Here is a 72,089-nt window from a genome sequence, read left to right as displayed (position 1 = left end):
CCTGCCAGGAGTCAGACAGGATATCGGACGCGTACAGTAAATGATAGAGCACCAAGGAATACCAATGAACAAACACACCTAATGGATGCAAGCCTATAATTCCCTGGAAATGACAACATATTTTCAGGGAAGAAAGGATATGGCATGCTTTCCTTCATAGGTCAGGACACAGTAGAAGATCTGAGATGATTTGTTGCAATTTTATAAAATATTCAAAAGGCTGCAGTTGGAGTAGTGTGTGCAGTTCTACTTGACACCTAAAGGAAGGGTTTCATTGTGAATCAGGTTTATTATCACTGACATACAACGTGTAAATCGTAAAGGTTCATCCGGATGTTGGCTAGATTGGAGGACTTCAGCTGTGGGGAGATATTGGATAGGATAGGCTTCTATTACCTGGAGTAAGGAAGATGAGGTGTTAACTAATAGAGGTCATAAAATTATGAGCAGGTCAAATGGCCAAAATCATTTTCTTGTGGAGGTGTATCAAAAGTAAGGGTACATAGTTTTATGGTGAGTATAATGATTTTTAAAGGCGGTTTGAAGGCTGAGCATTAAACTGAGTGGTTGATATCTGGAACTTGCTGTGAGGGGAGGATAGAACCATTTACAATATTTAGACAGGCTCTAAAAGTTCAAAGAATGACAAAGTTCAAAGTTAATTTCAAAGTATGCATACAATATACGACCTTGAGATTCATCTTTTTTTGCAGGAACCCACTAAACAAAGAAACACTATAGAATCCACAAAAAACACCCATAAGAAAGGCCATCAAATATCCAATGTGCAAAAGAGGACAAATCATGCAAATGGTAAAAATAGAGTAAACAAATAATACAGAGAACATGAGCTGAAGATTCACCAAAAGTGAGTTCACATTATAGACAAGATGATGTTGAAGAACTGAATGACATTTAATAGAATGTAGATCATAGAAATTTCCAGTACATTACAGGCCTTTCACCCACAATGCTATGCCGACCTACTCTAGAGACTGTCTAGAATTTCCCGAGTGCATAGCCCTCTATTTTTCTAAGCTCCAGGTACCTATCTAAGGGGTTCTTAAAAGACCCTGTTGTATCTGGTTCTACTGCCACCACCACACTCTCTGCGTGAAAAACTTATCCCTGACGTCTCCTTGGTACCCATTTCCAAGCACCTTAACATTATGTCCCCTCGTGTTAGCTATTTCAGCCCTGGGAGAAAGCTTCTGGCAACCCACACGATCAATTCCCCTCAACATCTTATACACCTCTATCAGGTCACCTCTCATCCTCCATCACTCCAAGGAGAAAAGGCCAAATTCACTCAACCGATTCTTATTGGGTACACTCTCCAGTCCAGGCAACATCCTTGTAAATCGCCTCTGCACTCTCCCTACAGTATCCACATCCTTCCTGTTGTGAGGTGACCAGAACTGAACACAGTACTCCAATGCTTTACTTCTCATAAGCTTCTTCAATTAATGCAAAGTGAACTACTGTCCATTCTCATCTGCAGCAACACACAAAATGCTGGAGGAACTCAGCAGGTCTGGCAGCGCCTTTGGAAAGGAAGAAAGAGTCGTCATTTCGACTGAGATCCTTCATCAGGCTGTCCATTCAGTTCTCTTCTGGCCAGTGTTCCAACTGTGTAAAAATCCACCTTGCTACTTCAATAGCTCTCTTACAAAACTGAGAAAAAAATAGAACACAACCTTTCCTGATGCCAGTTTGCCCTGAGTTTGCATTGCTCCTTTTTAAAGTCACTGCTTTCATGAAGCAGTTGTAAAATAGAGACGTGCTTAGCCAAATTTGCGAAGGCTGTTCTTCAGTTCCACTTAATTAAGAAGTTCAAAATTCAAAGTAAGCTGATAATCAAAGTACATGTATGTCACTATATTCTATCTTGAGACTCATTTTCTTGCAGGGCTTCACAGAAGAATGAGAAAGTCCAACGGAAACAATGAAAACTACACACAAAGACTGACAAGCAACTAATGTTAAAAGAAGACAAGCTGTGAAAATAAGAAAATGTTATAAATAAATAGTGAATAAATAATATTACTAAGTTGGAGAGTCCTTGAAAGTGACTCCATAGGTTATGGAATCGATTCAGAGTTGAGGTGAGTGAAGTTGTCCATGTTAGAGCCGGTTGAAGGGTAATAACTGTATGGACAAATAGAAACATAGAAACATAGAAAATCTACAGCACAATACAGGCCCTTCGGCCCACAATGCTGTGCTGAATATGTAATTACTTTAGAAATTACCTAGGGTTACCCATAGCCCTCTATTTTTCTAAGCTCCATGTACCTAGCCAGGAGTCTCTTAAAAGGCCCTATCATACCTGCCTCCACCACCATCGCCGGCAGCCCATTCCACGCGCTTACCAATCTCTGCGTAAAACACTTATCCCTGACATCTCATCTGTACCTACTTTCAAGCACCTTAAAACTGTGCCCTCTTGTGCTAGCCATTTCTGCCCTGGAAAAAAGCCTCTGACTATCCACATGATCAATGCCTCTCATCATCTTATACACCTCTATCAGGTCACCTCTCATCCTCTCCAAGGAAAAAAGGCAGAGTTCACTCAACCTATTCTCATAAGGCATGCTCCCCAATCCAGGCAACATCCTTGTAAATCTCCTCTGCATCCTTTCTATAGTTTCCACATTCTTCCTGTAGTGAGGTGACTGGAACCGAGCATAGTACTCCAAGTGGGGTCTGACCAGGGTCCTATACAGCTGTAACATTACCTCTTGGCTCTTAACCTCAATCCCCAGTTGATGAAGGCCAATACACCATATGCCTTCTTAACCAGAGAGTCAACCTGCGCAGCACCTTTGAGTGTCCTATGAACTCGGACCCCAAGATCCCTCTGATCCTCCACACTGCCAAGAGTCTTACCATTAATACTATATTCTGCCATCATATTTGACATACCAAAATGAACCATCTCACACTTATCTGGGTTGAACTCCATCTGCCACTTCTCAGCCCAGTTTTGCATCCTATCAAGGTCACGCTGTAACCTCTGACAGCCCTTCACACTATCCACAGCACCCCCAGCCTTTGTGTCATCAGCAAATTTACTAGCCCATCCCTTCACTTCCTCATCCAGGTCATTTATAAAAATCACGAAGAGTAAGGGTCCTAGGACAGATCCCTGAGGCACACCACTGGTCACCAACCTCCATGCAGAATATGACCTGTCTACAACCACTCTTTGCCTTCTGTGGGCAAGCCAGTTCTGGATCCACAAAGCAAGGTCCCCTTGGATCCCATGCCTCGTTTCTTTCTCAATAAGTCTTGCATTGGGTACCTAATCAAATACTTTGCTGAAATCCATCTACACTACATCTACTGCTCTACCTTCATCAATGTGTTTTGCCACATCCTCAAAAAATTCAATCAGGCTCGTAAGGCACGACCTGCCTTTCACAAAGTCATGCTGATTATTCCTAATCATATTATGACTCTCCAAATGTTCATAAATCCTGCCTCTCAGGATCTTTTCCATCAACTTACCAACCACTGGAGTAAGACTCACTGATCTATAATTTCCTGGGCTATCTCTACTCCCTTTCTTGAATAAGGGAACAACATCTGCAACCCTCCAATCCTCCGGAACCTCTCCTGTCCCCATTGATGATGCAAAGATCATTGCCAGAGGCTCAGCAATCTCCTCCCTCGCCTCTCACAGTAGCCTGGGGTACATCTTGTCTGGTCCCGGAGACTTATCCAACTTGATGCATTCCAAAAGCTCCAGCACGTCCTCCTTCTTAATGTCCACATGCTTAAGTTTTTCAGTCCATTGTAAGTCATCCCTACAATCACCACGATCCTTTTCCATAAATCTATGATGGTGTTGTAGGTGATGAAAAAAAGCTTTGATTTTCTCATTAATATGACAGAATATTGTAAACACTTGTCCCTCTTGGGCCAGGATTGATTTACAGAACTGAACTTCAATCGAATGGATATATCAGCCTTGGAAGGAAATGCCAAATTTAGGTGTGATGATATTATTGTCTGAACGTGCTGTCTTGAAAGGCAGAAATCACAGCATGACTGATCAAGAATGTCTTATTGCAAATAGACAGGGCCTTTTTACATATGTGGTATTGATTGCCAGATAAATAAATTCATGACCTCAAGTTGAAGGTTTTCTGCCTTCAATTCCACAGCCATCTTAACACGAGCAGTAATTGGTAATTAGTTTATTAATGTACCGATACACACAGAAAAGCTTTTGTTTGGACGCCATCCAGAGAGAAATCGTTCTATACATAAGTAGAATAGGAAAACTACTTTGTGGGTCAAAGTGCCTGTTCCTGTCATGTTTTGTGCTACACTCACACCTGTACACCTGCTCGTTAACGTGAATATCTAATCAGCCAATCATGCAGCAGATACTCAATGCATAAAAGCATGCAGACATGGTCAAGAGGTTCAGTTGTTGTTCAGACCAAACATCAGGATGGGGACGATATGTGATCTAAGTGACTTTGACCATGGAATGATTGCTGGTGCCAGCCAAAGCGGTTTGGGTATCTCAGAAACTTCATCTCCTAGGATTTTTATGTGCAACGATCTTTAGGGTTTACAGAGAATGGTGCAAAAAAAAAACATCCAGTAAATGGCAGTTTGTGGGCAAGAGTGCCTTACTAATGACAGAGGTCAGAGGAGACTGGCCAGATTGGTAGCTAACAGGAAGATGGCAGTAACTCAGGTAACTACACATTACAACAGTGGTGTGCAGAAGAGCATCTCTGAAAGCACAGCATGTCAAACCTTGAAGTGGATGGGCTACAGCAGCAGATGATCACCAGCACACACTCTGTGGTCACTTTACTGGGTACAGGATTTACCGTGGAGTTCTATGGAATAACAGCATGTAGAATGTAGTGCTACATTGACGTAGACTAAGTGATCAAGACATTACCTTTCTGTGAACCTCTAGTTATATATAAGAGTATATTGAATAAAGTTTTTCTTAATAGCTTGGAATATGAGATTCCCTCCTGGTGCCTTATGTTGACAAAACCTGTAAAGATAGCAGCTTTGATTGCTAAAGCTCTGTTGGATTGAGCCAATTCACTCGCTGTGCCTCCCATTCACCAAGAAGACTCACTCCACTCTCTGTCAGCCCACATATGAAGTCTGAATTACAAACTCTCCGATCAGATTTTGTTCATCTGAAGCTAATAGTGAAAGAGAGGAAAGAGAACCAGCTGTGACTTAATTACTTACATAATGTATGATCTTTCAGTGAAAGTTGAACTAAAGTCTCCAGGAGTACAACTTTTTCTGTGCCAAAAAGTTCTATTCAAAAGGTTCAAAGGAACATCTAAACAAGCCTGATGCATTTTGGAAACAAGTCCTGTGGACTGATGAAGTTAAAATAGAACTTTTTGGCCGCAATGAGGAAAGGTATGTTTGGAGAAAAAATGTTGCAGAATTTTATGAAAAGAACCCCTCTCCAACTGTTAAACACCGGGGTGGATCGATCATGCTTTGGGCTTGTGTTGCAGCCAGTGGCACGGGGAACACTTACTGGTAGAGGGGAGAATGAATTCAATTAAATACCAGCAAATTCTGGAAGCAAACATCACACCATCTGTAAAAAAGCCGAAGGTGAAACGAGGATGGCTTCTACAACAGGATAATGATCCTAAACACACCTCAAAATCCTCAATGGACTACCTCAAGAGGCCCACGCTGAAGGTTTTGCCATGGCCCTCACAGTCCCCTGACCTAAACATCATCAAGAATCTGTGGATAGACCTCAAAAGAGCAGTGCATGCAAGACGGCCCAAGAATCTCACAAAACTAGAAGCCTTTTGCAAGGAAGAATGGGCAGAAATCCCCCAAACAAGAATTGAAAGACTCTTAGCTGACTAAAAAAAGTGTTTACAAGCTGTGTTACTTGCCAAAGGGGGTGTTACTAAGTACTGACCATACAGGATGCCCAAACTTTTGCTTCAGGCCCTTTTCCTTTTTTGTTATTTTGAAAATTATTCTGAAGATGGAAATAAAAAAGTTTTCTTGCTTAAAATATTAAAGAAATGTGTCATCTTTAACTTGATGCCTTTTGGAAATGAGTTCATCTTTTACTCGCTTAGCTATTCATAGTAACAGAAATTTTGACCAGAGGTGCCCAAACTTTTGCATGCCACTGTATATATGTGTGTGTGTGCATATTCCGCATCATTGTATTTTTACTGATATTCTATATGGGTCTGTTGACTTGTATGCATCAAGCTGTGGCATCGTGGGGTGGGGGTGGAGATGGGTCTCAGGACTCTTATTATGTGATTGCGACCTTGTGTGTGTGTACTGTGCATGAACATTGCCTTTGCACCTTGACCCTGTAGTAACACTGTCTCATTTGGCTGTATTCACCAGTATTCATATATAGTTAAATGACAATTAAACTTGAACTGAATTGAAAAAGTGTTTTGTTAACTACCAGTCAGTAGTCACTATCCTTCAGCAGTGGCATCTTAAACCATATGCCCAAGTGTAGCCCATCTTCTTCTCCTGGGGATGAGGTCTCCTGAGCTTCTGTTGCCATTTCTGTAGTACTGGGGTTTTACAAAATGGGGTTGCTAGCCCCAGGCTCAACCCTCCTCCTCTCACAGCCAGGCTTGCGACCGTCCACAGCAGAGCTCAGAACCAATGTGAGCGATCTTAATCCGTGCTTCAGTAGAGATCCATTACTCCATTCCTGGCATTTATTCTGCCGTAAGATGAAATCTCATCCACCGCATGATAAATTATTCAAATATTAATTAGACAGAACATTAAATGAGTCAGTCATAGAAACGAAGAGCAATTCTTATTTGCATTTTTATGCTCATATTGGAAATGAGACTATTGACTGTGCAAACAAGTCTGACTGTGCAGAAACAGTGTGACGAGGCACCTAAACACCGATTCCAAGAAATTGGAAATGCAAGTAGACAGATTGAACCATTACCACTTCATGCATGATTATCTATGCAGCAAATAGACAACCATCATACACTTATGCTGATTTATAACCCAACAGATTACTATGAACTCTCAAGAAATTATATGGCATTTTATGGAACATAAACACCTACCTACCACAACCAGCCCCTGTCTGTCTCAGCAGTCCCTACACCCTCTAAGCTCTGCAAAAGTCTACACTAAGGTTTATGATACACGTATTACATTCTCCTCTTTGCCATCTCACTCCATTTCTACTCTATCCTCAAATATTCCCATTCAGAACTACAACAGCAGAAATCCACAGTCACTGCCATGGGTAATTCAATAAGCAGCACCATTTTAAGATGAAGAAAAAATCTGTCGATACTCAAAATAGATGAACTTTGGATGGCAGAATCGAATCAGCCCCAATTTCCTGCCTTCTCCCTGTTTCCCTTCATGCCCTGGTTAATCATGAACCTATTAACTTCTGCCCTAAATAGCCCCAGTGACTAGGCCTTCAAGGTTACCTGTGGCAATGAATTCCACAGATTCACCACTCTCTGGCTAAAGAAATTCCTCCTCTTGCCCACACAACGGGAGTGGGGATGTCGTGCAGATATGATTGAAATGCAGAGGCTTTACACTTCCACTCCCAACTATCCTGCTGGTGGAAGTACAGTGTCTTGAAAATAAAACTGAAGACTTGAAAGCAAGACTGCTGTACCAGTTGGACATCTGGGACTGCTGTGTATTTTGCTTCATGGAAACATGTTTACACCCACGATTTTGGACACAGCGTTGCAGCTCGGTGGCTTCACCATTCCCCACAAAGACAGGGCAGCTCAGTCTCTTAAAGGCAGAGGTGGTGGAGTGTGCTTTATGATGAACTCATTGCTTCTGTCTCAGTCCTGCTCATCTGACTTAGAACATCCAGTGGCCAAATATCACCCATTTTATCTGCTGAAGCAGTTTTCCACCATCATCCTGGTAGGGGTATGCATTCCACCTCAAGCCGACATCAGGCAGGCACTGGAGGATTTAAGCTCCATAATCAGCAAATACAAAACTGCTGACCCTGATGCCTTCCCTATTATTGTGGGGATTTCAAAGAGGCCAGCTTGAAGAAGTCTCTGAATGACTACCAACAAAATATCACCTGTAGAACCAGAGGAGCCAGCGCACTCGACCGCTGTTCTACCACCATCAAGAATGCTTACTATTCCATCCTAACACACACACTTTGGAAAGTCCAGTCATCTGACTGTACTTCTACTCCCAGCATACAGGCAGAGACTAAAGACCATGTGGCGAAGACCAAGTAGGTATGGTCAGATGTGCTTACAGGACTGCCTAGAGTCGATGGACTGGACAATATTCAGGGCTTCATTTTCGAGTCTGAATAAGTAGACCACATCATCATCATCATCAGGTGCCGTGCCCAGTTTGAGCTTTGACTACCATGGCCCACACACTCCTGTTTCGGGTCAAGTGGATCAATTCATTGGTATTCATTTCCAGTTCTCTGGCGCTGTCCCCATCATCATTTCTTCCCTTCAATCTTTCCCATAGTTACCGTGCACTCAAACTCCACTTTCCTAATCACATGTCCAATGAAGTTACGTTGCGTTTTCATGATCTCATACATTATTTCTCTTTTTGTGTTTGCTCTGTTCATGGCAACCTCATTAGATATTCATTTCGTCCATGATATTCTTTGCATCCTCCTCAAAACACATCTCTGCTGCTTCAATTCATTTTCTCATGTTACTAGATATTGTCCAACATTCTGAGCCATATAACATAACTGGATAAACATAACATTTCAGTGCTCTGAGGCGGGTTGTCATGCCTAATTTAGTATTGGTCAGTATACTCTTCATTCTCGTAAAGGTCTCTTTTGCCATCCCTATTCTTCTTTTGATGTCCATGTCGCACCTGCCATCCGATGTCACCCAGCTTCCCAAGTAGCAAATGTTCTGTACTTGTTTTATGTCTTCCCCATTTATTCTCAGCCTGCAGATTAGATTCTCCTTCTTTTTTGGATATCACCATACATTCTGTCTTTTTGCAATTGATAGATAGGCCCATTTTTGCACTTTCTTCAACAATTATATCAATTAAGTTTTGTAGTTCTTCCTCCGTACTTGCAATTAACACAGTGTCATCTGCATATCTGAAATTATTGATGTTTTCACCACCAACTTTGATTCCCAAGATGTCTCTTATTTTTTTGTAATATTGCTTCACTGCACACATTAAATAAGTCAGGGGAGAAAACACACCCTTGTCTAATGCCTCTCTTGATTTTTGTAAACTGACTCACTTCTCCATGGATTCTTACAGCGGCAATTTGTTCCCAGTACAGATTTCTGATTAGGCGGAGGTCTTTCGAATCTAGATCTAGAGTTTTCTGTAATATTTCAAATAAGTTGTTGTGCTTCACTTTATCAAAAGCTGAAATAGGTAAAGAACAATATGGTTTTGTGAAAGACAAAGGTACAAGAAATGCAATATTGATGTTAAGGATACTATCAGAACGAGCTATTCAAGCGCAAAAAGATATGTTTGTTTTATCGACTACACAAAAGTAGACCACAGTTGTCACAATCTTCAAAAAGACCTATGTGGATGAGTGTGTGCCTTTGAGAACATATTGGACATACCCAAACAAAAAGCCATGGATGAACCAGGAGATTCATAATCTCCTGAGGGTTTGATCTGTGGCATTTAACAATGGTGATCCAGAACTATAGAAGAATTCCAGATACAACCTTACAGAAGGCTATTTTATGGGTGAATAAAGCATTGTGACTGAGGTTAGAAATGGATCAGGATCACAACAGATTTGGCGGGACTTGCTGTCTATTACAACCTAACATCGTGAGTCGCTAGATGAGCCCAATGACTTTTATGTACGGTTTGAAAGGGAGAATAAAACTACACCTGTGCGAACCCTTGCAGCATCTGGTGAACCTGTGTTTTCTGTTTTGGCTGCCAACGTCAGAACACCTTTCAAGAGGCTGTACTCTCACAAAGCATCAGGCCCTGATGGTCTACCTGGAAAGGCTCTGAAAACCTGGGCCAACCAACTGGTGGGAGTGTTCAAGGACATCTTCAATCTTTGACTACTGCAGTTGGAGGTTCTCACCTGCTTCAATAGGGTGACAATCCAATAAGAGCAGGGTAAACTGACCCAATGACTATCACCTATTGGCACTCACATCTTCTGTGATGAAGTGCTTTGAGGGGTTGGTCATAGCTAGAATCAAACCCTGTCTAAGCAAGAACCTGGACCCACTGCACTTTGCCTATGGCCACAATAGGTCTGCAGTGGATGCAATCCCACTGGCTCTCCACTCAACTTTGGATCACCTAGAAAACAGTAATACCTATGTCAGGCTGTTGTTTATAGACTACAGATCAGTGCTCAACACAATCATACTCTCAGTTCTAGTCAACAAGCTCCAAAACCTGGGCCTCTGTACATCCATCTATAACTGGATCCTCACTAGGGGACCACAGTTTGGTGGATTGGAAATGACATCTCCTTCTTGCTGACAGTCAACACTGGCACACCTCAAGGATGAGTTCATAGCCCATTGTTCTACTTTCTGTACACCCATGAATGTGTGGCTAGGTACAGCTCAAATGCCATCTATAAATTTGCTGATTCCATGCCAAATTTCAGATGGTGGTAGGGAGGCGTACAGGAGCAAGACAGATCAGCTGGTTGAGTGGTGTCACAGCAACAAACTTGCTCTCAACGCCATTAAGACCAAGCAATTGATTGCGGGGCTCAGGAAGGGTTATTTGAGGGAACGCACACTAGCTCTTATCTAGGGATCAGAAGTGGAAGTGTTGAGTAGTTTCAAGATCCTGGGTGTCGACATTTCTGAGGATCTATCCTGGGCCTAACACATTGTTGCAATTACTAAGAAGGTACAACAGCAGCTATATTTCATTAGGAGTTTGAAGAGGATCAGAATGTCATTAAAAACAATCACCAATTTCTGCAGATATAACGTGGTGAATATTCTAACTAGCTGCATCACCATCTGGTACAACAGGGGTGGGGGCACTGCACAGGATCTGAAAAAGCTGCAGGAAGTTGTAAGCTCTGCCAGCTCCATCATGGGCATCAGCATCCCCAGCATCAAGATCCAATGCATCAAAAAAGGCATCATCCATTATTAAGGACACCTATTACTCAGGACATACCCTCCACCATCGAGGAGGAGGTACAGGAGCCAGAAGACACACACTCAGCAGTTCAGGAAGAGCTTCTTCTCCTCCATCATTAGATTTCTGAATGGACAATGAACCATAAACGGTACGTCACTAGCTTTTCCCTTTCTTTTTGCACCACTTATTTAATTTAACTTCAACATATATATTAAAGTTACACACACATGCACACACACACATACACACACACAAGTATACATATATGTATTCTTACTGTAATTTGCAATTTTTATTATTATATATTGCAATGTTCTGCTACCACAAAACATATACCAGTGATATTAAACCTTATTCCGATTCTGATTCTGTTTTATCCATTTGTCAAATTCTTAGCTTTTTCAATATATTCCAAAGTCCCCCCTGTGTGAAGCACAGCATATTTTCCAGCTGACTGCCTGGGTGTTTTATCTCCTAGATACTTCACTTAATTAATTGCTTGCTGCATGTAGATGTGCTCTACTGTTTTGGATCCCTTGTTACCTGGTACATAATGTCTATCATTATTTTGAAGACAGAGTGTGTCTGTGAAAAACAAACAGACATGACTAACGTTTCTCAGTGACGACTTTCAAAAGAGTAAAAAAAATCAATTAAAAAAAAGAGTATACAAAGTTCGTGAATAAACAAATTTCAAGTTGCAGAGGAGAAGAAGGGAAATGAGTCATAATGTTCAGTAACACAAAATGCTGGAGGAACTCAGCAAGTCTGGCGGCAACAATGCAGAGGAGTAAACAATCAATGTTTCAGGCTGAGACACTTCACAGGTAAGGAAGAGGGGAGGAGTCAGAATAAGAAGGTGGGGTGGTGGAGGGGCAGATGATAGGTGAAACAAGTTGAGGGCGAAGAGGGGGAGTGGGGGAGGGGTAGGAAGCTGGGAGATGATAGGTGGAAGAGGTAGAGGCTGAAGAAGAAGGAATCTAATCGGAGAGGACAGTGGGTCCCTGAAACATCGACTGTTTTGAGGAGTAACTCAAGGATGCATCAACAGCCACTGCTCTACTTCCTCTGAAATCATGACTATGTGGCTCAGCACAGCTCATACACCATCTGTAAATCGGCCAATGACATTGCAGTAATAGGGAGAATCTATTATTAATTACTGTCACTCCTAAGATATTATCTTTCCATTTCATCATTGCCACTATGGAGTTTTGGTATGCACACGCTATCCAATTTGTCTAATCCGTCATGACGGTGTCTATGCCTTAGAAAGTTCTTTATTGGCGTTAATTGGTGAGGGACATCCTGATCTAATTAAAAAAATCTATTTGAAATCCTTAAATTAATATTTAGCAACAAGGCAGGAAGATCGGTGTTATGTTTTCATAAAAGGTGGATCACTTGTGGAATAGAATACTATTAGGATGAGTAGACAATATTACTAAATACCTCTGGTGAAATACCGGCAATATCATAAGAGCTGTGATTAAGGTATGCCAAAAAGAATTGGCTGCCTGCAATGAATTAGTTCAGTGATTCTGGATAATAGAATTCTCATCACTTGCATAGGTAAATGCAGCAAGGTAACATAGTAGCTGGTGTAATGCTCCACAGCGATTTGGGTTCAATTCCCGCTGGTGCATGTAAGGAGTATGTTCTCCATGTAAACCATGTGGGTTTCCTCCAGTGGCTCTGGTTTCCTCCCACATACCGAAGATATAAGGTTTAGTAAATTGTAGGTATGCGGTGTTGGCACCAGAATCATAACGACACTTGCGGCTGCTCAGCACAATCCTTGTACTGTGTAGGTGATTGATGCAAATGATAGGTTTCACTGCATGCTTCGATGTTTAAGTGTACATGTTACAAATAATCCTAATCTCAGCAATATCAATGAGATATCAAAAGAGATAAATAGCCTGAATCAGGTAGTAAGTTGAAGACATTAAGGAAGGAGGATGATTAGAAATATCGATGAAAGATGCCCATTTTTGTGATGGGAAAGAGGTTCAATGTGGAGAGTTGGACCAACAGCACAGAATTAAGCCTATAAAACCATAACACATTGGAGCAGAATTGGGCCTTTCGGCCCATCAGCTCTTCTCCACAGCCTTATCTCTCTCAACCCCATGTTTCTGCCTTTCCCCTGTAATCTTTGACACCCTTACTAATCAAGAACCTATCAATATGAGCATTAAATATACCCAATGACTTGGCCTCCATAGCCATTTGTGGCAATAAATTCCATACATTCACTTCGCTCTGACTAAAGAAATTCTGCCTCATCTTGGTTTCAAAGGATAGTCTTCTATTTTGAGGCTTTTCACTTTGGTCCTAGATTCACCTATTCATGGAAGTATCCTCTCCAAATCCACACTTTCAATGAGATCCCCCCCCCCCACTTGTTTTACTAAACTCCAACAAGTACAGGCTCAGAGGCTTCAAAAACTCCTCATATGTTAATTCTTACATTCCTGGGATTATTCTTGTGAACCTCTTCTGGACCCTCTCAATACTAACACATCCTTTCTTAGATAAGGAGTCCAAATCCACTCACAATGCTCCAAGTGCATTCTAAACAATGCCTTATAGAGCCTCAGCATTACAGTCTGGCTTTTAAATTCTTATATTTAAATTAAGGAATAGAGGAAGGGTCAAGACTTTGATGGGATTTGGCTGCAGCTCTCTCAGTGAGGGAGATGTAGAAGGAGATCTTCTCCAAGAATTGTCACCTTGTTGCTGTGAAGAGTCTTGTGAGTTCCTGAGAAGTCAAGAGCGATGCTGTCTGGAGTTTAGCTCCTGGTAGGATCACCCATGATGGTAGGGTCAAGAGGGAGGTTGCACACAAAGAGTGATACAGCCAAGGCCTCAACAGGGGAGCTGGCAGAAAATGATACATCATAACAGCAGTGAAGGCAGAAGAAGGTCATAGCAGAGAAAGGTCTCCAGACATCTTGCATTCCATGCCACTGGACCTTAACCCCAATAAGTCAAGAACTGTGTGATGGTTGCCAACGCATCAGCCTCCACACGATAACAAAATCATGCATTGGCATTCTCCACTAAGGAATAACCTGTTAGGAAAGCATCATACTTGATTTGAGAGATTTCATTACTGCTAGAATGTGATATGCAATTATACTGATCACACAAGAACACAGCAAAATAATAGAATATCAAAAGATTTTGTTTCTCTCTAAACCAGGTGATTAAAACATTTGATAAGGATCTTTAGAAGAGATTGTGTAAAAGCTAATTGGATACAGCTTCTTATTTAGTTCTCAAAATAATTGGTATCTTGGGTTAATAGGATGAAGTGAGTAATATTGACAAGATATGCAAGCTAATCTACTTTGGATCCAAGAAAGACTAATTAGAATGCTTTTTTTTGCATGGGGAGGAACAAAGTTAGGAGGAGTGAATAGATTTTGATGTGTACCTACTGATGAATGTTAGAATGCAAGTTCAAAATGTAATTAAAATTAAAACATCACACCATCTTAAAAGTTTCTTCCCCCTCGGGCAGTTAATGTTATCAACCATTCTAGTTAGCCCCTCTTCCAACCCCCTCTATCTATCACCCCTGTCACTGCACAATACTGTAAAGACTTTAAACCGTTGATTATAATGCCCTTTACATTATAAGTAGTTGCTGGTATTCATGTGTTTATGCACATCTATCGGACTTCTAATGCTATTTTTATGTAATTTTTTATTCTTTGTAAATGTTCGATGTTGATTTTTGTTGTAAGTAGCACCAATGCACCAGAGGCAAAATCCAGTGATTGGCAGTTCTGTGGGCAAAAACACCTTGTTTTTCAGACAGGTCAGATGAGAATGGCCAGCCTGGTTCAAGCTAACAGTAAAGTGACAGTAACTTACATAACCACATGTTGCAACGGTGAAGTTCGGAAGAGTACCCCTTCAAGGCAAACCTTGAAGTGCATGGATTATTAGTGTAGAAGACCACACTTGACTTCAGTCCAGTCCCTAATAAGGTGATCACTGATGGTACAAGGCAAATAAAGCTGTTCCGATATCCTTGTTATTCTTAATCCAAAAATCCTTCCTGGACTATTGGCCAGCAACTCAAGAAGTGTGGAATGAGAAAGTGGAGTTGGCTATTGAGTACTGTTCTACTCAACATGTCAGCCTGGCAGGGTATGACTACAAATCTCTTTCTCTGAAGGACAATAGTCAACTGGATGGGTTTTCTTCAGTATAAAGTAAAACTGGTAGACTCATGATTTCTGCTATTGAGAGGGAATTTTTTAACATAAAATTCAGACCGCATTCATTTACTTCAATTTACATGTATCTCCCAGCTGTCATGGTGGGGTTTGAACTCACTCATGAACGGTGCTCTTGCTGTTGCAAAAAACTAAATTTCATGACACTTATAACACTGTATATGAAAACAATAAAACTCCGCCATAGGTACTGCCAAGCCTGGCTGCGAAAGGGGCAGAGGTGGACATGCGGCTAGCAACATTATCCCATTAAAAAACAGTGCTACAGAAGTTCAGAGATCTCGTCCCTGGTTGAGCAAGAATCTAAGAAGATGGGCTACACTTGGGAAAACCTGAGAGGCTGCCCTAGGACAGAGTGCTCTGGTGAGTTGCTCCAGAGGAGCCAATACACTTGACTACTGTCCAACGGTTATATCACCAACAAGAATTCCAACTGTGCCATTCCAACCCACACTAGATTGGGAAGTCCAATCACTGGCTGTACTGCTGTTACAGGCAGAGATTAGTGACCGCCACACAAGTGGTGAGGACCATATAGGTATGGGCAAGGGAGGTGAAGGATTGCTTACAGAACTTCTTAGAATCAATGGACTGAACAAATATTCGGGAATTAATTTTGAGTCTGAATGAATACAATGAATGAATTCGAGTACAGGAGCAGGGAGGTACTACTGCAGTTGTACAAGGCCTTGGTGAGACCACACCTGGAGTACTGTGTGCAGTTTTGGTCCCCTAATCTGAGGAAAGACATTCTTGCCATAGAGGGAGTACAAAGAAGGTTCACCAGATTGATTCTTGGGATGGCAGGACCTTCATATGATGAAAGACTGGATCGGCTAGGCTTATACTGTCTGGAATTTAGAAGATTGAGGTGGGATCTTATTGAAATGTATAAAATTCTAAAGGGATTGGACAGGCTAGATGTAGGAAGAATGTTCCCGATGTTGGGGAAGTCCAGAATGAGAGGTCACAGTTTGAGGATAAAGGGGAAGCCTTTTAGGACCGAGATGAGAAAAAACTTCTTCACACAGAGAGTGGTGAATCTGTGGAATTCTCTGCCACAGGAAAAAGTTGAGGCCAGTTCATTGGCTATATTTAAGAGGGAGTTAGATATGGCCCTTGTGGCTGAAGGGATCAGGGGGTATGGAGAGAAGGCAGGTACAGGGTTCTGAGTTGGATGATCAGCCATGATCGTACTGAATGGCGGTGCAGGCTCGAAGGGCCAAATGGCCTAATCCTGCACCTATTTTCTATGTTTCTATGTCTCTATGTTAATACGCCACAGTTGTCACTAACTTCATCCAGACCTATGTGGATGAGTGTGTGCCTTTGAGAACATACTGGACACACCCAAACAAAAAGTCGTGAATGAATGAGGAGCACTAACACAGAGGGTGTGTACAAGAAGGGCCAGAGTCGCCTCTACTTCCTAAGGGGACTGAGGTCCTTTGGAGTATAGAAACATAGAAACACAGAAAACCTACAGCACAATACAGGCCCTTCAGCCCACAAAGCTGTGCCAAACATGTCCTTACCTTAGAAATTACCTAGGATTACCCATAGCCCTCTATTTTCCTAAGCTTCATGTACCTGTCCAGGAGTCTCTTAAAAGGCCCTATTGTATCCACCTCCTCCACCGTCGCCGGCAGCCCATTACACGCACTCACCACTCTCTGAGTAAAAAACTTACCCCTGACATCTCCTCCGTACCTATTTCCAAGCACCTTAAAACTGTGCCCTCTTATGGTAGCCATTTCAGCCCTGGGAAAAAGCCTCCGACTATCCACACGATCAATGGCTCTCATTATTTTATACACCTCTGTCAGGTCACCTCTCATCCTCCATCACTCCAAGGAAAAAAGGCCCAATTCACTCAACCTATTCTCAAAAGGCATGCTCCCCAATCCAGGCAATATCCTTGTAAATCTCCTCTGCACCCTTTCTATGGTTTCCACATCTTTCCTTTACTGAAGCGACCAGAACTGAGCACAGTACTCCAAGTGGGATCTGACCAGGGTCCAATAGAGCTGCAACATTACTTCTCGGCTCCTAAACTTAATCCCATGATTGACGAAGGCCAATGAATCTATTCGTTCTTAACCACAACGTCAACCTATGGACTCAGACCCCAAGATCCCTCTGATGCTCCACACTGCCAAGTGTTTTACCATTAATACTATATTCTTTCATCATATTTGGCCTACCAAAATGAACCACCTCACTCTTATCTGTGTTAAACTCCATCTGCAACTTCTCAGCCCAGTTTTGCATCCTATCAATGTCCTGTTGTAACCTCTGAGAGCCCTCCACACTATCCGCAACACCTCCAACCTTTGTGTCATCAGCAAATTTTCTAACCTATCCCTCCACTTTCTCATCCAGGTCACTTATAAAAATCACGAAGAGTAGGGGTCCCAGAACAGATCCCTGAGGCACACCACTGGTCACCGAACTCCATGCAGAATATGACCTGTCTACAACCACTCTTTGCCTCCTGTGGACAAGCCAGTTCTGGATCCACAAAGCAATGTTCCCTTGGATCCCATGCCTCCTTACTTTCTCAATAAGCCTGCATGGGGTACCTTGTCAAATGCCTTGCTGAAATCCATATACAGTACATCTACTGCACTACCTTTATCAATGTGTTTAGTCACATCCTCAAAAAATTCAATCAGACTCGTAAGGCACGACTTGACTTTCACAAAGCCATGCTGACTATTCTTAATCACATTATGCTTCTCCAAATGTTCATAAATCCTGCCTCTTAGGATTTTCTCCATCAACTTACCAATAACTGAAGTAAGACTCACTGGTCTATAATTTTCTGGGCTTTCTCTACTCCCTTTCTTGAATAATGGAACAACATCCGCAACTCTCCAATCCTCCGGAACCACTCCTGTCCCCATTGATGATGCAAAGATCATCACCAGAGGCTCAGCAATCTCCTCCCTCACCTCCAACAGTAGCCTGGGGTATATCTCGTCCGGTCCCGGTGACTTATGCAATTTGATGCTTTCCAAAAGCTCCAGCACATCCTCGTTCTTAATATCTACATGCTCAAGACTTTTAGTCCACTGTAAGTCATCCCTACAATTGCCAAGATTCTTTTCTTTTCCCAATTTATGCTTCCAAGTTCCTGCCTAATAGTCTCATATTTCCCCTCACTCCAATTAAACGCTTTCCTAACTTGTCTGTTCCTATCCCTCTCCAATGCTATGGTAAAGGAGATATAATTGTGATCACTATCTCCAAAATGCTCTCCCACTGACAAATCTGACAGGTTCATTCCCCAATACCAGATCAAGTACAGCCTCTCCTCTTGTAGGCTTATCTACATATTGTGTCAAGAAACCTTCTTGAACACACCTAACAAATTCCATCCATCTAAACCCCTTGCTCTAGGGAGATGCCAATTGATATTTGAGAAATTAAAATCTCCCACCACAACAACCCTGTTATTATTACACCTTTCCAGAATCTGTCTCCCTGTCTGCTCCTCGTTGTCCCTGTTACTATTGGGTAGTCTATAAAAAACATCCAACAGAGTTATTGTCCCCTTCCTGTACCTAACTTCCACCCACAGAGACTCCGTAGACAATCCCTCCATGACTTCCTCCTTTTGTGCAGCCGTGACGCTATTTCTGATCAAAAGTACCATGCCCCCACCTCTTTTGCCTCCCTCCCTGTCCTTTCTGAAACATCTAAAGCCTGGCACTCGAAATAACCATTCCTGCCCCTGAGCCATCCAAGTCTCTGTAATGGCCACAACATCAAAGCCCCAAGTACTGATCCACGCTCTAAGCTCACCTGCTTTATTCATAATCCTCATTGCATTAAAACAGACACATCTCAAACTATCGGTCTGAGCGCGTCCCTTCCCTATCACCTGCCTATCCTCCCTCTTGCACTGTCTCCAAACTTTCTCTATTTGTGAGCCAACTGCCTCTTCCTCCATCTCTTCAGTATGTAGGCCTCTCCTTCACATACCCTACCAGTCTGTTGTTGCCAGTATAATCTTCTATGTGGTGGTGTGCTGGGGTAATGACACCGACACGGGTGGTGCCAACAGGCTGAATACACTGAATAGATACACCGATACACTGAATACACTGATTACTTGCTCTGTTATCGGAGTCAAACTGGACACACTGAAGGTTCTGGTAGAACAAAGGACCTTACGGAAAATCCTGGCAACTCTGAGCAATGTTTCTCACTCTCTGCATGCCACATGGCCGAACAGAGGAGCACTTTCAGTAATAGACTAAGACAACTGTGCTGCTTCAAAGAGTACTATATGTGGTCATTCTTACCATCGCCCGTCAGCCTCTATAATGTATCAAACTATAGCTGGGGAAGCAGTTCTGTACAGTTCTGGTCACCGAATTATAGGAAAGATGTCAATAAGATTGAGAGAGTACAGAGGAGGTTTACTAAAATGTTGCCTGGGTTTCATCTCCTACGTTACAGAGAAAGGTTGAACAAGTTAGGTCTTTATTCTTTGGAGCGTAGAAGGTTGAGGGGGGACTTGATAGAGGTGTTTAAAATTATGAGGGGGATTGACAGAGTTGACCTGGATAGGCTTTTTCCATTGAGAGTGGGGGAGATTCAAACAAGAGGACATGAGTTGAGAGTTAAAGGGTGAAAGTTTAGGAGTAACATGAGGGGGAACTTCTTTACTCAGAGAGTGGTAGCTGTGTGCAGCAGAAGTGGTCGAGGCAGGTTCGATGTTGTCGTTTAAAGTTAAATTGGATAGATATATGGACAAGAAAGGAATGGAGGGTTATGGGCCAAGCGTAGGTCGGTGGGACTAGGTGAGAGTAAGAGTTCAGCATGGACTAGAAGGGCTGAGATGGCCTGTTTCTGTGTTGTAATTGCTATATGGTTATATAAGTGATCTCATTATCTTTGACTTGTAAATTTTGTACATCTTATTTTTAAGGCAACTTATTTTTATTCTTTCTTACTTCTCTACTAATATTTGTATATCTGTGCACTTGTAATGCTACTGTGACACTGTAATTTTCTTTGGGATAACAAACTATCTATCTATCTTCTCATTGGTACCATCAAGGAGGTGGTGAAGGGGCCTGAAAACACACACTCAATGTTTCAGGAACAGAGTCTTCCTCTCCACTATTAGATTCAAATATGATAGCAGAATATAGTATTAATGGTAAGACTCTTGGCAGTGCGGAGGATCAGAGGGATCTTGGGGTCCGAGTCCATAGGACACTCAAGGCTGCTGCGCAGGTTGACTCTATGGTTAAGAAAGCATAATTTGTATTGGCCTTCATCAATCGTGGAATTGAATTTAGGAGCCGAGAGGTAATGTTGCAGCTATATAGGACCCTGGTCAGATCCCACTTGGAGTACTGTGCTCAGTTCTGGTCACCTCACTACAAGAAGGACGTGGAAGCCACAGAAAGGGTGCAGAGGAGATTTACAAGGAGGTTGCCTGGATTGGGGAGCATGCCTTATGAGAATAGGTTGAGTGAACTCGGCCTTTTCTCCTTGGAGTGACAGAGGATGAGAGGTGACCTGATAGAGGTGTATAAGATGATGAGATGCAATGATCGTGTGGATAGTCGGAGGCTTTTTCCAAGGGCTGAAATGGTTGCCACAAGAGGACACAGGCTTAAGGTGCTGGGGAGTAGGTACAGAGGGGATGTCAGGGGTAAGTTTTTTACTAGAGAGTGGTAAGTGTGTGGAATGGGCTGCCGGCAATGGTGGTGGAGGTGGATATGATAGCGTCTTTTAAGAGACTTTTGGATAGGTACATGGAGCTTAGAAAAATAGAGGGCTAAGGGTAAGCCTAGTAATTTCTAAGGTAGGGACATGTTCGGCACAACTTTGTGGGCCGAAGGGCCTGTATTGGGCTGTAGGTTTTCTATGTTTCTATGTTTCTATTTCTGAATGGACATTGAACCCTGAATACTACCTCAGTATTTTTTCCTTTATTTTTGCACTACATATTAGTTTAAGTTTATATATTTCTTATTGTAAGTTATGGTTTTTATTATTAAGGTTTGCAATGTACTGTTGCTGCAAGACAACAAAATTTACAACGTATGCCTGATTCAGATTCTGATTCTCTTCTATCCCTTGGTCACATTCTTAGCTTTTCCAATCCAACAATAATATTTTCCAAAATTCTCCTACGTGAAGCACTGTACACTTTCCAGCTGACTGTCTGGGTGTTTTGTCTCCTAGATTCTTCATTTAATTAACTGCTTGCTGCATGTAGATATACTCTCTTATTTTGGATTCCTTTTTACTTGGTACATAATGTCTATCACTATTTTGAAGATAGAGTGGGTCTGTGAAAAACAGACATGACTAATGTTTCATCCTGATGACTTTCAAAAGAGTATACAAAGTTAGTGAATAAATAAGTTTCAAGTTGCAGAGGAGAAGAAGGGAAATGTTCAGTAACACACTGAAAAGCTGCAGAAGGAATTCAGCAAGTCAGGCAGCATCAATGAAGAGGAATAAACAGTCGATGTTTCAGACCGAGACCTTTCACTGGTAAGGAAGAGGAAAGAAGGGTGTGGGAGAGGAAGGAGTACGCGCTAGCAGATGATAGGCAAAACAAGATGAAGGGGAAGAAGGGGGATTGGGGGAGGGTTAAGAAGCTGGGAGATGATAGGTTGAAGAGGTGGGGGCTGAAGAAGAAGGAATCTAATAGGAGAGGACAGTGGGTCCCTGAAACATCGACTGTTTTGTTGTGTATCTCAAGGATACATCATCAGGCACTACTCTACTCTCCCTATACTCATAATTGTGTGGTTAGGCACAGCTCATACAGTATCTGTAAATTGGCCGATGACACCACTGTAAGCAGTCGAATCTGCTATTAATTAATGTTACTCCAAAGATATTATCTTATTGTTTTATCATTGCCACTGTAGAGTTTTGGTATGCACAGACTGTACAAATTGTCTAATCCGTCATGACAGCCTCTATGCTTGTAAAGTTCTTATTGGTGTTAATTGTTCAGGGACATCCTGATGTAATGAAAAAAGAATGTTTTGAACATTCTTAAATTAATATTCAACAACAAGACAGGAAGGCAGGTGATATGTTTTCATAAAAGGTTGTTCACTTGTGGAATAGAATACTATTAAGATGAATAGACAATATTACTGAATACCTCTGGTGAAATACAAGTAATATTGTGATATTCGGAATTAAAATTTGCAAGAAAAGAATGGCTGCAATTGGAAAATTAACACAAACATGAGAAAATCTGCTGATGCTGGAAATCCAAAGCAACACACACAAAATGCTGGAGGAACTCAGCAGGTCAGGCAGCATCTATGGAAAAGAGGAAATAATCGATTCCAGCCGAGACCCTTCATCAGGACAAATCACATTTTGTGTGACTGCTTCCAATGTGGGTTCAGAAAAAAAGTAATTTTAGAATTGGCTGGCTGGAATAAATTGGTTCAGTGTTTCTGGATTATATAATACTCTTCATTTGCATTGATAAGAGCAGCAAGGTAGGATAGTAGCTAGTGTAATGCTTTACAGGAATTGGGATACAATTCCCACTGGTGACTGTAAGGAGTATGCTCTCCTTGTGACTGTATGGGTTTCCTCTAGTGGCTCTGGTTTCTTCTCACATAATAAAGACGTAGGTTTGGTAAATTGTACGTTGCGTGCGTTGTTGGCACCAGAATTACAGCGACACTCAGCTCAATCCTTGTACTGTGTTGGTTGTTGATGCAACTGACACACATCACTGCATGCACTGATGTTTTGAAGTACATGTTACAAATAATGCTAAACTCAGCAATATTAATGAGATATCAAAAGAGATAAACAGTCTGGATTATGTAGTAAATTAAAGACATTAGGGAAGGAAGATGATTAAAAATAGTGATAAAAGGTATCATTTTTGTGATGGGAAGAAGATTCAATGTGGGTGAGTTGGAATAAGAGCACAGAATTAAGGCCATAAGACCATAAACAATGGAGCAGAATTAGGAAATTTGGTGCATTAAGAATTCTCCACAATACCATCCCTCTCAACCCCATGTTCTTGTCTTCTCCACGTAAATTGTGATGCCCTTACTAATCAGGAACCTATCAACCTCCACTTTAAACATACCCCAGGACCTGGCATCCATAGATTCCACAGCTGCCTGTGGCAATAAATTCCACAGATTCACTTCCCTCTGACTAAGGAAATTCCTTCTCATCTCTGTTCCAAAAGGACATCCTTCTATTCTGATGTTATGCCCTCTGGTTCTATATTCCCCTACTATCAGAAATATCCCCTTCACATTCACGCTATATAGGACTTTCAATGAGATCCCCCCTTATTCTTCTAAACTCCAGCAAGTACAGGCCCAGGGCCTTCAAACACTCATACTAACCCTTTCATTCTTGGGATCACTCTTGTGAACCTCTTCTGGACCCTCTCAATACCAACACATCCTTTTTTAGATAAGGAGCCCAAATCTGCTCACAATGCCGCTCGTGCATTCTAAGCAATGCCTTATAGAGCCTCAGCATTATATTCTGGCTTTTATATTCTTATATTTAAATTAAGGAATATTGGAGGTGACAAAACTTTGGTGGGATTTGTCTGCAGGTCTCTCAGTGAGGGACATGTAAAAAGAGATCTTCTCCAAGGAATGTCACCTTGTCACGGTGAAGAGGGTGAGAACCTAAGAGCGATGCTCTATGGAGCTTCTGGTAGGATCATCTATGGAAATAAGGTCAAGGGGGTAGTTCCAAACAAAAAGTGAGCCGATCAATATCTTAACGATGGAACTGCAGGAAGAAGATGACACATCACAATGGCAGTGAAGGTGGAGGAAGGCTGCAGCAGAGAAGGATCCCCAGTCATTTTCCACTCCATGCCACTGGACCTCAATCTGAATATGTCAAATATCGTGTGATGGCTCCCCACAAAAACAAAATCATGCATCAGCATTGTCCACTAAGGAATAACCTGTTAGGAGAACACCATACTCAATTTGAGTGATCAAATTACTGCAAGAATGTGATGCACAATTACACTAATCACTGAAGCACACAGCAAAATTGTAGAATATCAAGAGATTTTGTTTCTCTCTAAACTAGGTGATTAAAACATTTGATAAGATTCTGCACAAGAGATTGTGGCAAAGCTAATTGGATACAGCTTTTTATTTGGTTCACAATGTAATTGGTAGCTTGGGTTAATAGGACGCAGTGAGTAATATTGACAAGAAATGCAAGCTCATCTACTTTGGATCCAAGAAAGTGAAAATAGGATGTTTTTTGCATGGAGAAGAGTGAAGAAGGTTTGTTGTGTACATGCTGATGAATGTTAGAAGACAGGTTCAAAATGTAATCGAAGTTGAAACCTCACACCATCTTAAAAGTTTCTTCCCCCACGCAGTTAAAATGATGAACCCCACTCTCCCCCACTCTCTCTATTTACTACTCCAGCCACTGCACTACACTTTTTGTAATGCTGTTTACATTCAAAATACCTACTGGTATTTATGTATTCATTCACCTTTTATTCTATATCTGTACTTCTAAAATTGTTTTTATAATTTTTTATTCTTTGTAATTGCTTAATGTTGTTTTCGTTGTAAGTAGCACCAACACACCAGAGCAAGTTCCTGATATATGTAAATGTGTACATAATGTCTACTTTATTAGGTATACCTGTACACATCTAATCAGCCAATCATGTGGCAGCAACTCAATGTATAGAAGCATGTAGACATGGTCAAGAGGCTCAGTTGTTGTTCAGGGAACAAAATGTGATCTAAGTGACTTTGACCATGGAATGATTGTTAGTGCCAGGCGGGATGGTTTGACTTTCTCAGAAACTGTTGATCTCCTGGGATTTTCATGCACAGCTGTCTCTAGAGTTTACAGAAAATAGTGGGAAAACCAAAAAGTATCCCGTGAGTAGCAGTTCTGTGGGCGAAAACACCTTGTTAGTAAGACTGATTGGAGGAGTGTGGCCAGACTAGTTCACAGTGACAGGATAGCAACAGTAACTCAGATAACAGCGATATGCAGAAGAGCATCTCTGAATGCGCAACACGTTGAACCTCGAAGTGGATGGACTACAGCAGCAGAAGACAACACCGGGATCCACTTCTGTACCTAATAAAGTGGCCACTGATAGTATACGGCAAATAAAGCTGATTGTAATCTTTGATCTTTGGTCCTTGATTGAGGTGTTTCCAGGTCCAAAAATTCCCTCATTGAGTATTGGCCAGCAACTCAAGAAGCCTGAAATGAGAAAGTGAAATTGCCCGTTCAGCACTGTTCTGCTGGAAAACACACACAAGCCAGTCTGGGTATGGTCTGCAATTTTCCTTCTCTGAAAGACAATGGTCAACTGGATAGGTTTTCTTCAATATAAACTAAAACTGGTAGACTTATGATTCCTGTTAATCAGAGTAGAATTTTAACATAAAATCCAGACCTTTTTGCTTTACCTGAATTTACGTGTTTTTCCCAGCTATCTTGGTGGGATTTGTACTCACTCATGTACTCTACTGCTGCTGCAGAAAGTTAAATTTCATGGTATTTTTACCCTGTGTTTGACAACAGTAAAACTCCGCCTTGTCGGTAGCAAGTCTGGCTGTGAAAGGGGGAGAGATGGGCATGGATCTAGCAACTCCATCCCATAAAAATCTAGAGCTGCAGAAATGCCAGCAGAAGCTTGGAGATCTCATCCCTGGGAGAGGAAGGATATTTGCCTTGAAGATGGGTTACACCTAGGAAAACTTGAAGGCCTTGCCCAGAACTCTGGTGAGCTTCTGGTGGTGGCCCATGCCCTAGCAGAAGTGATGGACTGAAGGAGAAGAATGACTGCAGTAAGCTTGAACTTGGACTTCAATTGACCTGCTTTACTCTACACTTGCTCTCCCTCCCAGGAAGGCATCAAAGATCATCTTCAGAGTGAAACGTTGATAAATATTTATCAATATTCAATTCTGTCCCTTATACATATTTTGTGTGTAGCATCTTCCCATGCACAAATTGTCTGCTGCATTAGAACTGCTTAGAGCTTGCAAAGACTAAGTAAATGCCAGCTTTATAAATTTCCTGAAGAAGGGTCTCGGCCCACAACATCAACCGTTTGTTCCTCTCCATGGATGCTGCCTGTTCCTCCAGCATTTTGTGTGTATTGCTCTGGATTTCCAGCATCTGCAGAATCCCTTGTGTTTATAAATGCCAATCCTTCTATTATTCTTTTGAAGGTAATTGGATTATTAGATCATCCTGACTGAGGACAAGCGATATTCTTGGAGTTTACCAGCTCCTAGTTGGTATTGTAGGAAATGAAACCTTTAATTTCGGTACGACTCTCGAATGCGGAATGGTGAGACTTTTGAAGTCACAGTTGACAGCTGCTGAATTCATTAAAGTTGGATTCAGCAAGGTGTGAGCAAAAGCATCTGTGACTAATTGTTCACTGTTGAATAGATTCTTGAGGTTTAATCTGCTCTGAACGCCATGATTGCCTGTTAAATTGCTTTCAAATGTTTTTGATTTTTCATAGCACAGCACCAAGTCTTTTACCTGTTGAATCTCCTTGTAGCTCAATTAAAAACAGCTTCTCTGCCTTTAATTCCCTGCTTAGTCTGTTTTGGTTTTCTGGAGGATGGTGGGGCTACTAAAGAATAGGATCATCGAACCAGTGTATAGAGGAATCATTTACAAAATAAAATACTTGTAAGTTTGTTTTGAGCAGACCATGATATAAAAGGCTCCCTGTGATGAAAATGTTTAATATAATATTTGAGTATATAGTTATAGCTTTCAGTGAGTCTCTTTCTTCTCTGACCTGGCCATTTAAAAAAGGCAAGTCTTATTCGTCACATGTACATTGAAACACGCAGTGAAATGTGTTGTTTGCATTAATGGCCAACATAGTTCGAGGACATGCTGGGGGCAACCCACAAGTGTCACCATGCTTCCAGCACCAACACAGCGTGCCCACAACTTGTTAATCTTAACCTGCACTTCATTGGAATGTGGGAGGAAACCGGAGCACCTCAAGGAAATCCAGAAAATCATGGGGGAAATGAACAAGCTTCTTACAGATAGCGTGAATTAAACCTGGAATCACTGGTGCTATAAAACATTACGCTAACCGCTGCACTACCATGTAGTCTCTAAAGTTGTGGGCTGTATTTTCCTCAGATGCTCAGTTCATCCCAAACTAGGCCCCTCATCTCCCGTAGTTGTTTTGTTGGCTTATAGTCACCACATATTCTGAGATAAGGAGAAAAGCTTCTGGTTCCATACCATCCAGACACATCATTCCTAACATAACTACACGAGGTGGTATGAAGGAAAACTGGCTCCCATCGTGCAATGGCTTGCATCTAAAATTCTTACCCCTGTTTTCAATTCCTTCCATGACCTCACTTCTTTCTATGTTTCAAAGTCAAAGTGAAATCTATAACAAATGTACAGTATGCGCATGTTACCATATACTCCACTGAGATTTATTTTCTTTATAGGAGAAGAAAGGAATAAAGTTATACATAAACAAAAAAATGACAACCAGAGGAAAGCAAATTGTGCAGGGAAAAACATAAAATAATACTGAGAATATGAGTTGTTGAGTCCTCGAAAGTGAGCCTGTAGTTTGTGGAATCAGTTCAGTGTGGAGGTCAGCAAAGTTACACTGGTTGAAAGCATAATGGCTGAATGGCTATAACTGTTCCTGAACCTGGTGGTGTGGGATCTAAGGCTCACGTACTTCCTTCTTGATTGTAATTCACAGCTCAAAGTAAAATTTATTGTAAGAGTACATATATGTCACCACATACCACCCTGAGGTTCTTTTTCTTAACAAACCTAGAGAAGCAAGAAGAGAGCCTGGCTGGATGGAGAGAACATAGTGCCTATAAAACCCCTTCAAGCAGGAGGAGAGAGAGAAGCGCGCCGCGTGTGCACAGCCCTCCTGTGAAAAATGATATTGTATCCGTTAAATAGGGGCCGTGGACAATTCTGGTCTGCACAGAGGAACATCTGGAGAAATTTCTGAAATGACCATTCGCTGCTGTCGTTACTGCACGGTCGGGAATCTTCCGGAGGGAAGGTCTCAAAATCCCCGGCTTTGCTCTGCTGTTGGCGACCGAGATTGAGGTCAAATCGTTCAGACAGAGATGGCGCTCAGTACTCGGTGTCGGAGAGCTGATTGGAGGCTCGAAGTTTTCAGATGACTCAGATTCGGACTGTGGTCGGCCATGGCTGGGAGAGTTTTTCTTCCTTCTCCCGTTTGCGTGAGATGTGGGACATTTGAGAGACTTTGAACTTTTTACTGTGCTCATGGATTTCTTCATCAAGTTATGGTATTGTTGCACTGTTGTAACTATATGTTATAATTATGTGGTTTTGTTAGTTTTTTCAGTCTTGGTCTGTCCTGTATTTTGTGATATCACACCAGAGGAAATATTGTATCATTTCTTAATGCATACATTACTAAATGACAATAAAAGAGGACTGCGTGTCTTCATAATCTAAAAAAGCACTCTAAAGTGTCCTTCTTTGGTTGCTGAGGCAATACATACAATGTCTTTCTTTCAAACACTGTCAACAATGCACTCTAACTTCAAGCCCATTATGAAAAGGGACTAATGATGTCAAGTAATTTTGTGCATCCACACAAGTGATAGGGAAGGGACACGCTCAGACCGATGGTTTGAGATGTGTCTACTTTAATGCAAGGAGTATTAAGAACAAAGCAGATGAGCTTAGAGCGTGGATCAGTACTTGGAGCTATAATGTTGTCGCCATTACAGGAACTTGGATGGCGCAGGAGCAGGAATGGTTACTTCGAGTGCCAGGCTTTAGATGTTTCCGAAAGGACATGGAAGGAGGTAAAAGAGGTGGGGCCATGGCACTGTTGACCACAGATAGTGTCATGGCTGCAGAAAAGGAAGAAGTCATGGAGGGAATATGTATGTGGGTGGAAGTAAGGAACAGGAAAGAGTCAATAACTTACTGAGTGTTTTTTTATGGACTACCCTATAGTAACAGGGACAACGAGGAGCAGATAGGGAGACAGATTCTGGAAAGGTGTAATAATAACAGGGTTGTTGTGGTGGGAGATTTTAATTTCCCCAATATCAATTGGCATGTCCTAGACCGAGGGGTTTAGATGGGGTGGAATTTGTAAGGTGTATTCAAGAAGGTTTCTTGACACAATATGTAGATAAGCCTACAAGGGGAGAGGCTGTATTTGATCTGGTATTGGGAAATGAACCTGGTCAGGTGTCAGATCTCTCAGTGGGAGAACATTTTGGAGATAGTGATCACAATTCTATTTCCTTTACCATAGCATTGGAGAGGGATAGGAACAGACAAGTTAGGAAAGTGTTTAATTGGAGTAAGGGGAAATATGAGGCTATCAGGCAGGAACTTGGAAGCATAAATTGGGAACAGATGTTGTCAGGGAAATGTATGGAAGAAATATGGCAAATGTTCAGGGGATATTTGCATGGAATTCTGCATAGGTATGTTCCAATGAGATAGGGAAAAGATGGTAGGGTACAGGAACCGTGGTGTACAATGGCTGTTGTAAATCTAGTCAAGAACAAAAGAAAAGCTTATGAAAGGTTCAAAAAGCTAGGTAATGATAGAGATCTAGAAGATTATAAGTCTAGCAGGAAAGAGCTTAAGAATGAAATTAGGAGAGCCAGAAGGGGCCATGAGAAGGCCTTGGCGGACAGGATTAAGGAAAACTCCAAGGCATTCTACAAGTATGTGAAGAGCAAGAGGATAAGACATGAGAGAATAGGACCAATCAAATGTGACAGTGGAAAAGTGTGTATGGAACCGGAGGAGATAGCAGAGGTACTTAATGAGTACTTTGCTTCAGTATTCACTAAGGAAAAGAATTTTGGCAATTGTAGGGATGACTTACAGTGAACTGAAAAGCTTGAGCATGTAGATATTAAGAAAGAGGGTGTGCTGGAGCTTTTGGAAAGCATCAGATTGGATAAGTCACCGGGACCGGATAAGATGTACCCCAGGCTACTGTCGGAGGTGAGAGAGGAGATTGCTGAGCCTCTGGTGATGATCTTTGCATCATCAGTGGGGACAGGAGAGGTTCTGGAGGATTGGAGAGTTGCGGATGTTGTTCTACTATTCAAGGAAGGGAGTAGGGATAGCCCAGGAAATTATAGACTAGTGACTCTTACCTCAGTAGTTGGCATTGAACTGCTGCTAAGTTAACAAATATCATGACAGGTGCCGGCGATCGTAAACCTGATTCTGATTCTGATGCCGTCCAATCAGTTGAACGTTCTGAGCACTTTCTATGTTTTTCATTAATACCTGCAGGACTATTCCTTCTTGGTCGTGACTCCTATCATTGCTTCTCTTTCAGTCTCTGAGTACATTTTGTTCATATGCATGTTAAATGTACAGGAGAAAAACAAACTGCTACTGCTTATATGGGTTAACTTGGCAATTGCAGTTTTGTGCATGTACAGTGAACCACAAATATCAAATACTGCGAACGTATGTCCATAAACATCGATAAATGGTATCCGTTGGAAATGTTTGCCAAGCTGAGGAATGCTGCTGCTGTGGCCACTTTCATATCCGAACCCAAATACTCATTTCTTGCACAGTACATATCAGGAGATGTCAGGCAAACCCCTCCTCACCTTCAGCCTCTCCGTGTTTTTCTCTGCCCCAAAATGGATTTTTCCATTTTCATTTTTCATTTCCTCCACTGGCCTTCGCTGTGGTTTCTTTGGGAGTGATAGGCCATTGAATGCCAACTTGAGCATGGATTTTTACTGTAGCCTTGTGTTGAGTCTGTGGCTAGACTCAATGCACATGGGATTCCAGGAGAGAGGAGGCTTTTATCCCAATGTTTTTGGCTGGATTTGAACCCGGCCTCCACATTGAAAGGACACTGTGCTAACTCACAACATCACCCCATTCTCGTTACTTGCTCTGTTTTAGCTGCTGAAATTGACACTACCTTCATTGTGCAGACATCGGCTCCTAGTCAGCGTGGTTTCCTTAAGGGAATATCTTGCCCGACGAATTTATTGGATGTTGTGCACTTGCATTTTCAGCAGGCCTTTGACAAGGTGCCACATATGAGGCTGCTTAACAGGTTAAGAACCCATGATATTACAGGAAAGATGCTATCATGGATAGAGCATTGGCTGATTGGCAGGAAGGAAAGAGTGGGAATAAATAGATCATTTCTGATTGGCTGTCAGTGACTAGAGGTGTTCTACAGGGGTCTGTGTTGGAACCACTTCTTTTTACATTACAGTATACCTCGATAATTTGGATGACGGAATTGAATCATAGAATCGAAGAAGCATAGACATCTACAACACATTACAGGCCATTCGGCCCACAATGTTGTGCCAGCCATGTAACCTGCTCTAGAAAATGCCTAGAATTTGCCTACTGCATTGCCCTCTATTTTTCTAAGCTCCACATACCTATCTAAGAGGCTCTTAAGACACACTGCTCTATCCGCCTCTACCACTGTGGCTGGCAGTGTATTCCACACGCCCACTACTCTCTGTGTAAAAAAACTTACCCCTGATATCTCCTCTCTACCTACTTCCAAGCACCTGAAAACTATTCCTCCTCGTGTTAGCCATTTCAGCCCTGGGGAAAAAACCTCCAGCTATCCACACGATCAATGCCTCAAGCAAATTGATGGCTTTGTGACCAAGTTTGCAGACAATACTAAGATAGGTGGAAGAGCAAGTAGTGCTGAGGAAGCAGAAGTCTGCAGAAGGACAGACAGATTAGGAGAATGGGCAAAGAAGTGGCAGGTGGAACGCTGTGTAGGGAAACGTGTGGTCATGCACTTCGGTAGAAGAAATAAAAGCTTAGATTATTTTCTAAATGGAGAGAAAATTCAAAAATCTGTGGTGAAAAGGAACTTGTGAGTCTTTGTGCAGGATTCCTTAAAGGTTAATTTGCAGTTGGAATCAGTTGTGAGGAAGGTAAATGCAATGTTAGTATTCATTTTCTGAGGACTAGACTATAAAAACAAGGATGCAATGTTGAATGAAGCTTTATAATACACTGGTGAGACCTCATTGGGAGCATTGCGAGCAGCTTGGGGCCTCTTATCTTAGAATGGATGTGCAGAAACTGGAGAGGGTTCAAAGGAGATTCATGGAAGTGATTCCAGGATTGAATGGCTTAGTATATGAAGAGCATTTAACAACTCTTGGCCTGTACTCACTGGAATTCAGAAGTATGAAGAATTCATTGAAACCTATCGAATATTGAAAGGCCTTGATAGAATGAATGTGGAGAGGATGTTTCCTATAGCGGACACAGCCTGAGAATAGAGGGATGTCAACTTAGAATGGAGATGAGGAGGAATTTCTTTAGCTAGGGAGTAGTGAGTCTGTGGAATTCGTTTTCACAGGTGGTTGTGGAGGCCAAGTCATTGGGTATATTTAAGACAGAAGTTGATAGATTCTTGATTAGTCAGAGCATGAAGGGTTATGGGAAATAGGCAGGAGATTGAGGGAAATGGATCAGCAATGGGCCATATGACCTAATTCTACTCCTATATCTTATGGGCCTATGGTCTTATGAAGAGTGCTGTTGCAGCAAAGCCTAGCGGCTTTGAGACCAGTTGCTGAACTGCCTTTGAAACACTATCACCTCAACAGCAACAATTGATCATAAAAACACACACAAACGCATGCAGAAATGCACACACACAGAAAGATGCACAAACAAATGTTCCAAAGAATAATGACCAGCTCCTGACTTTCGTTCCTTCTTCCCAGTTACCTCTGAAAATGTCTCGGCTGATGTCATCTTTCCTGATGAAATTCCCATCTTGCAGTGGTTGAGGTGGTAACATAGCGTTTAGCACCCGTTCAGGTGACACAGATGGGTTGCACATGCTGTCTGAAGAACTGAACTGTATTTCCTTGGATGTCCCAGCCAGCTCAGGTTACAAATGCACAGCAGGTCACTTGCAGCAAATTTCATCACAGACAGAGAAGGCCAGAAGGAACACACACACACTGAACTGATTTAACCTATTTAAGATAATTAAGTAACAATCTTCTCTTCAAGTTATTGTTTGCTTATTATTAGGTGTCTGAGCCATAAAATAAAAGAGTGTAATATTTTATATGCTGGATGCTGCAGCCTTTAAGCCATTTTATGAGGACTCAAAGACTTTGGCTTCAGTGCCTTTGGAACTAGGTATTTGAGGAGAAATTGCATATGACCCAAAGTATTGGGAATAGGTAGTGAGTGGGCAAAACAAATTAAAGGAGTTACAGGGAGCTAATGAAAGGAAAATTATTTGCAGAACAGGTTTCTGTGATCTCTCCCACACTGTCTGCAACGGCGGTGAAAGCAAACCTGAAACGGGATTTCAAATGAATTTGTAAAGTGCTGAGGGGGAATCAGGCACTTAGCTCCAGCAGAATTCACTGTCCACAAGCTAGTGCTGTTGCCAGATCTGTAAGAAAAAGTGCTGCAGCAGGCATTGAGTCAAGGTGGAAATAGATTTCGAAAATTGGTTATTTGCGTCACGTTTACCGAGAAACAGTGAAGAGCTTCTCTTGCATACTGGTTATACTGATCAGGTCATTACACAACGCACTGAGCTACAACAAGATAAACCTCTACCAAATATTCTCTCAACTCTTCTCCTTTGTTTGTGTGAAATATTTTTAATATACATGTAGTGGCTACATTAAAGCAAATATCTAATCAGCCAATTATGTGGCACCAACTCAATGCATAAAAGCATCCAGACATGGTCAAGAGCTTCAGTTGTTATTCAAACCAGACATCAGAATGGGGAGGAAATATGGTCTAAATGATTTTGACTGTGGAATGATTGTTGGTGACAGACGGGGTGGTTTGAGTGTCTCAGAAACTGCTGATCTCCTGGGATTTTCACGAACAACAGTCCCTAGATTTTACAGAGAATGGTGCGAAAGGACAACATGCAGTGAGCAGTGATTCGGTGAGGGAAAATGGCCTGTGAATGAGAGAGGTCAGAGGAGAATGGTCAGGCTGGTTCAAGCTGACAGGAAGATGACAATAACTCAGATAACCACGCGTGACAACAGTGGTGCATAGAAGAGCATCTCTGAATGCACAACACGTTGAACCTTGAAGCAGATGGGCTACAGCAGCAGAAGACCATGAACATACTCAGTGGTCACTTTATTAGATACGTAGGTACCTAACAAAATGGTAAAATAATGTATATAACATGACTCCCAATATCACTGGATGCTACAAACCAACTATAAGCTTTATTTTTGTCAAACATTCAGAGTTATAATGCAAACACATAGGAGGCAATTTGCACAGCACAACATGATACTAACCTGATATTGATGTTACCTGAGGGATTGGGATCTGCGGGTCTTCTATGCTCTTCTTTGAAGTTTAGCCGTTGGTTGTTAAGTACACCAGAGAGGGCAGGAGAAGCTTTCAACTTAATATTTCTTCCTCAGAAAGGCATAGAAGTTTGACAGCTTCGACTTGGTGGTCAGGAGCGGGTAACTGAACTTGATGACCTTCAAGTGAAAATGCTTCTTGAATCACAGGGCCTTTTACAGTCCCCTTTTATTAAACAAAGGCATCCAGCAGCTAAATGGAATCAGAGAAAGTACATGGAAAAGAACTGGGCATTAAGCGGAAGGTTTGCAGAAGAGAAAAAGACATTTAAAAATATATTAAACATCACAGTTTAAAAGAAAACTCAAGGTAGTTCAAATGTGTGATTAAACAAGGGGCCCAGCAGAGTGAAACCTGAAAGAATTGTGTTGATCTGTGACACTCTAATGACATCACAACTTCCCTATAAATATAGGTAGTAGTGTGCAAACATTCAGTGCCTCCCAGGGCTGTCAGCTTTGCATCCTGGTTTAGATATTTCTGCTGGCTTCTCCAGGAAGCTTCCCTGCTATCGGAATCCTCAGCTGGATACTTGGGGTTTCACTATGGCAGGAACAAAACTCCTCTGGTTTGCCTGTCTCTGTGTTGCGGGGATGTGTGTGGTCACAGCCCAGTCATCCAGATCCAAATCAAAAGCTGGCAAAGGTAACCAAGGTCTCGTTCTACATCTGTGTGTGTGTGTGTGTCTAAGAGAGAGAGAGAGAGAGTGTTTGCGTGTGTGTGTCCATGTGTGAATTGGCACAAGAGTGTGCGTGTGCATGTTTGTGTCTGAGTGTGCATGCATGTGTGAGTGCATGTGTGTTTGTGAGTGCATGTGAGTGTATTTGTGTATGTGAGTGCGTGTGTGTGTTTGTCTGAACATTTAAAAGTGTCAGCATGACAGTGTGGAGGTAAGACCAATTCTGTGGTGTGTACACGCATGTGTTTGTGTATACTGTGTTTATGGGATGGGGCTATAGCTGTAGATGGGCTCAGTAGTGTTTAAAAAGATGTCAGGCATTAAGGATAATAGTCATTCTACAACAGTGCAGGTCATGAAGTCTTCTGAGAGATATATGTGTGTGTGTGTGTGTGTGTGTGTGTGTGTAAGAGAGGAAGTTCCCTCCGCTGTGCACGGATGTGCTTGTATGAGCATATGGACGTGTGAGCAGGAGTATGTGTGCAATCGAATCCATTTCTGAGTTGTGTACATACATATGTTTGCATATACTGTGGTTATGTAGTGGGGGTGCAATTGCTGATGGGTCAGTGGAGTTTGGAAAGGAGTCAAGCCGTTAGTATTGAGGATAATCGGCACTTACAGCAATCCATATCATGAAGTCATCTGAGAGATATGTGTGTGCGTGTGCGTGCGTGTGTGTGTGTGTGTGTGTGCGTGTGCGTGTGCGTGTGCGTGTGTGTGTGTGCGTGCGTGTGTGCATGCGTGTGCATGTGCGTGTGTGTCCGTGTGTGTGCGTGTGTGTGCGTGCGTGCGTATGTGTGCGTGTACGTGCGTGTATGTGTGTGTGTGTGCATGTGCGTGCGTGTGTGTGTGTGTGTGTGTACGTGTGTGCGCGTGTGTGTGTGTGTGTTTGTGTGTGTGTGTGTGTGTGTGTGTGTGCGTGCACGTGCGTGATTGTGTGTTTGTGTGTGTGTGTGTGTAGAGAGGAAGCTTTGTCTATTCAAATCTGCAAGATAAACATCTTATACACAAAGAGAAAATGTAAAGGGAGTGGAGACACAGGGTCCTGGATTAGGTGTCATGAGAAGACTCTCCAAATATTTGAATATCTCCCCTCCCTGAGTAGAATGTGCTTAAGCGTCGGCAGTAAGGTCAACTTCCAAGTCAACTTACTTTAGAATGGTTTCTCTTGACTCTAGAGTGCTGCAATGTTTTTCTAAGCCTGAGTAAACTGGAAACATTTCTCATTAAATGCTGAGTGAATTGATAGAACCTGGTAGGATGAATGTTGCCGTTGTCCTGAGGAAGGATCTCGGCCTGAGGAAGGGAACCAGCCTAAAGAAGGGTCTCGGCCTGATGAAGGGTCTCAGCCTGAAATGTTGCCTGTTTAGACACTGCCTGACCTGTTGAGTTCCTCTAGCATTTTCTGTGGGTTGCTCTGGAGTTCCAGCATCTATAGAAGCTCTTGTGTTAACATTAGCCCTGCAGCATTCACATAACTCAGCAAATTGGCTTCATTTTCAGTCAGTTTGAAACAGCCGACCCATGTATTCAGGCAGTGAAAAGGGAACGTTTTCAGCAGCTTTGCAACATAAGGGATCTACCCACTAGCAGGAGGTTGGCGGGACTGGATTTTAAATGGCTTATCCTCCCCCTAATTCTGCTTCTCTCCTGTAATGATCAGTTTTTCACCTGCTGGGTTAATGTCGTTCCTAAAGTGTATTGAATTTTTACGAATGTAATTACACATAGTAAAGACATCCATTAGTCTTGTGAGACCATGGCTCTGCGCCTGGAAAGTCTTCACTCTCCAGGGCGCAGGCCTGGGCAAGGTTGTATGGAAGACCAGCGGCTGCCCATGCTGCAAGTCTCCCCTCTCCACAACACCAATGTTGTCCAAGGGAAGGGCATTAGGACCCATACAGCTTGGCACCAGTGTCATCGCAGAGCAATGTGCGTTTAAGTGCCTTGCTCAAGGACACAACACGTTGCCTCGGCTGGGGCTCGAACTCACGACCTTTAGGTCGCTAGTCCAATGCCTTAACCACTTGGCCACATGCCCACACATAGTGGCTACTTTAATAGGAGCCTCCTATACATAATAAAGTAACCACTGAGTGTACGATTGTGGTCTTCTGCTACTGGAGGCCATCGATGTGTTGTGCATTCAGAGATGTTCTTCTGCACACCACTGCTGTAACGTGTGGTTATTTGAGTTCCTGTTGCCTTCCTGTCAGCTTGAACCACTCTGGCCATTCTCCTCTGACTTCTCTCCATTAATAAGATGTTTTCATCCACAGGACTACAGCTCACTGGATTTTTTTTTGCACCATTCTCTGTAAACTCTAGTGACTGTTGTGCTGGAAAATTCCAGGAGATCAGCAGTTTCTGAGATACTCAAACCACCCTGTCTGGCGCCAACAATCATTCCATGGTCAAAGTCAATTAGATCACATTTCTTCCCCATTCCGTTGTTTGATCCGAACAATAACTGGACCTCTTGACCTCTTGAATTGCTGCCACATGATTGGCTGATTAGATAGTTGTATTAACAAGGAAATGTACAGGTGTACCTAATAAAGTGGACACTGACTGTAGCCCCAAACATATTTGAAAAAAAACATATGAAAGCATTTGGCCTATTATTAAATGCTGATTACCTTTTAGATCTTGGTTGGACAGTAGCAGAATTCCCAGTGTGACTTCACTGATTTTTCCTAACACTTAGGCTCATTTGTAATGTACTTGCATAAGTTTGTCAAAAACTTCTGATTGCTGCTACTTTCAATATGCAAAGTAAAGGAATGAAAGCTTGCATTTTAAAGCATTTTTATCCATCCGGGAACATTACTTTCTTTTAATTGTTTCTCCATAGAGCTGGATTTGCATAATTTATTTGGTTTGCAACTTCTGACAATGTATCAACTAATGAATGTGCTGGCTGAAGTGCATAAGAATAAGGTTGCTTCTTAGTATTTTCAAGTTCAAATTTAATCGTTGTTCTACCATACTCATTTTATTTATTGAGATACAGCGCTGAATAGCCCCTTGGAGCGGCACTCGGCTCGGCAATCCCCCGATGTAATCCTAGGCTATTCGCAGGACAGTTTACAATGACCAATTAACCTGCCAACTGGTACGCCTTTGGACTGTGGGAGGAAATCGGAGCACCCAGAGGGTAGAACAGTCAAACTCCTTACAGGAGCAGCAAGGTTTGAACCTGGGTCCCCAGTACTGCGAGGCGTTGTGCTAACCACTACGCTACCGTGCCACCCACGCTTGTAGATAAACAGAACAGCGCTCCCCTGGGCCAAGATACAAAGCACAGTACATACAGTCACACACAGCACAGCATAACACATATAGTTATGGTAGCACGTACAGTACTGAGCAAAACTTTTAAGCACCTTAGATTTTATATATGGTATCATAAGACCATAAGACATAGGAGCAGCATTAGGCCATTCAGCCCATCACTGCTCTGCTATTCTATCATGGCTGATCCCAGATCCCACTGAACCCCATGCAGCAGCCTTCTTGCCATATTCTTTGATGCCCTGACCGATCAGGAAACAATCAAGTTCTGTCTTAATATACACACAGACTTGGCCTGCACCACAGTCATTCCACAGAATCGCTATTCTCTGGTTAAAAAAAAATCCTCCTTACCTTTGTTCTAAAGGGTGGCCCCTCAGTGCCCTCTAGAACTACATATTCCCACCATAGGAAGCATCCTCTCCACATCCACCCTATCTATTCCTTTCAACATTCGGTAGGTTTCAATGAGATCCCCACAAGTTCTTGTGAGTACAGGCCCAAAGCTGCCAAACGCTCCTCATATGTTAACCCCTGCATTCCCAGAATCACCCTTGTGAAATTCCTCTAGATTCTCTCCAATTGCAACACATCCTTTCTGAGATATGGGATCCAAAACTGTTGACAATACTCTAAGTGCAGCCGGACGAGTGTCTTATAAAGGCTCAGCATTATCTCCTTGGTTTTATATTCTATTCCCCTTGAAATGAATGCCAACATTGCATTTTCCTTCCCTATCACAGACTTAACCTGTAAATTAACCTTCTGATAGTCTTGCACAAAGACTTCTAAGTCCATCTGCACCTCTGATGTTTGAACATTCTCCCCATTTAGGTAATAGTCCACACCGTTGTTCCTTTTACCAAAATGCATTATCATACATTTCCCAACACTGTACTCCATCCGTTACTTTTTTGCCCAATCTTCCAATTTGTCTAAGTCCTGCTGCAATTGCGTTGCTTCCTCAGCACTATCTACCCCTCTACCTATCTTCGTGTCACCCGCAAACTTTGCCTCAAGGCCATCAATTCCATTATCTAAATCATTGACAAACAATGTGAAAAGTTGCGGTCCCAATACTGACCCATAAGGAACACCATTAGTCACCAGCAGCCAATCAGAAAAGGCCCCTTTTATTCCCACTCATTGCCTCCTGCCTGTCAGCCGTTCCTCTATCCATGCCAGTATCTTTCCTGTAATGCCATAGGATTTTATCTTGTTGAGCAGACTCAAGTGTGGCACCTTATCAAACACCTTCTGAAAATCCAAGTAAATGACATCCACTGCCTCTCTTTTGTCCACTCTGTTTGAAGAACTCCAACAGATTTGTCAGGCAAGATTTCCCTTTACAGATATTATGCTGACTTTGACATATTTTATCATTAGTCTCCAATTATCTGGAAACCTCATCCTTAATAACGCCAACACTTTACCAACTACTGAGGTTAGGGTTCCTTTCTTTTGCTTCCATCCCTTAAAGAGTGGAGTGACATTTGCCAGTCCTCCGGGACCATGGCAGGATCAAGTGACTGTTATCTCTTCGGCAACCTCTCTCAGGACTCCAGGATGTAGTCCATCTGGTCCAGGTGACTTATCCACCTTAAAACATTTGAGTTTGCTTAGCACTTTTTCCTTTGTAATAGCAATAGCACTCATTGCTGCTCCCTGACATGCACAAACCTCTGGCACACTGCTAATGTTTCAGATGGTTTGGCCTCCACAGAGCCCTGATCTCAATATCATCGAGGCCGTCTGGGATTATCTGAAGAGGAAGAAGCAAATGAGACAGTCAAAGTCTGTAGAGGAACTGTAGAAGTTATCCAGGATGCTTGGACCAACCTACCAGCCGATTTTTGTATAAAACTGCACGACAGTGTACCGAAGAAAATTGATGAAACTTTAAAGGCAAAGGGTGGTTGCACCAAATTTGGATTTGAATTAGTTTTTTACTGTTTATTGTTCTTTATATTAAATTTTCTGATATTAAGAAACTTTTCATTTCATTATTTTTGGAAGCATCTTCGTTTTACAGCATTTTTTTCCGTGTGCCTAAGACTTTTGCGCAGAACTGTACAGATTCAAAATATGAGCACAAGTCCTGGAGTGGCATGGCCTGAGAATTGATGGTGCATGGGATGTTGTCCTGAAGCCACGTTTCTACAAGAACATGCACACAGCGGTTCCCCATCTTGCGCTGGGTCAGCCATAGACAAACGCTGATCCAGCTTGTCTTCCAGGAAGCAAACACTGGCGAGTAGCCCAATGGGAGAGCTGGCCTGCAGGGTGCAGCCACCAACCCAGCATGCCCCCAGTGTTTCTGTTCTCTACCAGGCTGCCTCCCCTCCTGCGGCTGTAACAGGCAACGCCATGGTATGAGGGTCTGGTCACGCACAGCAACTGCGGCCAAGCAGCCCCATTGCCGTCGGTCTCACCAATGAACCAATGAACCAAATTTGTCATATTTTGTTTATTTCTACAGTGCCACTGCATTCAGGATAACCTGATGTGTCACTCGCTGCATTAGATTTGAAGTGTAGTCACAAACCTAATGTAGAAAACCTGAGATTCAATATAAGCACTGCAGGAGATACCGTAGCATTAGGACAAGGACTGTTATGATGGGAAACAGCTTGTTCACCCAGGCGGTGAAACTACTCAGCTCCCTGCCACCACCCAGGTCTCATCACGCATGAAGTGCCTGTAGTGTTACACTGTTTACTTTTTAACTTGGGACATAAATACGTATAATTATTTATTAATTTATTTACAGTAATATTACCTTATTTGTTCTGTACTGTATTCATGCTACATGTCTTTCTGGTTTCTGTTTACTCCCTTTTTTAATTGCTGTTTTGTTCAATTCTGTTCAGGGTCAACTGGCTCTGCAGCCCGCAGTCAACAAACGACACAACGCTAAGTTGAACTGAACTGAACCGAACATTTAGACCATTTCAATGACTCTGTGATCTGGTGTTTCATATTCTGTGCTTTTTGTCGTTTTCTGTCATTTGCTCGATTTGTTCTTTGTTTTGCACTTTGGGTGTTTGATGTTTTCTTTGAATGGGTTCCATGGTGTTTCTTTGTTTCGTGGTTGTCTGTGGGAAGATGAATCTCAGGGTTGTATACTGCATGAATACCCTAATAATAAATGTACTTTGTTGTGCACCTTGGTCTGTTGTTTCGTTTGGCAGTATACATCTATTCTGTTAAATGACAATGAAATTGGCCTTAACCTGACTTGACTTAATAATCTGATGTACCTTTCACTGTAGTAGTTTTGGAGTGTAGTCACCCACTTATTATGTAAAACTTGATATTCAATATAAGTACTGCAATTTTCAAATTATCAATGTGATGATTTGGTAATCTGCCTTAGGTGGCAAAATCAAAGTGGAGTGTATTGTCACGTGCACGAGTACATGTATGTATAAATGCAATGAAAAACGTAATTGAAGCAGCATCACAGGAACATAGCATTATCTAAGTAGTATTCCCAAGAAAAGATTCAGATTTGTTTATGTATCACATGCACATTGGAACGTACAGTCAACTGCATCGTTCCCATTAACAATCAACAGAACCTTTGCTGGGGACAGCCTATAAGCGTCATCACACATCCCAGCACCAAAATAAAATGCTGACAATTAAACATATCATTCAGTATATACTAAACAATAATTAAACACAGTTGTTGCAACAAAAACACAATTGGAACAGGGGGAAAAAGGCCCATTTTAGCTCAAAGTGATCAGAGTGGTCATTAGAGTTTTGAATTTTAAGCTGGAGTGGTGATTAGGATTTTGCTGGTTGATCTAAGACATGAATGGCTGAAGGAAAGTAGCTGTTCTTGAACATGGTGGTGTGGGTCTTCCTGCTTCTGTACCTCCTGCCCAATGGTAGGTGTGAGAAGATGGCATAGGGGCATGATCTAGATGGTTGGGATCTTTAATGAGTCCTGAAGAAGGGTCTCAGCTTGAAACATCAAAGGTTTATTCATTTCCAAAGATGCTGCCTGACCTGTTGAGTTCCTGTGGCTCTTTGTATGTGTTGCTTTGATGATAGATGTTGCCTTTTTGAGGAGGTAATTATAATGAGATAAAGATTTAATGGGACATCTTGGAAAAGTTGCCTTGCTTTTCCTCAAAATAGCATCAAAGGATCACTTATATTCCACCAAGTGAGTAGGTGGGGCCTGGGTCATATTTCCATTGACAGTATGGCACTCCTTCAGCTGGAGAGCATGTCAAGTTAGTCTGTTGTGTTTCTAAAACAAACGATATTTCAACCCAGTGAAGACATACGCTCAACAATTCAGGAATAGCTTCTTCCCCTCTGCTCTGTGATTTCTGAATGGACTTTGTATCCAAGATCTACCTCGCTACTTCTTTTATTTCTATTTTTGCACTACTTAATTAATTTAACTGTTTAAGATACATACTGTATATACTTACTGTAATTCATGGTTTTTCCCTCTATTATTATGTATTGCATTGTACTGCTACTACAAAGACAACAAATTTCACACATATGCTAGTGATATTAAACCTGATTCTGATTCATATTTTATGAATGTGCTACCCAATCTCAACCTTCATCCTGTGACACCAATTAGTCAAAGATCTGTGGAAGGATAAAATGGAATTAGGGTAGGATTTCATAGACAGAGGTACTTGATGCATGGGTGCATGACATCAGTGGGACTACGAGTCTGTTTCCACACAGACATCGAGCATTATGTACCACTAAACCCCACAAGATCATTAGAGTGTTTAACTTTCAGTCAAGCGTCGTGGTTGCATTATAGGTCAGAGCATGAACATGGAGTCACTAGCAGTGTATAACCACACTGAGAACAGGATAAAGTGCTAGAACATGTCAAAGTTAAGAAAGAGGATGTTTTGGAACTTTCATAAAAACTTCAGGATAGATAAGCCCCTGGTGCTGGACAAGAAATATCTGAGGTTACCATGGGAAGTGAGAGAAGAGAGTGCTGCGCTGCTGGCAATGATCTTTGCATCATCACTGGCCACAGGAGTAGTTCCAGAAAATTGTTGGATCTATCCACCAAACGTCATTCCTTTGTTCAAGAAGGTAATAGGGATAATCCTGGGAATTATAGACCAGCAAGCCTTACATCAGTGATGGGTAAACTATTGGAGAGGATTCTTAGAGACAGGATTTATGTATGTTTGCAGTAGCATAGCTTGCTCAGGGATTATCAGCATGGTTTTGTGAGGGACAGGCCATGGCTTGTGAGCCTTATTGATCTCAAGGAAGTGACAAAACAAATTGATGAAGGTAGATCAGTGGGTATTGAAAGGCCTAGCGAGAGTGGATACGGAGAAGATGTTCCTGTATGGGTGATTCCAGGAGCAAACGGCACAGCCTCTGAACAGATGGATGTCCATTCAGAACAGATATGAGAAAGATGTTTTTTAGCCAGAGAGTGGTGAGTCTGTGGAATTCATTGCCATGGACGGCAGTGGAAGCCAAGTCATTGAGTATACCTAAAGAGGTTGAGAGGTTAATAAAAATTCAGCCACTTTGCTCCAAGTAGGATGTCACATACAGGCCAAGCAGGATTTCTTGACTAGTCAGAGTGTCAAAGGTTATGGGAGAAGGCAGAGAATCGGGTTGAGACGGATAATAAATCAGCCAGGATGACATTGCAGAGCAGCCTCAATGGGCCAAATGGCCACAATTCTGCTCCAATGTTATTGTTGTCTTATGGATATGGTGTATATGATAAGCTCATTCAGCAAGTCAGGAGGCATGGCATCCAGGGAAACCTGGCTGTGTGGATTTGGCATTGGCTTGTCCACAAAAGGCACTGAGTGGTAGTAGATGGAGTGTCTTCTGACTGGCGGTCAATGACTAGTGGTGGTCCACAGGGATCTGTTCTGGGACCCCTTCGCTTTGTGACTTTTATAAATGACTTGGATGAAGGAATGGAAGAGTGGGTTGATAAGTTTGCATATTACATGAAGGTTAGTGGTGTTCTGGATAGTGTAGATGGCAGTCATAAGTTACAACCGGACATTGATAGGATGCAGAGCTAGACTGAGAAGTGGCAGATGAAGTTCAATACAGAAAAGTATGAAGTGATTCACTTTGAAAAGTAGAATTTGAAGACAGAATACAGGGTTAGTGGCAGACTACTCAGCAGTGTGGAGGAACAAAGGGATCTTGCGGTCCGCATCCACAGATCCCTCAAAGTTGATAGGGTGGTTAAGGAGGAGTATGGTATGTTGGCCATCATTAATTGGAGGATTGAGTTCAAGAGATATGAGGTAATATTGCAGCTCTATAAAAGATGGCACCTGTGCAGAGGGAATCAGGGGCAACATTTCAATCTGAAGACCCATCAGATGATCTGTTCAAACAGTACTTTCTCCTGTTTTTAATTTCAGGTTTCGAGCATTTGCATTTTTAAATCTTTTTGTTCCAATCTGAAATTGACACAGTGTTGCTGAAGGAAGAGAATACGGAGCCTTATCAAGGACAAGATGTTGTTCCTGAAACTTACAAAGAGCTATATTCAGGCTTATGACTATGAATAGTGAGGGTTGTCTTAATCCATCTGGTTCACACATTGGGAGAAAATGTGGCATTTACTTGTAGTAAGAAAGCTCCACCTCGTGGAACAATGCATGAACTGCATAACTTACAGGATGAGAAATTATTATACACTGGGTCAGTGCATTTGTGCTACGATGCATGGTAGCCAATGCATGTTTTATGCATTGACCAACACTGCAAAATTCTGTTGTGCATTAGACCCACGTCTATGTTGTTAGGTCCTGTTGATTTCATGATTCAGAGACTCTTCAGAAATTTGTAGTTATGATCACTGCTGCCATCAGGAAGAAGTTATGGGAGCCTCAGTACTCACACCACCAGGTTCAGGAACAGTTATTACCTCTCAACCATCAGTCTCTTGAAACAATATAGATAACTTCACTCAATTTCACTTGCCCCATCACTGAAATATTCCCACAACCTATGGACTCACTTTCAAGGACTCTTCATCTCAAGTCCTTGATGTTTATTGCTTAGTAATTATTATTATTTATTTCTTTTTGTATTGGTGCAATTTGTTGACACAATTGGCACACTGTTTGAAATGCTCATTTTGTTGTGGTCTTCCATTGATTCTATTCTGGACATTGAGTATGCCCCCAAGAAAATGAATCTCGGGGTTGTATATGGTGATATTATATGAACTTTGATAATAAATTAACTGAACTTTATTGGATGTTTATAACAATAAGAAATAATGGTAACCAACTCACTCTTCTGTAAGAGGGAATGAGAAAGTGAAGAAGAATGAAGAACAAAGAAAATGAGATTGTGCTTGTCCTAAACTAAAAACTAGCTCACTAGAGAGGTAAAGCACATTCCAATAATAAGATGCAAGCCTGTGAAATAGGTTCAAGTTGTGTGACATCTGCTGCAGAAAACTGAAGCTTCTAAAAAAAGTACAGCATCAGCTAAACTACACTTATAGGAAAATTCACTGAACAATTGCACACAATAAAAAATAGGAAATGTTAAACTATGAAAAAAATAACAATTGTACACTCTAATCCATCAAAGCCTTGTTAAAGCCACACACAAGAGACTGCAGATACTGGAATCTGAAGGAATACACAAAGAGCTGGAGGAACTCAGTAGGCCTGGCAGCATCAGTGGGAGATAATCAACAGTTGACGTTTCAGGTCAAAACCTTTCATCTGGTCCAGATGAAAGGTCTCAACCCGAGGTATTGACTGTGCCCTTCCCTCCACAGATGCTGCCTGATCCATTGAGTTCCTCTGGAGGTATTTCCTGCCAGTGTAGTTTGTGTGGAAGTTCAGAGAGGTAATGTACAGGTTTGCAGTTGGATTTGGTTAGGGTCAGTTGATTTGGAGATGGTTCATCAAATTCAGGCTGAAGAGGGGTTTGGCGTGGTGAGGGGGAGATCTTCACAACTTCAAAGTTGTAGACTTATTGGGAACTCAGAGGTTTTTTATTGCCAGAGGGGGAGATTTGAGCACATCTTTGAGAAGGTGGGGGATTAGTGACTGCATATGCTGATATCTGGAGCAATATACAAACTGCTGATGGAACTAAGTAGGTCAATGTTTCTAGTTAAGACCCTTCATCTAGATTCCATCATTTCCTTATCAGTACCACCAGGTTCAACGACAGCTTCTACTCTGCTGTTATAAGACTTTTGAATGGTTCCTTAGGCAGATAAGGTGGAACCTTAAATCCACACTTCACTTCATCATGATCTTGCTATCGGTGAGCACTGGCAATAATGGAATTGAAGTGCAGAGAAAAGACAGACTCCCATATAGAGGTGGCAAACAGAGTTCATACTTGGGAATTCCTACAGAACATCGGTGGCTAAGGGAAGTCTCCTTAAAAAGTACAGGTGACAGAATAGTTCAGAACCCCCGAGCCTATAAAAATAATCTTAATAAGGTTAAACAATTAATCTTGGCCCGAAACATTGACTGCACTTCTTCCTATAGATGCTGCCCAGCCTGATGCGTTCCACCAGCATTTTGTGTGTGTTGTTTGAATTTCCAGCATCTGCAGATTTCTTCCTGTGAACAATTAACGATATTAGTTAAACAACAATTAACCAATTCGGGTGCTCTACAAAGGGTAGCACAACAGCGACTTGGGTTCAATTCCTGCTGCTGCCTGTTAGGAGTTTGTACATTCTCCCCGCGTTGTTTCCCTCCGGGTACTCTGGTTTATTCCCAAAGTCCAAAGACCTACTGGTTGGTAGGTTTATTGGTCTCTGTAAATTGTCCTGTGATTAGGCTAGGGTTGAATCAAGGTTGCTGGGCAACGTAGCTAGAAGGGCCTAAAAGGCCTATTCCACACTGATGACAACAAATAAAAAAACCTTGGAGTCCAATGCTCTCTGGGTCCCCACACAGGCTGGAAGAGCTCATTACACCGGCACCTTATCGTATATTTGGACTGCACTTTCTCCGCAGCTATTCAGAATCAGAATCAGGTTTATTATCACCGGCATATGACGTGAAATTTGTTAACTTAACAGCAGCAGTTCAATACATAATCTAGCAGAGAGAGAAAATATAATAATAATAAATAAAATAAAACATAATAATGAATGAACAAGTAAATCAATTACATATATTGAGTAGATTTATTAAAAATGTGCAAAAACAGAAATGCTGCATATTTAAAAAAGTGAGGTAGTGTCCAAAGCTTCAATGTCCATTTAGGAATCAGATGGCAAAGGGGAAGAAGCTGTTCCTGAATCGCTGAGTGTGTGCCTTCAGGCTTTTGTACCTGCTACCTGATGGTAACAGTGAGAAAAGGGCATGCCCTGGTTGCTGGAGGTCCTTAATGATGGATGCTGCCTTTCTGAGACACCACTCCCTAAATATGTCCTGGGTACTTTGTAGGCTAGTGCCCAAGATGGAGCTGACTAGATTTACAGCCTTCTGCAGCTTCTTTCGGTCCTGTGCAGTAGCCCCACCATACCAGAAAGTGATGCAGCCTGTCAGTATGCTCTCCAAGGTGCAACTATAGAAGTTTTTGAGTGTATTTGTTTATGCTTTATTCTGCATTGTTATTGTTTTGCCTTGTTCTACCTCAATGCAATATGTAATGATTTAATCTGTATGAACAATATGCAAGAAAAGTATTTCACTATATCTTGGAGAATGTGACAATAATAAACCAATTGCAATTCCAATTACAAGTTCACCTCTAATCACAGCGTGGATGACTGAGTATAGTGTTGCTCTTGATGCTGTGGAAAGATATGATGATTCCTATCTTCAGTTCTAGATAATTATTCTTTGCAAGTTTAGAGGCAAACATGTTAAACATACAATGAACGCACATAAAAGTTGCTGGTGAACGCAGCAGGCCAGGCAGCATCTCTAGGAAGAGGTGCAGTCAACGTTTCAGGTCGAGACCCTTCGTCAGGACTAACTGAAAGAAGAGTGAGTAAGGGATTTGAAAGTTGGAGGGGGAGGGGGAGATCCAAAATGATAGGAGAAGACAGGAGGGGGAGGGATGGAGCCAAGAGCTGGACAGGTGATTGGCAAAAGGGATACGAGAGGATCATGGGACAGGAGGTCCAGGAAGAAAGACAGTGGGGGGGGGAACCCAGAGGATGGGCAAGGGGTATAGTGAGAGGGACAGAGGGAGAAAAAGGGAGTGAGAGAAAGAATGTGTGCATAAAAATAAGTAACAGATGGGGTACGAGGGGGAGGTGGGGCCTAGCGGAAGTTAGAGAAGTTGATGTCTATGCCATCAGGTTGGAGGCTACCCAGACGGAATATAAGGTGTTGTTCCTCCAACCTGAGTGTGGCTTCATCTTTACAGTAGAGGAGGCCGTGGATAGACATGTCAGAATGGGAATGGGATGTGGAATTAAAATGTGTGGCCACTGGGAGATCCTGCTTTCTCTGGCGGACAGAGTGTAGGTGTTCAGCAAAGTGGTCTCCCAGTCTGCGTCGGGTCTCGCCAATATATAAAAGGCCACATCGGGAGCACCGGACGCAGTATATCACCCCAGTCGACTCACAGGTGAAGTGTTGCCTCACCTGGAAGGACTGTTTGGGGCCCTGAATGGTGGTAAGGGAGGAAGTGTAAGGGCATGTGTAGCACTTGTTCCGCTTATACGGATAAGTGCCAGGAGGGAGATCAGTGGGGAGGGATGGGGGGGACGAATGGACAAGGGAGTCGCATAGGGAACGATCCCTGCGGAATGCAGAGAGGGGGGGAGGGAAAGATGTGCTTAGTGGTGGGATCCCGTTGGAGGTGGTGGAAGTTATGGAGAATAATATGTTGGACCCGGAGGCTGGTGGGGTGGTAGGTGAGGACCAGGGGAACCCTATTCCTAGTGGGGTGGCGGGAGGATGGAGTGAGAGCAGATGTACGTGAAATGGGGGAGATGCGTTTAAGAGCAGAGTTTATAGTGGAGGAAGGGAAGCCCCTTTCTTTAAAAAAAGAAGACATCTTCCTCGTCCTAGAATGAAAAGCCTCATCCTGAGAGCAGATGCAGTAAAGACGGAGGAATTGCGAGAAGGGGATGGCGTTTTTGCAAGAGACAGGGTGAGAAGAGGAATAGTCCAGATAGCTGTGAGAGTCAGTAGATTTATAGTAGACATCAGTGGATAAGCTGTCTCCAGAGACAGAGACAGAAAGATCCAGAAAGGGGAGGGAGGTGTCGGAAATGGACCAGGTAAACTTGAGGGCAGGGTGAAAGTTGGAGGCAAAGTTAATATTCCAAGAGCTGGACAGGTGATAGGCAAAAGGGATACGAGAGGATCATGGGACAGGAGGTCCGGGAAGAAAGATAAGGTTCCAAGAGCTGGACAGGTGATATGGTGTAGCTATGGGCACCCGTATGGGTCCCAGCTATGCCTGCCTTTTTGTTGGCTTTGTGGAACAATCTATGTTCCCTGCCTATTCTGGTATCTGTCCCCCACTTTTCCTTCGCTATATCGACGACTGCATTGGCGCTGCTTCCTGCACGCATGCAGAACTCGTTGACTTTATTAACTTTGCCTCCAACTTTCACCCTGCCCTCATGTTTACCTGGTCCATTTCCGACACCTCCCTCCCCTTTCTAGATCTTTCTGTCTCTGTCTCTGGAGACAGCTTATCCACTGATGTCTACTATAAATCTACTGACTCTCACAGCTATCTGGACTATTCCTCTTCTCACCCTGTCTCTTGCAAAAACGCCATCCCCTTCTCGCAATTCCTCCGTCTCCGCCGCATCTGCTCTCAGGATGAGGCTTTTCATTCTAGGACGAGGGAGATGTCTTCCTTTTTTAAAGAAAGGGGCTTCCCTTCCTCCACTATCAACTCTGCTCTTAAACGCATCTCCCCCCATTTCACGTACATCTGCTCTCACTCCATCCTCCCGCCACCCCACTAGGAATAGGGTTCCCCTGGTCCTCACCTACCACCCCACCAGCCTCCGGGTCCAACATATTATTCTCCATAACTTCCGCCACCTCCAACGGGATCCCACCACTAAGCACATCTTTCCCTCCCCCCCCCCCCCTGCATTCCGCAGGGATCGCTCCCTACGCGACTCCCTTGTCCATTCGTCCCCCCCATCCCTCCCCACTGATCTCCCTCCTGGCACTTATCCGTGTAAGAGGAACAAGTGCTACACATGCCCTTACACTTCCTCCCTTACCACCATTCAGGGCCCCAAACAGTCCTTCCAGGTGAGGCAACACTTCACCTGTGAGTCGGCTGGGGTGATATACCGCATCCGGTGCTCCCGATGTGGCCTTTTATATATTGGTGAGACCCGACGCAGACTGGGAGACCGCTTTGCTGAACACCTACGCTCTGTCCGCCAGAGAAAGCAGGATCTCCCAGTGGCCACACATTTTAATTCCACATCCCATTCCCATTCTGACATGTCTATCCATGGCCTCCTCTACTGTAAAGATGAAGCCACACTCAGGTTGGAGGAACAACACATATTCTGTCTGGGTAGCCTCCAACCTGGTGGCATGAACATCGACTTCTCTATCTTCCGCTAATGCCCCACCTCCCCCTCGTACCCCATCTGTTACTCATTTTTATGCACACATTCTTTCTCTCACTCTCCTTTTTCTCCCTCTGTCCCTCTCACTATACCCCTTGCCCATCCTCTGGGTTCCCCCCCCCATCTTTCTTCCTGGACCTCCTGTCCCATGATCCTCTCGTATCCCTTTTGCCAATCACCTGTCCAGCTCTTGGCTCCATCCCTCCCCCTCCTGTCTTCTCCTATCATTTTGGATCTCCCCGTCCTCCTCCAACTTTCAAATCCCTTACTCACTCTTCCTTCAGTTAGTCCTGACGAAGGGTCTCAGCCTGAAACGTCGACTGTACCTCTTCCTAGAGATGCTGCCTGGCCTGCTGTGTTCACCAGCAACTTTGATGTGTGTTGCTTGAATTTCCAGCATCTGCAGAATTCCTGTTGTAAACATACAATGATTTTTTTTTCTGGTTAAACCACAGGTAAAGACAATTTGAGAAATGAGATTGACAAGCTGTGGCGGGAAGTAAACTTGCTTAAGGAAACACAGGCACTGCAGACTGGTGAGTCACGCACTGGGGGAGGATAGCGTAATGCCGGGGTTAGTGTTGTTCCCAGTACCAGTCTACTGCTATTCCAACTACGGGAGCCACAGTGGTGTAGCTGTTAGTGCAACACCTCACAGCGCCGTAAATCCGAGTTCAATTCCCGCCGTTTGTACATTCTCCCCGTGACTGTCTGTAAGGGTTTCCTCAGGGTGCTCCGGTTTCCTTCCACATCCCAAAGACACATGGTTAAGGTTCGTAAGTTGTGGGCATGCTATGTTGGCACTGGAAGTGTGGCAACATTTGCGGGCTGCCTCCAGCATGATGCTTAACTGCTGCGTTGGTCTTAGATGTATCCGATGCATTTCACCATATGTTTCAATGCACACGTGACAAATAAAGCTAATTTATAACATTATATGGACTAGATGGGCTGAAAGGCCTGTTTCTGTGCTGTATTTTTCCATGATTCTATAACTCTGTAAAAGCTAGTAATAAATTCAGCACAGACTAGATGGGCTGAAAGGCCTGTTTCTGTGCTGTATTTTTCCATGATTCTATAACTCTGTAAAAGCTAGTAATAAATTCAGCACAGACTAGATGGGCTGAAAGGCCTGATTCTGTGCTGTATTTTTCCTTGATTCTATGACTCTGTAAAAACTAGTAATAAATTCAGCACAGACTAGATGGGCTGAAAGGCCTGATTCTGTGCTGTAGTGCACTATAACACTCTGTCTGTAATCTTTCGGTGGCATTGCTGCCAATCCTACTGCCATTCCTGATACCAACCATCACAACTCCTCCATCTAGTGTCTGCCACTCATGATCTTTTGCTGCTTCATCTGAGGTGTTTAACAGCCATCTCCAGAATGACTTCACTGCCATTCTCGGTATCAGCTACTACTCCCTGTGCCAATAAAACACCATAATCCAATATGTTTAAGACATTATTGATGCTGGACTGGCAGATTTTTAAAAATTCTCAATATTATTATCAGTTAATACTCCAAACTTTCTAATTCACTGTTTTTAAAGATATTACACCATGCAGTAACATATTAAATGTTCTCAAAAAGCAGGTGGGTCATAGGGAGGTGTGGGAAACGGAACCAGGGCTGGCAGGAGCCACTGACACAGTGAGTTTAAAGGGAAATAGGAACTGGGTCGCTGGAGAATCCAGTTTGCCAAATATTAGACCATTGGGAACTCTGAACAACTGGAAAGTGGGTTATCAGAGGTTTGCTCTGTTACCTCTCCAGTGGGAGTATTACTCTCATTACTGATAAAAAAAACCCACCATTGCTCCATATCAGAATGTTGTCTCAACTTTGGACATCAACTATTTCAGATTCTGTGGTGGGGAAGTCATAATGAAGGACTGTGGTGCCGACAGCAGCATCTTCAATTGAGTAGGGGTCTTTTCTGCACAGCCTGGGCACTGCTTCCATCAGAGAGGACCTCATCCTACTCCCAGTACACTGCCTCCACATGGTGAGGTCCTCACCCTACTCCCAGTACACTGCCTCCACATGGTGAGATCCTCACCCTACTCCCAGTACACTGCCTCCGCATGGTGAGATCCTCACCCTACTCCCAGTACACTACCTCCACATGGTGAGGTCCTCACCCTACTCCCAGTACACTGCCTCCACATGGTGAGGTCCTCACCCTACTCCCAGTACACTGCCTCCACATGGTGAGGTCCTCACCCTACTCCCAGTACACTGCCTCCACATGGTGAGATCCTCACCCTACTCCCAGTACACTACCTCCACATGGTGAGGTCCTCACCCTACTCCCAGTACACTGCCTCCACATGGTGAGATCCTCACCCTACTCCCAGTACACTGCCTCCACATGGTGAGGTCCTCACCCTACTCCCAGTACACTGCCTCCACATGGTGAGGTCCTCACCCTACTCCCAGTACACTGCCTCCACATGGTGAGGTCCTCACCCTACTCCCAGTACACTGCCTCCACATGGTGAGGTCCTCACCCTACTCCCAGGACACTGCCTCCACATGGTGAGGTCCTCACCCTACTCCCAGGACACTGCCTCCACATGGTGAGGTCCTCACCCTACTCCCAGGACACTGCCTCCACATGGTGAGGTCCTCACCCTACTCCCAGTACACTGTCTCCACATGAGGTGAGGTCCTTACTGAACTCCTAGGACACTGTCTGCATCTGAGGATAGTTCCTCACCACACTCCCAGAACACTGCCTCTATATGAGGAGAGGTCCTCAGTGCATCGCCAGGGTACTTCTTCCATCTGAGGAGAGGTCCTCACCCCACTCACAAGATACTATCTTTTGTGAATACAGCTCAGTTTGTCCTCTTTTGTACATTGGTTTGTGTGGAGTTGTTCATTGATTCTATTGTACTTTGTTCTACTGTGAAAGCCTGCAAGAAAGTGATTCTCAGTGTAGTATACGGTGACATACAGTTTCTATACTTTGATAATAAATTTGCTTTGAAACGTTGAAAAGCATAACATAAACTAAAGATCATTTTCTCTCCTCACAGTCTGCTTGAAAGGCACAAAAGTTCACAAGAAATGTTACCTGGCATCCAAAGGCAGAAAGAGCTTTCACGCCGCCAATGAAGACTGCATCGCCCAAGGAGGAACCTTGAGTGTCCCCCGCGACAGTGACGAGAACAACTCTCTCCGCAGCTATGCCAAGAAGAGCCTGAACGGGGCTAGAGACTTCTGGATTGGAGTCAACGACATGACTTCCGAGGGCAAGTTTGTCGATGTGAATGGAATGGCGATTAGCTACTTTAACTGGGACCGTAACGAGCCACGTGGCGGGTCCAGGGAGAACTGTGCGGCAGCATCCATTGGCGGCCAAGGCAAATGGTCGGATGAAGTGTGCCGTAATGAGAAGAGCTATATCTGCGAATACCTCATTCCCTAAAGCAGCTCTAATAACAGTCATCTCCAGAGCAGTTATGGTCATTACCGTTAGGCATTTATTTTTCAATTGAAGGTGTTAAAATAAGTATCTTAAAGGATGTACAGGTTTAAAATACACCAAACAGTGAGGGATGGAAACTAATGCTCGGCAGTCACATATCACTAAAGCTGTCCATATTTTTAAACATTTGTCCACATTATTTCCAATGTCACATTTAATATCCTTCCTTATTTGTCCCTGGCACAGTATGGTTTTTGCTAGATCATTTCAGCGGTCTGGAGTCATATCTGACAATATGAGTCTTTAGTAAACAATCCTGTACTTTCATAGCGACTATTATGAATGCTCACGTTTAATTCCAGATGTATTCAGTTATCTGAATTTAAATTTCTCCAGCTATCATGGTTGGACTCAATCTCATCTCAGCAATTTGGCTGGTCAGGCTTCTTAACCGTTATGCTGCCATAGTGTTGTTCCGCACTGAATGGAAGTGAATAGCAGGCAGTATCACCTTCAAGCTTGTTTTCCTTCCTCTCCCTCCTCCTTCTTATTCCAGCATCTTCCCCCTTCCTTTAAAGTCCTAATGAAGGATCTCAATCTGAAATGTCAACTGTTGATTCATTTCCATAGATGCTGCCTGGTCTGTTGAGTTCCTCCAGCATTTTTTATGTGTTGCTCTGGATTTCCAGCATCTACAGAATCTCCTGTGTTTGTGAAGGGCCATTAAGTGGACTATCCTTGCAATGTTTCTGTGCTAAAAGCCTAATTCATTTTTAGGATTTTAAACACAAGAGATTTTGCAGAAGTTGGAAACCCAGTGTAACATAAAAAATGCTGGAGGAACTCAGCAGGTTAGGCAGCATCTATGGAGAGGTATAAAGAGTTGATATTTCAGGCCGAGAGTTTATCAAGAAGGGTCTCGGCCCAAAATATTGACTCTTTCTTCCTCTCCATAGATGCTGCTTGACCTGCTGATCTCCAGAATTTTGTGTGAGTTTTAAGATTGCTTTTATTTTTATATGGATATTTGACAGTGTTCACTCTCTTTAGCACTGTTTGTTAGAAATACGGCATTCTGATTAATCAGAATTTTAGACTCTGATTATGTCTTGATGCGATAGCCCAAGTCTGCTTTTTACAAATGCCAAGCCATTTTAGCAGAGTCTTACCAAATCCATTTTAAGGTTACTATCCTTGTTTATTCAAGGAATTACCTCCCATGCAATGCCTTAAGTGCTTCTAGGCTAATTTTTCAACAGTGCAATTCTAACAAACAAAGCTTTTCTTCTTTACACCTTCTATGTAAGTAAATCAATACAAATGCATCACCACAATCTGGAGATCCCTTGGGGAAGTTGCTTGTTTCTATAGTTTCGGAGTTTGCCACCTCAGAGATACCACACGTAAGCTTTTAATAAATCTTTGATGAATCTCAATGAAATGAATCTCAAGGTAGTATATGGCGGCATATTCATACTTCAATAAAAAGTTTGCTTTGACTCTGACTTGATGAGATTATTCAAGTCATGTCAATCAAAAAGTAACAGAGTTACACAAAGCAGAATCTTGCTGTTCCTCAGCCAGCTATGAACACCAACCCTGATTAATTCTCATAATGTTCTTATCCCCTCCACCTGGATTTACTACTCACTTACTTGCAAGGGACAGTTTACAGTGACCAATTAATCTACCAACCCACATTGTTTTTGAGGTGTGGGAAGGAACTAGGGAGCCCAGAGGAAGCACGCTCAATCACAGGGAGATCACTTAGACTCCACACAGAGAGAAACGGAGATTAGTTTCCTGGATCTGTGAAGTAGCATGTAAACCAGATACTCCACTCTACTGCCCTTTGAACACCACAAAGCAAAGATACTAAAGAAAGCTGAAGGAATACCAATATTCTGCAATATTTCAAACTGAATAAAACTATTGTAAGAAACACTGGACCAACACGTTTTTTCAAAAGTGTTGCTTCCTCAGAATTTTTTTTTTGCTTATGATAGACGCTTGAAGCTGAACACAAATATAATTTCAGACTACTTTATCACATAGGAATTTGGAGTAACAAGAAATTAACTTTTATCGAATATAATGATTTAACTGCGTAACTGTGTTGACGCTTTGCAATAGTTCAACTAAGCTAAAACTGTTCTGTTGATGATTTTCATTTGTACTTAGTGTTTGAGGCTTCTCGCTTAACTATCCAACAATAACCAGCCAGCATTGATGGATTCCAGTTGACCTGATACCATTTCTCCATGACCGCAATGTCCTGGTGAAACCTTTCATCATGCGAGTCACTGAAAACACCAAGATTTGCAGGGAAGTGTCTAACTGGGAATGCAGAAAATGAATCTTTAGTAACATGTTGCATTTCATAGTTTCAGCTTACATTATGGGCAACATTTTAATTGACTGAAACATAGGCGATATTAAAAAGTGGTGCATGATAGGGAAATTTCATGGTGATTTTCATGGTCAGCAGCCTAAAATCTGTAAGATACACCCAAAAGTATTCAGGAAGCAAAATCTTTGTTGTCCAGTGAAATCAGAGCATTCTAAGATCTTTCCTCTGAATGCTTTGTAACAGCTTTTAGGAGATTAACATTTAGTTGCTGAAGACTCCAAGACACTCCTGGAGAGTTGTCAATCATTACATGGAAAGGACATTCTCCTTCCATTAAGAGAAGAAATCTCCAGACACAGCTAACAATTGTTACCAACACATTTAACTAATATTATTCCACACAGATTTTCTACTGCAGCAATTTTTTTATGTGAAGGTTTGCACTTCTTTTTGGTTATGTCATTAGAAATAAAACTCTAAAACCAAATACTCTGCCTTTACTTATTACACATTTATTTTATCTGTAAAACATGTAATTTTCTTTTAAATTTTTTCATGTTCTGTCTCCTTGCTAACATTAAAGAGAAAAACGTATTTGCAGGTCATATCTTTGTTTCACGTTGTGTGTTATATTCTCTTTGTGTCAAAGTTTTGTTGGGTAAAGTTGATCTCACAGCTCGAAACTTAATTGCAAAATGCCTGGTTCTAGAAAGTCTTCACAACGTTTACCGATAATACTGCTTCAAGCTAACTTGGTAACTAATAATATAAACTAGAACACGGAACATAAGTAGAACAGAAGGGCATAAACACAAGAGGTGCTGCAGATGATGGAAATCTTGAAAAGCACACATGAAAATACTGGAGAAACTCAATATGTCAGGGTAATATGGAGGGAATGGATGGTCAACAGTTCAGGCCAGGACCTTTCATCAGCATAGGAAAGGAAGAGTGCAGAAGCCAGAATAAGAAGATAGGGTAAATACAAGCAGGTATTTTCCACTGAGATTGGATGAGATGACAACTAGAGGTCATGGGTTAAGGGTGAAAGGTGAGAAGTTTAAGGGGAACATGAGGGGAAACTTCTTCACTCAAGCAGTGGTGAGAGTATGGAACGAGCTGCCAGAACAAGTGGTGTATGCAATATTTAGGTGAAATTTGGATAGGTACATGGATGGTAGGGGTATGAATCAGAATCAGGTTTATTATCACTGGCACGTGTCGTGAAATTTGTTAACTTAGCAGCAGCAGTTCAATGCAATGTATAGAACTTTGACAATGCAGAAAGAAACAAATAATTAAGTAAATCATAAATCTTTATATACATAAACAGAAATGACATACATTTATAAAAGTGAGGTAGTGTCCAAGGGTTCAATGGCCATTTATGAACTGTATGGCAAAAGGGAACAAGCTGTTCCTGAATTCCTGAGTATGTGCCCTCAGACTACCTTCCTGATTGTAACAATGAGAAGAGGGCAAGTCATGGGTGATGCTCATCTTTCTGAGGCACCACTCCTTGAAGATGTCTTGGATACTATGGAGATTAGCTCCCAAGATGGAGCTGACCAACTTTACAACTTTCTGTAGCTTCTTTCAATCCTGTGCAGTAGCCCCCCACCTGACCCCATACCCAGACTGTGATGCAGCCTGTCATATTACTCTCCGCAGTACATCTATAGAAGTTTGAGTGTCCTAGCTGACAAACCAAATCTCTTCAAGCTCATGATGAAATATAGCCGCTTCGATGTGTTGGGACTAGGTTAGATCCTCAGAGATCTTGACACCCAGGAACTTGAAATTTCACACGATCTCCACTTCTGATCCCTCTATGAGGATTGGTTCGTGTTTCCTCATCTTGTCCTTCCTGAAGACCACAACCAGCTCTTTAGGCTTACTGACAATGAATTCAAAGTTGTTGCTGTGACACCACTCAATTAGCTAGTATATCTCGCTCCTGTACGCCCTTTTGTCACCATCTAAGATTCTGCCAACAATGGTTGTATCATCAGCAAATTTAAAAATGGTATTTGAGCTATGCCTCGCCACACTGTTATGGGTATAGAGGGAGTAGAGCCTGGGCTAAGCACACACCCCTGCGGTACGCCAGTGTTGGTTGTCAGCGAGGAGGAGATATTATCGCCAATCCACACAGATTGTGGTCCTCCAGTTAGGAAGTGGAGGATCTAATTGTAGAGGGAGGTATAGAGGGCCAGGATTTTTAGCTAATCAATCAGAACGGTAGGAATGTTGGTGTTAAGCGATGAGCTATAGTCAATGTACAGCATCCTTACATAGGTATTTGTATTGGAGGGCTATAGACTCACACGGCTCAGAAACAAGCCTATTGTGAGAATGCCAGCCATTTACAGTATACAAGTTGCATTTACCAGAATTTGTCAATTAATATGCTCACCCACTTGTGAGAGTTTCTGCCTCTTCCACCCCTCGTGACTGTATGTTCCAGAATCAAATCCTCTTCAGATCACCTCAATTATTTGCGTAACTGTCTTTCTATTGCACCTTGGTTACTTGGCAGTTTTTCTTTATGCATAGATTTTCACAAATTCTATTGTATTTCTTTTTCCTGTAAATGCCTGCAAGAAAATGAATTTCAAGGTAGTATATGATAACATATACATACACTGATAATAAATTTACTTTGAACTCTAAATTCTTCTCCATTAGCTAAACAGACTCTCTACTTTTTGACCCCACTAAAACAGATAACAGTTTGTACTATCTGCCATATCTTTGTCCCATAATTCTGTAGATGTCTATCAGGTTCCTCTGCTCCAAGTGAAACAAGCCCAGCATATCAGTCTCTCCTCATAGCTGAAATATTTCAACCCAGGCATTATAGTGGTGAATCTTCACTGCACCCTCTCCTATAACGTGGATCGCAGTAAGCAGAAGTCCTTCCTATAATGTGGAGACCAGAACTTCACACAGTGCTCCAGCTGTGACCTATCTGATGGTTGATAATGTTATACCATTACCTCCCAGCTCCTGTACTCTGTGCTCTGGCTAATGAAGGAAGGAATTCCATTTGCCTTTTTCACCACATTTTCGCAATGCTTTACAGCACCAGTGATCACCGAGCGGGATTTAATTTCCGCCACTGTCTGTAAGGAGGTTGCAAGTTCTCCCTGTGATCAAGTGGGTTTCCTCACTGTTGCTCTGGTTTCCTTCCACAGTCCAAGGACTTACGGTCAGGGTTAATGAGTTGTGGGCATGCAACGTTGGTGCCAGAAGCGTGGCGACTCTTGCTCCAGCACATCCTCGACGGTGTTGGTCTACTCAAAATGAAGCATTTCACTGTATGCTTTGACGTTTCAACATGACAAATAAAGCTGATCATAAAAATTCTTATATTTTACTCATGCTGCCACCTTCTGGGATCGATGAACATGTGCATCAAGATCACACCTACATCTAAAGATACAGCTTGCAGACTCTGACTCAGGTTCGCTTACTGCTATCAACACCAGGGTGCAATGAAATTCCTCGCTTGTAGGAAGCTGACAGAGTAAACGATGATATACATTAGTAATAAATGTGACAGCAAGTACAGCCATAGGTTCAACGTAACAGAGTGGAGCAACTCGCAACAGAAATGGTTCTAAGGTTGTAGCGCAGTCTGGAGGAGTACAAAAGAATTCTGGAGTGTCAATAATGAAATAACCAAAAGAGGTAGAATTAAGAGTCTGAGAATAATGCAGCAAGACGTGAGTGGCTGAGAAGTACGATGGCTGTAGAAAAGAAACTGTTCTTGCCTCAGGACGTGGGCTTTTCAGTCTCCTATATCTTTTCCCAGAAGGTAGAAGAGAGAGACAGGATTACCACAGTAGCAAATATCCTTGATAGTTGAAAAAGGATCTAGCGCTTTCCTGTATCTATGTGATGAATAAACTCTTCTCAGGCTTCCAGCCGGGTACAAGTATCGATTATAACTGATACAGTTATCCGGCTGGAAGCTCAAGAAGAGCTTATTTATCCTTGATAATGTTTTTGTGACCGTGTTTTATTTTATTTATGAGATATCAAATCTGGAGTTTGGTATTCGGATTTATAATCAGAAACAGACATGGAGAGAGATACACTCTCAAGATATCAGAAGCCCTGATGAGTAGAGTTACGAAATTTCGGAATCAGAATGAGCTCATGGGTAAAGGGTGAAAGGTGAAATGCTTCTGGGGTACATGAGAGAGAACTTCACTCGGAAGGAGGTGAGAATGTGGAACAAGCTGCCAGTGGATGAGGGTTCAATTTCAGCATTAAAAGAAATTTAGATAAGTACATGGATATGAGGAGCGTGGAGGGCTATGGTCCAGGCCAATGGAACTAGGCAGAATTAGATTATTAGACTAGATTAGATTAGATTATGAGGACACGCAGTCCTCTTTTATTGTCATTTAGTAATGCAGGCATTAAGAAATGATACAATATTCCTCCGGTGTGATATCACAAAACATAGGACAGACCAAGACTGAGAAACTAACAAAAACCACATAATTAGTACATATAGTTACAACAGTGCAACAATACCATAACTTCATGAAGAACAGGCCATGGCACAGTAAAAAAGTTCAAAGTCTCTCGAAAGTCCCACATCTCACGCAGACGGGAGAAGGAAGAAAACTCTCCCTGCCATCCCGACCACAGTCCGACTCTGAGTCGTCCGAAAACTTTGAGCTCTGATCAGCCCTCCGACACCGAGTACCGAGCACCATCTCTGCCGAATGCTTCGACCCCAGCCTCAGTAGCCAGCAGCAGGCAAAGCTGGCGATTTTGGGGCCTTCCCTCCGGAGATTCTCAATCGCACAGTAGCAGCTGCAGCGAACCGGACATTCCAGAAATTTCTCCAGATGTTCCTCTGTGCTTCTCACGTCTGTCTCCATCAAATCAGAATTGTCCACGACCCCTATTTAACAGATACGATATCATTTCACTGGAGAGCTGTGCGCGCTGCGTCAAGCTGCCATCTTCTCCTCCCGCCTCTAATAATAGAATAATAGTATTGGAAAATATATGATTATGCACTTTGCTAAAAGGAACAATGGTGCGGACTATTATCTAAATGGGGAGAAGGTTCAAACATCAGAGGTGCAGAGAGACTTAGGAGCCCTCGTTCAAGTCTCCCAAAAGGTTAATTTACAGGTTGAGTCTGTGGTAAAGAAGGCAAATGCAAGATTGGCATTTATTTCAAGGGGAATAGAATATAAAAGCAAGGGGGTAATGCTGAGCTTTTATAAGACACTAGTCAGGCCGCACATGGAGTATTGTCAACAGCTTTGTGCCCCATATCTTGGAAAGGATGTGTTGTAATTGGAGAGAGTCCAGAGGAGGTTCACAAGGATGATTCTAGGGATGAAGGGGTTAACATATGATGAGCTTTTGGCAGCTTTAGGCCTGTACTGACTGGAATTTAGAAGAATGCGTGGGGGGGGTGATTCTGATTGAAACCTACTGAATGTTGAAAGGACTAGGTATGGTGGATGTGGAGAGGATGCTTCCTATGGTGGGGGTATCCAGCACTACAGGGCACAGCCTCAAAACTGAGGGGGAAACCCTTTGGAACAGAGGTAAGGAAGAATTTTTTTAGCCAGAGAGTAGTAAATCTGTGAACTGCTCTGCTACAGACTGCGGTGGAGGCCAAGTCCGTGTGTATACTTAAGGCAGAAGTTGATCATTTCCTGATCGGTCAGGGCACCAAAGGATACGGCAAGAAGGCAGGTGTATAGGTTGTGGAATCCGGGATCAGCCGCGATGGAATGGCGGAGCAGACTCGATGGGCTGAATGGCCAAATTCTGCTCCTATGTCTTATGGTCCAATAGTTCAGCATGGACTAGATGGACCAAATGGTCTGTTTTCTGTGTTGTAGTGGTCTATGACTTTATGACTCTATGAGGTTTATTATCTCTGAAAAATTTCACAATATATGTCAGTGATTCTGATTCAGACACTTCATAACTTCATTCATAAGGATTACTGAAATCTTGTGATTGTATCTGTCTCCAAGGGAAAAGCCCTAACTTCCTGAGAATCATCCTTATTGAGCCTTACTCTGACAAAGCCACACTGGTTCTGCTCAGTTCTACAATTGTAACATTGTACAATGAGAACTTTTGCAATTCTTAAACAGGTACACACCCAATACTGTACCAGCCTCATCTGTCACAGCTTCTTCCAATACTCCCTCAAGAAACCTCACCCCCCCCCCCCCACGTCTCCACCAACACTGTTGTCTCATCGTCGTTCCCGGGTCTGCTAGTCACCAACTGCTGGGCTTTAAGAACCGCCTCCCATCTCTACACACTAACTGGGACACCACAGTAGTGTAACGGTTAGTGCAATGCCATCATAGTTCAGGGCATCAGAGTTGGGAGTTCAGTTCCAGTACCATCTGGAAGGAGTTCATACATTATCTCTGTGAACATGTGGATTTCCTCTGGGTGCCCTGGTTTCCTCCCACATTCCAAAGATGTACCAGTTAGTATTTTAATCGGTCATTGCAAATTGTCCTGTGTTTAGTCTGGGATTGCTGGGCTCATTGGGCTGGAAGAACCTATCCCGAACTGTATCTTAAAATAAATGAATAAATTAATTAAATTGGCCATTTATCTAACTCCTGAGCTTGGCGTTGGGAAGAAGCTGTAGGCTTGTGGACAGTTTGTGACTTCTCAAATAGACTGACATATTTAAAAATTAGTAACGATTACTTAATAAAATTAAATGAGTAACAACGTAGACAGAAGTTCATTGAAGCAATAAAAGATAAAACAAACTATTTGGGATGTTACGTTGAAGATATTGGTGAGGCCTAACTTGGAGTACTGTGTGCAGTTTTGGTCACCTACCTTCAGGAAAGAAGTAAATAAGATTGAAAGAGTACAAGGAAAATTTATAAGAATATTGCCGGGTCTGGAGGACCTGAGTTATAAGGAAAGATTGAATAGATTAGGACTTTATTCCTTGGAAAGTAGAAAATTGAGGGGAGATTAAATATACAAAATTATGAGGGGTACAGATAGGGTAAATGCAAGCAGGCTTTTTCCACTGAGGTTGCGTGGGACTATAACCAGAGGTCGTGGGATAAGGGTGAAAGGTGAGAAGTTTAAGGGGAACATGAGGGGAAACTTACTTACTCAGAGGTTCGTGAGAGTGTAGAACGAGTGGTGCATACAAGCTTGATTTCAACATTTAAGCGAAGTTCGGATACATACAGGGACGGTAGGGGTATGGCGGGCCATGTGTAGGTTGATTGGAGTATGCACTTCAAAATGGCCTGGCACAAGCTAGATAGGCCGGAGGACCTTTCTGTGCTGCACTTTTCTATGACCCTGAAACTTCACTTTATACAAGGTTTGTGGCCAATGAGCGGAGTTGATTTATGTACGAGTCCTCACTGGGGAATGTGAATTGCTTCAGCCCCTTTCTTCAGCATTTGAGCTCTTTACACTTGTCTCAAGGTATCAGTGGAGTGGACGACCAGACATGCTGGTGTTTGCCTGCCAGATTACCTCAGTTTAGTGCCGTTCACCAAACATGCGCAGATGTTGAGGCAAGCCAATCTGCACACAGATTTTAGGCAGTTTGATTTGTACCATTAAAAAGCAGCAGAGGGAGCTCTATGTGCTGTGGAACATGGAAATCGTGCATTCATTGTTGCGAGACACATACACATTGGTGTAATGGGCTTAGATCATGATGACCTGGCCAATTACTGCTAAATGTTTCTGATTGGAATCACCTTTCCCATGTCCCCACCCACCACCTCCCCTAGCCCAGTAAGGTCTTTAAGCTTTTAAAATGCTGGAATCCATAAAATTTATGCCATTTGCACTGCCAATGGAGGGCAGTTGACTAATGAGTGATATTTAACAGACACTTAACATTATACTTAAAAAATTAGCAGGAGTCGCACATTAAAACTCCTGGAAAGATTTAGGTGGATCAATTTTTATGTACAAATACCTAGGTTAAGACAGTACAGTCTCAGGATGCTGAAAAACCAGCCCTAAACCAAAACACATTGATTTAGGTGAACGCAGCAGGCCAGGCAGCATCTCTAGGAAGAGGTACAGTCGACGTTTCGGGCCGAGACCCTTAGTCAGGACTAACTGAAAGAAGAGATAGTAAGAGATTTGAAAGTGGGAAGGGGAGGGGGAGGGGGAGGGGGAGGGGGAGGGGAGGGGGAGGGGGAGGGGGAGACCCAAAGTGATAGGAGAAGACAGGTGGGGGCGGGATGGAGCTAAGAGCTGGAAAGTTGATTGGCAAAAGGGATACGAGGCTGGAGAAGGGAGAAGATCATGGGACGGGAGGCTGAGGGAGAAAGAAAGGGGGAGGGGAGCCCAGAGGATGAGCAAGGAGTTATAGTGAGAGGGACAGAGTGAGAAAAAAAGGGGAAAAAATAATAACAAATAAATAAGGGATGGAGTACGAAGGGGAGGTGGGGTATTAACGGAAGTTAGAAAATCAGTGTTCATGCCATCAGTTTGGAGGCCACCCAGACGGAATATAAGGTGTTCTTCATCCAACCTGAGTGTGGCTTCATCTTGACAGTATAGACATATCAGAATGGGAATGGGACGTGGAATGTTAACGTATACAGACACAGACTCTGAGTAACAAATGTAATTTAAGCCTCCCAATCTCTTAATAACTGAACATGAAAAAAATTTAAAAAATTTTATACAAAGAAGAAGTCCCCCTACATGAAAAAAACAAAACAAAACAAAGACTGGGCTGCCATGTTTCATAGGTTAAAGTCATTATTTGAAATTAACTCTGCTCCTTTATACACAAACAAAAAGTTATGGAAAGGATTCGGAAAAGGTCAGTTTACATCATATGAAAATGTTGAATAAATGGCCTCATAGTTTCTTCAAATTTAATCAAAGGATGGATAGTATCACTACTAATTTTTTCCAAGTTTAATGATGTTATAGTTTTGGAAAACCATTGAAATGTAGTAGGGAGATTAGAAACTTTCCATTTAAATAAAATGGATCTTCTAGCTATTAATGTAACATATGCAATCAAACAGCAAGCTGAAGGGGTAAATGACTAGAGTTCATTATTGGTAATCCAAAAATTGCAGTCATAGGATGAGCTTGTAAATCAATACGCAAAACTACTGAAGTAGCATCAAAAATATCTTTCCAATATTTTTCCAAAAGAGGGCAAGACCAGAACATATGTGTCAAGGAAGCTACCTCAGAATTACATCTGTCACAGACAGGATTTATGTGGCAATAAAAATGAGCTAACTTATCCTTAGACATATGGGCCTTATGAACCACCTTAAATTGTATCAAAGTGAGTCTAGCACACATTGAAGAAGTGTTAACTAGTTGGAGAATCTTCTCCTACTTCTCTATAGGTAAAGGTACCTGAAGTTCTCCTTCCCATTCATTCTTAATTTTATCAGATGTACCTAAACATATTTTCATAATTAAATCATGAACAATTGCTATTAAACTCTTCTGATAGGGGTTTAAACCTAAGATTTTTTTCTGTAATTTCAGATTGATGTGGTATCGGAGAAGTAGGTAAAATAACATTCAAAAAGTTTCTAATCTGTAAATATCTGAAAAAAAAGTGATCTAGGCAAATTTTATTTATTAGACAACTGTTCAAAAGACATAAGACAATTATCCATGAATAAATCACGAAAATATGTTAGTCCCTTTGTTTTCCATAAAAGAAAAGCTTGATCAGTTCTGGATGGTTGGAAGGAAAAATGGAAATAATTGAATTCGACCAATCATCGACCAATTATTGACAATAAACTGGACTGGTCAAAGAACACTGAGGCTGTCTACAAGAATGTTCAGAGCCGCTCTATTTCCTGAGGAGTCTGAGGTCCTTTAACATCTGCCGGACGATGTTGAGGATGTTCTACGAGCCTGTGGTGGCCAGTGCTATCATGTTTGCTGTTGTGTGCTGGGGCAGCAGGCTGAGGGTAGCAGACACCAACAGAATCAACAAACTCAATTGTAAGGCCAGTGATGTTGTGGGGATGGAACTGGACTCTCTCACAGTGGTGTCTGAAAAGAGGATGCTGCCCAAGTTGCATGCCATCTTGGACAATGTCTCCCATCCACTACATAATGTACTGGGTGGGCATAGGAGTACATTCAGCCAGAGACTCATTCCACCGAGATGCAACACTGAGCGTCATAGGAAGTTATTCCTGCCTGTGGCCATCAAACTTTACAACTCCTCCCTTGGAGGGTCAGACACCCTGAGCCAATAGGCTGGTCCTGGACTTATTTCCTGGCATAATTTACATATTACTATTTAATTAGTGTAATTACTGCAGGAATGGATTTCTCTGGGTTAGAGATATATAGTAACAGGTCATCTGCATATAGTGATACCTTATGCACCTCATTCCCACGAATAAAGCCAAATATATTGGGTGAATCACGAAGAGCGATTGCCGAGGACTCCAAGGCAATGTCATATAGTAAAGGGCTTAAAGGACAGCCCTGTCTAGTACCTGGAAAAAGCCTAAAAAAGGGGGATCTCTGATTATTGGCAAGTACACAAGCCGAATGTATATGATATATCAATTTAATCCAAGATATGAATTTTGGGCTAAAATTAAATTTCTCAAGCGTGTTAAATAAATATTCCCATTCAACTCTATCAAACATCTTCTCAGCGTCAAGCGAAATAACACATTCTGGAGTTTTAGATGAAGAAGTATATACAATGTTCATTAACCTCCTAACATTAAAATACGAATAATGATTTTTAATAAATCCTGTCTGGTCGTCAGGGACAATTTGTGGCAATACATTTTCCAATCTAATTGCTAACATTTTGGAAAAGACTTTGGAATCCACATTCAACAAGGATATAGGTCAATATGATGCACATTCAGTGGGGTCTTTATCTTTTTTAGGAATTAAAGAAATAGATGTTTCATAAAAGGATTGTGGTAATTTACCTACAAATAAGGCATCCTTAAAGATTCTACATAGCCAAGGAGAAAGTAAATTTAAAAAAGATTTTAAAAATTCTACTGTATACCCATCCAGATTGGGTGCTTTACCAGAATTCATCAAAGAAATTGCTTTCTTTATTTCTTCTTCCGTAATGGGTGCATCTAGTGCTGAACTTTCATTAGGTGGTAATTTCGGAATATTCAATTTCCTTAAAAATTCATGCATTACGGTAAAATCGTCAGGAAATTCTGATTGATATAAAGAAGTACAGAATTCTTGAAAAATTTATTAATTTCATCATGGTCAACCATCAGAATACCATCCTGTTTACGAACTTTAATAATCTGACATTTAGCTGAAGCAGCTTTCAATTGGTTGGCCAGTAATTTACTCGATTTATCACCATGTATATAAAATTGACTCCTAGTTTTAAGTAATTGATTTTCAATCAGGGATGTTAAAAACAAACTGTGTTGCACCTGAAGTTCAACTCTTTCTTTATAAAGCTCCAGATTAGGAGGAGCAGAATATAGACACATACGGGGAAGGCTGCTTTTCATTGACTACAGCTCTGCCTTTAAGACCATCATTCCTAAGCTCCGGAACCTAGGCCTTAGCACTCAGATCTGCAGCTTGATCTTCAACTTCCTCACAGACATAACCCACCCTGTAAAAATAGGGACAAGCTCTCCTCTACAATCACTCTGAGCACCGGTGCCCCACAAGGCTGTGTACTCAGCCCCCTGCTATACTCACTATACACCCATGATTGTGTAGCCAAGTTTCCATCAAACCCAATATATAAGTTTGCTGATGACACAACAATTGTAAGTCGTATCTCGGGTAATGATGAGTTTGAGTACAGAGAGGATATTAAGAACCTGGTGGTATGGTGCGAAGACAATAACCTATCTCTCAACATCAGCAAGAAGAAAGAATTGGTTGTTGACTTCAGGAGGAGTAGCAGACCACACGACCCAATTTACATCGGTGGTGCGCAAGTGGAACAGGTCAAAAGCTTTAAGTTCCTCGGGGTCAATATCGCAAATGACCTGACTTGGTCCAACCAAGAGAGTTCACTACCAAGAAGGCCCACCAGCACCTTTACTTCCTGAGAAAACTAAAAAAATTTGGCCTGTTCCCTAAAACCCTCGCTAATTTTTATAGATGCACCGTAGAAAGCATTCTTCTAGGGTGCATCACAACCTGGTATGGAAGATGTCCTGTCCAAGACTGAAAGAAGCTGCAGAATATTACCAGGACGGATGGACTTGAGTTACAGTGCCTATAAAAAATATTCCCCCCCCCCCGCGGGAAGTTTTCATGTTTTATTGTTTTACAACATTGAGTCACAGTGGATTTAATTTGACTTTTTTGACACTAATCTGCAGAAAAGACTCTTTCATGTCAAAGTGAAAAAAAATTCTACAAATTAGTCTAAATATATTATAATTATCAAACACAAAATGCTTGATTGCATAAGTATTCACCCCCCCCCCCTTCAAGTCAGTATTTAGTAGATACATACACCTTTGGCAGCAATTATAGCCTTGAGTTTGTGAGGATTGGTCTCTATCTGCTTTGCACATTTGGACACTGCAATTTTCCCCCATACTTCTTTACTAAACTGCACAAACTCTGTTAGATTGCATGGGGATCATGAGAAATCATTTCCTTTCAAGTCCAGCCACAAATTCTCAACTGGATTGAGGTCTGGATCCTGACTCGCCCACTCTAGGACATTAACTTTGTTGTTTTTAAGCCATTCCTGTGTAGCTTTGGCTTTCTGCTTGGGGTCATTGCTTGATGGAAAACAAATCTTCTCCCGTGTCGCAGTTCTCTTGCAGACTGCATCAGGTTTTCCTCCAGGATCTCCCTGTATTCTGCTGCATTCATTTTACCCTCTACCTTCACAAACCTTCCAGGGCCTGCTTCAGTGAAGCATCGCCACAGTGTGATGCAGCCATCACCATGCTTCACGGTAGGGATGGTGTGTTTTTGATGATGTGTGGTATTTGGTTTACACCAAACATGGAATTTGGTCTGATGGCCAAAAAGCTCAATTTTGGTTTCATCTGACCATAGAAACTTCTTCCAGCTGACATCAGAGTCTCCCACATGCCTCTGTAAAATTCTAGCTGAGATATCATGTGCTTATTTTTCAACAGTGGCTTTCTCTTTTCCACTCTCCCATAAAGCTATGACTGGTGAAGCATCTGGGCAACAGATGTTGTATGGACAGTCTCTCACATCTCAGCTACTGAAGCTTGTAACTCCTCTAGAGTTGTCATAGGACTCTTGGTGGCCTCCCTTCCTAGTCCCCTTCTTGCACAGTTACTTAATTATTGAGAATTGCCTGCTCTAGGCAGATTTAAGGCTGTGCCATATTCTTTCCATTTCTTGATGATTGACTTAACTGTACTCCAAGGGATATTCAGTGACTTGGAAACCTTCTCGTATCCATCTCCTGACTTGTGCTTTTGAATAACCTTTTTGTGGAGTTGCTTGGAGTGTTCTTTTGTCTTCATGGTGTAGTTTTTGCCAGGAAACTGGCTCACCAGCAGTTGGACCTTCCAGATACAGGTGTAGTTTTACTACAATCAATTGAAACACCTTGATTGCTCACAGTGATCTCCATTTAACTAATTGTGTGACTTATAAAACCAATTGTCTGCACCAGTGATGATTTGGTGTGTCATATTAAAGAGTGATGAATATTTAAGCAATCAATTATTTTGAGTTTTATATTTGTAATTAATTTAGGTCACTTTGTAGATGCTTCTTATCACTTTGACACAAAAGCGTCTTTTTCTGTAGATCAGTGTGAAAAAGCCAAATTAAATCCACTGTGATTCAATGTTGTAAAATAATAAAACATGAAAACTTCCAAGGGGTGTGAATACTTTTTATAGCCACTGTAAATAAATCTCTGAACATTCTCAACTAACTCCGAGACACATGCCAGTTATGTGATGGAATATTCCTCACTTTTATGAATGTGAGGACTCTGCAACACTGAAGAAGTTCAACCCCTTCTGCACAAGGCAGCCACCACACACAAGCATTCATTGTTTCTAGTTGTTGCAGTTTGCACCATTTACACACTACCCTTCTCTGTCATATTCTGTACTGGTGTCCTGTGTCACACATTACAGTGCCAACATAGCATTTCCTCAATGCTTGGCAGAGTAGCATAGAACACAACAACACAGAACATACCAATGAACAACAGGAAACCAGCCCCAAAACTCCTTCCCTGTCTTTCACGCACCCACTTACACACCTACTCAGTCCTCTAACCTCAGACAGGCCGTCTTCAGCCTTCACCATCTTGCAGACTCATGGATTTGTGCAACTTGTGGCCCCAGCTTCCCCAGCAGACTCACAGAGATCCTAGTCGCATATCAGGCAATATTCCAAGTTGAGGAATTCCAAAGTGTGAAGATATCCTGAGATAGAGATTTACAACCTAAAACAACAACCAATCTTCTGGAGGACCTCAATGGGTCAAGCAGCATCTGTGGGGGGAAAGGAATTGTTGTCATTTCACGGCAAAATTGTACATCAGGACTGAGAGCAGAGAGGCGAGATGTAGGGTTAGAGAGAAGAAGGGGAGTGATTGGAAAGAAATCCATGGTGATTGATGGATCGAGGAAGCTGTAAAATGTCTGCCAGCTTGTGGGTGAAGTTTGGAGACCACGTGACTGCCATTTCCACCTACCACCTCCCAGGCTCTGGTGCAATTCTCATTTCCTCCCACTCGACCTCCCTCACCTGCACTTACCTATCATCTGCCAGCTCTTGCTCCTCTCCTTCTCTCCAGCTTTATGTACGGCCAATCCCCCCTTTACTCTTTCAGTCCGGCTGAATAGTTTTGACCCAAAATGTTGATTGGCCATTTCCTTCCATAGATGCTACCTGACCCGCTGAGCTCCTCCAGCATTTTGTGTGTTACTCCTTCTGTAGCGTCTGCTTGATTTCCATAGGTCAAACTTTAGAGTGAGGGCAGGAAGTCGTAACC

At 42.3% G+C, this 72,089-nt stretch overlaps 1 protein-coding gene across 1 annotated transcript; it reads left to right on the top strand.

Annotated features, from left to right (window-relative positions):
* Positions 1 to 35,338: 35,338 nt before the first annotated feature.
* clec3a (C-type lectin domain family 3, member A) lies at positions 35,339 to 55,391 on the top strand. The gene is made up of 3 exons (XM_072279202.1): positions 35,339 to 35,438; positions 51,778 to 51,858; positions 54,368 to 55,391. The coding sequence occupies exons 1-3, from the start codon at positions 35,339 to 35,341 to the stop codon at positions 54,757 to 54,759; spliced, it is 573 nt and encodes a 190-aa protein (XP_072135303.1). The 3' UTR covers positions 54,760 to 55,391.
* Positions 55,392 to 72,089: the final 16,698 nt, after the last annotated feature.

Source organism: Mobula birostris, chromosome 15, assembly GCF_030028105.1.
Source record: "Mobula birostris isolate sMobBir1 chromosome 15, sMobBir1.hap1, whole genome shotgun sequence".
Classification (NCBI taxonomy): domain Eukaryota; kingdom Metazoa; phylum Chordata; class Chondrichthyes; order Myliobatiformes; family Myliobatidae; genus Mobula; species Mobula birostris.
The sequence above is the reverse complement of the archived record's forward strand: the minus strand, read 5'-3'. Positions and strand labels throughout refer to the sequence as shown.

What these genes read in the sequence shown, in the direction of transcription:
- clec3a (XM_072279202.1), top strand. Translation starts at nt 35,339, where the DNA reads ATGGCAGGAACAAAACTCCTCTGGTTTGCCTGTCTCTGTGTTGCGGGG. An exon ending in CAAATCAAAAGCTGGCAAAG is followed by an intron (nt 35,439 to 51,777) that starts GTAACCAAGGTC and finishes GTTAAACCACAG; the next exon opens with GTAAAGACAATTTGAGAAAT. An exon ending in AACACAGGCACTGCAGACTG is followed by an intron (nt 51,859 to 54,367) that starts GTGAGTCACGCA and finishes CTCTCCTCACAG; the next exon opens with TCTGCTTGAAAGGCACAAAA.